This window comes from Saccostrea echinata, unplaced genomic scaffold (assembly GCF_033153115.1).
Source record: "Saccostrea echinata isolate AGI-Se365-2 ecotype Australia unplaced genomic scaffold, CSIRO_AGI_Sech_v1 ptg000016l, whole genome shotgun sequence".
Lineage (NCBI taxonomy): Eukaryota > Metazoa > Mollusca > Bivalvia > Ostreida > Ostreidae > Saccostrea > Saccostrea echinata.
This window is the reverse complement of record NW_026889765.1, coordinates 27,665,185-27,728,695: the sequence shown is the minus strand read 5'-3', so window position 1 is coordinate 27,728,695 and position 63,511 is coordinate 27,665,185. Positions and strand designations below refer to the sequence as shown.

At 32.4% G+C, this 63,511-nt stretch overlaps 3 protein-coding genes across 4 annotated transcripts in view; all 3 read left to right on the top strand.

The window, feature by feature from the left end:
• Positions 1–2,815: 2,815 nt before the first annotated feature.
• LOC133188617 (uncharacterized) lies at positions 2,816–28,460 on the top strand. 2 transcript variants are annotated; one of them, XM_061324114.1, is made up of 4 exons: positions 2,816–2,889; positions 10,653–10,785; positions 12,019–12,089; positions 28,331–28,460. In XM_061324114.1, the coding sequence occupies exons 1-4, from the start codon at positions 2,838–2,840 to the stop codon at positions 28,351–28,353; spliced, it is 279 nt and encodes a 92-aa protein (XP_061180098.1). In that variant the 5' UTR covers positions 2,816–2,837; the 3' UTR covers positions 28,354–28,460. The 2 variants fall into 2 exon arrangements, with proteins under 2 accessions (XP_061180098.1, XP_061180097.1); XM_061324113.1 differs by lacking the exon at positions 28,331–28,460 and adding an exon at positions 13,238–13,402.
• A 10,847-nt stretch (positions 28,461–39,307) lies between these two features.
• Positions 39,308–44,008, top strand: LOC133189078 (uncharacterized). Its single transcript, XM_061324512.1, has 4 exons — positions 39,308–39,402; positions 41,664–41,793; positions 42,699–42,772; positions 43,637–44,008. Exons 1-4 carry the CDS (start codon positions 39,351–39,353, stop codon positions 43,711–43,713), a joined length of 333 nt encoding a protein of 110 aa, XP_061180496.1. The 5' UTR covers positions 39,308–39,350; the 3' UTR covers positions 43,714–44,008.
• Positions 44,009–62,662: 18,654 nt separating this feature from the next.
• Positions 62,663–63,511, top strand: part of LOC133188709 (kelch-like protein 7) — a 7,841-nt gene continuing 6,992 nt past the window's right edge. Inside the window, exons 1-2 of the mRNA XM_061324208.1 lie at positions 62,663–62,767; positions 63,494–63,511. The exon at positions 63,494–63,511 is cut by the window's right edge and continues 70 nt beyond it. Of these exons, the coding sequence (XP_061180192.1) occupies positions 62,663–62,767; positions 63,494–63,511 (123 nt within the window). The remainder of the gene's footprint in view (positions 62,768–63,493) is intronic.

Below are 63,511 nucleotides of genomic sequence, written 5' to 3'. Positions count from 1 at the left end.
ATCAACGAAAACTCCTCAAAAAATTCCGGAAATCATCTGGATTTTTTGGATTTTACAATCTTGCGCGTGCGCATTACATTCACGCTAAATCACGGTGTTCAAATCTGAGAAGACAAAAGTACTAAGTAGATATATATTTGTCATTTTATAATTTCTCTAATAAGAAATCATAAATATATATGAACAGAATATATAGCAAATTTCCAATGAAAATTTACACGTATTTGTATTATCGTTTTTGAGTTTATCAATGCAAATGTGATATTGTGGCCACGTGGGTAATCATTCGCCATCTCGGAGACACATTTATAATGTTATTTACGTCTCTGGTCATCTCAACGGAGGCAAAAACCTCATGATCGTAGGAGCAATATTAATGTAACTACCCGATTTTATTTTATCCTTCCTTTCTTTTATGCTTTTTTGAGGGGAAAGGGGGGGTGTGTTACAACTCCAGCTAGAATCACATTTTAGTGAAGTAGGCATTCTTTTTCCGCCAAAAAATACAATTACATTATTTTCATTTCTTAACTTTGAAATAAATCGAAATAATCAAATAACGTCAATATAACCGATATTTTCAATTTGAAATGTGTCTAAATGATTGCAACTTGAATTTGTTCGCCATGTTTACTATTACCTTCACTGCTGAGATTTATAACGCGGTAAATATGAAACATAAACTAAGGGCACAGAAATATTTGATTCCATGCAAAAAAATTCACATATTTCTTACAAGAGTGTAGTGAAATTAATAGCATTATTGTAGGCTTATATAGCTTTGTTATGTAAATACATGACCTCTGACCCTGACGTTATATAGAAGGGACAGCCTGTTCTTCTAAATATGTAAAGGTTGTCGTGGTAACTACGCTTAATAGGTAGTCTGAAGTCAGCCCTTGCGGCCCGTACAGTTTATTCTATCAATGCTGCTGAAATATCGATCATTTGCATAGGCGTCGGAAGCAAATTGAAAGTGGGGTGGCTAAATGAAAGTGGAGGGGCTAAACCAACGAAAAAAGGTAAGCCCCAATTTTCAATACCTATACTATGTCTTTCTTTGCAAAAAAAGTGTGTGGGTGGGGGGGGGGGGGCTAAGCCCCCCTAGCACGTTCCACGGTTCCGACGCCTATGATTTGTAAAATATAATCCATGCATAGTAAATCTCAAAACTATGAGGTGGGACAACATTAAGATCATAAAGAATATTTATTCATTGATGAAATGAATTATATTTAATTGTAGCAAACAAACTAAACGTTTAATTAAATCGCCAAAAGAAAAAAATACACCAGCGTGAAAACAAGTTGTCTTCTTCAGAAGCCATGACAGTTCCCATGTGATGTAATGACTTTTGATTGAAAACGTTTAATACTGCAGTAGATTAACTTTTGTTATCACTAAACAGATATATAAATGTTTATGAGGTATGTATTTTATTTTTGCTGCATTATTTACGTATGAAGTAAGAAAAATTCCCCTATTCAGTTCAAGATCCGCTCCCAAATTCTCATTGGCTGTCCCAAAATAAAATCGTTCAAGGTCAGTAAACTTTAAAGTTTGGTAAACTCAGACTTTACTAAATATTTTGAAAAAAAATATATGCTTTGAATAATTACATCAAAAACATTTATTTTAAAATGTTTCTGATTACATTGTAATAATTTAATTTTGTTTGTATTCTAGCCTCTGATTGGTTAATATCCAAAAAGGAACACAAATTATTTCTGTATAACCTGGTTTGGTATGGGGACACACCCCCTGACAACCAGCTGAATCATCTGTATCCATACAATCCTCTCATTTCCAGTCCTCGGAATTCATGGAAAATTCCAGATTTAATAAATGTACCTTTAACTTCAAACAATAATTCGATCTTACCACATGTAAACAAACAACAAGGCTGCTAGGCCTATGTATCAGTTTTTACCTCCCCTCGCTTCTCTTCACTTCCGTTACTTCCGTTACTACGGTTGTATTATTGAGCGGCAAATTTGAACTAATAAAAAGCAACGAAATTTTACACCCATAGTTATTTAATGATTTTAAAATTAAATTATAAGGAATGACTCTAATTCTTGGCCAAATTATTCGAGTATAACCTGGTTTGGGTCAGTTTACGCTGTTTTATAATCCGCTTCGCGGATTATAAAGCGTAAACTGACCCAAACCAGGTTATACTCAAATAATTTGGCCAAGAATTAGAGTCATTCCTAAATGATTTCAATTAAAAAATGGAAATGATATAGAGTTGTAACCCCCCACCCCCACCCCCACCCCCCATGAAAAGGCTTCATTATTGCAGCAAGAAGTACTTTCAAGTTCATACTTTCCTACATAGGATACCCTTGGTAAATGTCCGATATGCACATGGATGCATTCATAACAATGTCAACCCGTGCACGCACGGGTCAAAGTCTAGTTGTAATAAATAGATCATAGTAAGGTAAAGGATCGCAAGATCTTTGATCTTATATAAGTACAATGTATTTAAAGTGCAATATGATCTTCTTCAAGATGTCAGGGTATATTTTACGATTTATACCTCTCTATTACCTGGTCACTTTAAGCATTCATAAATATATCTATACCTGTAATCTTCAGTGCTTAGATATAAGTATTTTTAATCAACTCTTTTGCCTCTCTTTTAATGCAACTTTTTCATCGCCTCACTGAAGGCGTGTCGGACAGAAAGTATTATAAAACGTAAATATAAATTAAGGATGGCCCACTGTCGGAAGTTTGTGTGCGGTATGTAAACTACCACCGACTGCAAAAAATTAAACAACCTGTAAAATGTTCAATGAAGAACGTTTAACAACATTTGAAAACTGAGAATGGTCAGGGTAAAGTTTGTGTTGCTTGTTCTTATTCTTGATTTTACTGAAGGTAAGAAGATACAAGTCTGCCAAAACTGTTTAAAAAGAAAATAAATCGTCTTGTGAAAAACTATACATGTACATATTGTCGGCGGTGACCGTATGTGCCTTCCCTCACTGCACATAGTTATTGAATGTAATTGGTATGTAAATCACACAGAGTTATTTTGCTAGATAGACATATTTTATCAAGCACGGTAGCAACTGCAATAAAATACAAGTTCCACTTCGAAGAGGGAGAATAAGTTTGATTTAAATTCTCTAAGAATAAAACTCTCTCTCTCTCTCTCTCTCTCTCTCTCTCTCTCTCTCTCGCAAAATATCCTTAACTAATATTTTTGGCAGCAAAATATGCTAATGCTTGTAGCATATACTGTAGCCGACATGTGCCAATACGTACATGTAAGGTACACTTTGTCGCTCCTACTGCAAAGAGAAAAAATACTCATCTCAGTACATATAGTGTCGCCGTTGTCAACATATACAGATGGATGACATTTTGTGCAGTTACAGTAGATGCATATTGTCACCGGCGATAAACTTATATTAATAAGATTTTACAAGCATTACAAGTTTCTGTTATCGTCCTATTTTTATACAGCCCCCCCCCCCAAACCGGAAATGCTGAATCTGCTCCTGTCATAAATAAGACACATGAACTTCGATTTGAATTTTAAAATGCCAGGTCAGAAGAATAAATAATTACTTTTTAAGTATATCTGCATTGCTTGGTGTACTTTCAGTGAAGTTAATTGTACTTAGTGTTATATCAGGCGTAAAACTAGATGCTGTCATAAGACAGTTATACCTGCGCAGAGGTGTTGCCTCTAAATGTATTCTCCTTCATATTTGAGTAACCAGGGTAAAATACTTAGATGAGTCTTTGGCCCATTGTCCTCTTATACATGTATCAGTACTTTATATAATAAATTAAATGCACAATTTAATGAAGCGAATTCTGTAAAAAAAAAAAAAAAAAAAAAAAAAAAAAAAAGGGGGGGGGAGTTTTTTCGCAAGAAGGTTTTTGTGTTTTAAAAACAATAGGGGGATTGTTGGCCCATATCTGGAACTTGTTGAATGTTTGTCATCAAAGTGGATAAAAGTGCATAGCGATATTAATCTCGTTAAAAATTTTTGCCAAAATACAACTTCGAAAATGATATCAGAATTAAATTCTGGCCATTAATGTAAAAAAAAAATATTGTGAATTTTAACCCCACTTCCCAATTGTCAGCAATGCTTCTTTCAAAGTATGAATGGGATACTGCACAAAATGTAAGAGGACCTAAGAAAATTAGTTTGTTGTTTTAAAGAAAACTAGAACTGTCATTTTTTTTACCCCATTTGCCCCCCCCCCCCCGATGAAAAAACACCTCAATGCACATCTATAGGACACCAGCAATCATTTTTCAAAAGACAATTTAGCTACTGCAAAATATATAAGAGGAGATCAGGGAACCGGCTTTTTGTAGAGAAAAAAATTTCTACCTCGAATTGCCGGTCCCAAGGTTGAAAAAAATTCTAATCCAAAACCTTTGGAACATTAGACAGGACAATATAAGGAATCACTGTCTAGTTAGTAGAGTATGCCAGGGACATCAACAATAGTTGGAAACGTGGGATAATTTATGCATAACGGACTTTGCCGGTATATATATACGTAAGCAGATCAAATGTACGTGTATGTTAGTATTACAAAAGATGTTATTTCGGAAATTTGTACATTCAATATGTCAATTATACCAGAACTTTCAAAAACAAAGTTCGGGTATACATATATTGTTATCTTGATCGATCCCTTTGTCCGTCTGTCACACTTTCTTCTTCTTCAAACTCTTCTTACATTTTAAGCAGAAACCAAACCATTTTTTGAAAGATGATTGGTAGTGTCATATCATGTAGACGTTCAACAAGATTAAAGAGTTTTCATTCTCATCCTGGGAGCCATTTGAGGTCCAAAAACAACGTTTTCTACAAAGCCTGGTTCCTAGAACTTTTCTTATATCTTACGAAATAGGCAAATCATCTTTTGGAAGATATTTTTAGTTGATGATATGTTTCAGATGTACAATAATGCACATTTTCGTTTTCCCCATGGGGAAATTGGGTGTTGAAAAACTTTTTTTTTTAAATAAACTCATTCCCACAATTCCTCTCACATCTACTCAGTAGCCAAATCGTATTTTAGAAGATGATTGGTGAAGCCTTGTAAATATGCAATGAGGGTTTTCATTTTTTGTGGGGGGGGGGGGGCAATTAAGGGTCAAAATAGGCGTTTATAACAAAATTCTGCTTCCCAGAACTCTTCTTACATTTTTTGCAGTAGCCAAATCATCTTTTGAAATATGGTTGATGGTATCCTGTTTATGTGCAAAAGGTTTCACAATTTATATTTATTTTCTGGCTCGTGGAACATGAAACACCTTGGATTTAAGACTACTTTTCAATCGCTGTAAGATGTTAAATTTGCAGATAACAGGAATTGTACTGAAAAAAAAAAGTTGGATTGTTTGATTTTTACAACAATTAAGTATAACTGAAATATTTTGACTCAAGCTATTGACGATGGGGATGACCCCATTGGAGCTTGCCCAAAATAATACTCAATGCATCTTGACATGTGCAGCAAGAAAGCATAAGGTTTATGGGTGGGGATCTCAACTATTAAGAGATATTTGATCAATTATAAAATGACGGAGTAGGGCTCACCCATTGGCACTTGTCCAACACAATACTTAATGGATCAAGGAATGACCCCTGGGTACTTGTCAAATCTACGCCTTAATGCACCTTGACATGAGCACTGCATCAAACCTCAGACATAAACATAGGCAGTGTCTGATCCTTCGTCAACACGGCACAACGGGTCTTTCGGATGAGACCTTAAAACCCGAGGTACCGTGTTCCTGTACGTTTTGGCATAATAAAGAACCATCACTGCTCAAAGGCCCTGAATTCCGAGTATGTCTGCATTTGAAGCCGTTCACCGTATATGGTGACGTCTCTATATTAAAAGAAATTCTCGAATGGGACGTAAAACAACACAAATCAATCATTCTTTAAGAATTGCCTGTTATTACTTTGCTCTCTGTCTTTTCATGAGTAAACATGAAAACTTTTGAAGAATTAAGGCATTTTCTTTGTCTGACGAAAGGCAGTTCCTCACAGGAAACAATTTCTTTAAATTAGAAATTACATTTCATCAATTTCATCAATCTGGCAAAATTTTTGTAAAAAAAGAATGTACCCCTGTTATACTTGAAGTGTAATCATTTTCATTTTTAAAATTATTAATGTAAAAAGTTTTATGCACTAGAGATTCTTCCTTAACTTTTGGATGCGTAGTTTAATTAAACTGATCTTAGAGGTTCATCACCATGGATACAAACCTTTAGATTTGGATTTTATGCTAGTGAACACTGTAGGATTTTTAAAATGCTAGATATTAGAACACTATTGCCGGTCAGTTTGAAGCCGATATCTGAGTTCCATAAAGTGAAGTGTAAAGTATCCTTAAGTTTCTTTAAATTAACCCTATTGTCTTTGTGATATATATTTTAAAAGAGATAAGATACAATATATGATTATAGAATCTGCATAGGTGGCATCAGTGACATAATTTGAAGGGTGGAGATAATTAACATAGTATAATATGTTTAACAGGTATAGCACATTCCCTTAAATTGCTAAAACTATACACATAGCTTGAATTAACTTTAAGGCTTTTACAGGGCATTCAAAATGCATCGACCAATCTACTTGAGTGCAGTTTTCACAATCATGCTTTATAATGAAATCACAAAGAGTCGTACGTACGTGCCCTCTAATATTTGTACAATATGGACTATTAAAAAAACATGGCCGTAGGAACCGGGGGGGGGGGGGGGCACGCCCCCCCCCCCCCAATAATTTTGCCGATATATAGAATATTAAAGAAAACGTAGTTACTATATGCTTGTGCCCCCTCAATAATAACGTATAATGACCTTTTTTTTCATTTTTTTTTTTGCTTGTCAAGGAATTTTGGTAGTGGATGGTGCCCCCCCCCCCCCAACTGAAAATATACGGTTGTGCCCCCTCAAAGTGAAATTGCTTCCTACGGGCCTGTAAAAATCAAGTCAGAGATTAAAAAGTGCTGTTTTTAAAAATTTCTAAAAAATATTTACATTGTTTGGGTAACAGTACACCACCTTGTGCGCTGTTGGGTATGGATAAGTATGATTACTTCACATTGTGCTGAATTATTATTAATAATTAACAATTAATCATCTAGAGTTGGCCTTCCTTCTAATTTAAATCAAGAAATATATAGTCCCAAGAACTTTGATCGCAAATGCTCAGAAGGAAACACATTTTGAAAAGCGATTTTTTTCATACAGATTTTCAAAACTAAATTGCGACTTTTAATACTTTATATTGCTCATGTAAGAAAAATTATAATTAAATAGTTAAATCAAGCTGTCTCAATAAGTTATATCAAGCTATGTAGCTAATTCACTTCCTGTTCATCACTCTTCATCATTCTTAAAAGATTTATGCAGCCATTCCTTTAAGGTATGAAGTGGTTATCGCTCACCACTTACAACACTACATTCTTCATATAATTATTAGCCCAAACCCTTTAATATGCTAGCACTCAAGTTTTATATTTTACTGATGTCTTTTGTGTCAGCTTCATTTGAAAAAGAAATCCTGATATTCCTTTGGCCGATCGCCAGTGTCTTTCGGGTTGATAATCACTTGTAAACTTACTGTTGTAATGAGTATTGATGGTCAGATTCGATGGCTCTTCCGCGTCGCTTATCGATAGTAACACACTTTTTTTAAGTTGTGCAAACGATTATAGCCCAGTATTTTAACTAAGAACAAGAGTCTTTATGTTATTCATGCATGTAAAGTGCAATATAATTTTCAAGATGTTAGGAACATATAATTACAATTTATACTGTCCCTGCACTTGCAAATGGTCTTGTTAAAAATTCAATTTAATTATATTTGTTCCATAATCATCGAAATATCGATAGCAAATATAAAAATTTCTTTATACTTTTTTCCTTCAATGCAACGTTTTCTTCTCACTGAAAAGATCTGCAACTTAAAGTATATTAAATTAAGATACAATGACGCAAATAAAAATAAAGATAGTTCTGTGTTGGAAGTCAACTTACAATGTATAAACTACCACTTACTGCGAATTAATTATACTTTCAATGAACAGCGTTTACAAAACTAGAATGGACATGTTAAGATGTTCATTGCTTGTTCTTACATGTATATCTGGTATTACACTTGGTAAGTAGGTATACTTAAAATTCGAAATGTTAAAAAAAATATTTTTCTAGGATTTTTCCCAGTTTTAAAATAATCTCTTAGAGAAAAAAAATTACAATTAACCATCGGTTAAATTCAATCAAATTTAAGTTATTATCTTCAGCGCAGTTACATATTTCCTAGCAATTTTTATAAATAAACTTGTATGGATCAATATTGATGCACATTGAACGAAATGTGCACCATACTAGAGAATCATAGTTAAACGTAGAAATCATTGGATTTTACTTGCATAAATTTAGTCAAACTTGTCTGCACAAAACAGATTGAATGATTGATTTTTTTTTTCAAATTTCGAACCTTTTAGTCAATAGATTGCATCGTTTTAAAAAATGTTCGTACGTAGAACATGCTTTTGCGTATCTAATCAGCTGGGAGGTATAAACTCCATATGCAAGGGATAACAGTACATTGCTAAATAAGTAATGGAAGTTGACGATAGAGAAAAAAATTTATCACGCTCATCAAAAAGCCTAGTTGTTAGTGTTTCTCTCTTGAAACATCCAAATATGACACACTGATGTGGGGATCAATGGAATATATTGAATCAATGTGGGAATGAAAATAAATATTTATCGGAATACTTGTTTGTAGGATAAGAATGGTTTTTACCAAAATAAGTTGCAGATGACTAATTATAAGATAACGGGATTTATTTTTTTTTTGAAGAAGAAGAAGAAGAAGAAGAAGAACAATTGCAAATGATGTCAAAAAGTCAGGTCTTTAATTTATAATGGGGAATAGTTGTAAAAAGTGTTGAAAAGTCGTACGTTTTGATACTACTGATTTGGGTAAAATTTAAGCTTTCAAATTTTTTCTAAAAGTTTTTTGGAGTTTTAAAGTATCTACATCAGATTTACAACACTTCTCAAATACGTTGTCGTGAAGTACTTCAAAATTTCTCCACTAATGTTTTCGTGAGGAGTTCGAAGTGCATTTACAAGAACCTACTGTGTATCTTTCTTTGAAAGAATTTTATGAAGTTTGGTTTTTAAGTAATTTGGAATATTTGGTAGTTTGGACTGACATTATGATTTTGAAGAATTTCCTCCTTAGAATGGGAACTATGAATATAAATTGGATTACCAATTGTGGAATTTAATGCAAGCTCCTCTAAAATACAAATTAATAATGAACCTTACAAACGAAGTCAATTGTCAGCTGCAACCAGTACATATTGATCGTGTATTCTATCTATTTCTTATTTCACATCCTAATTGTTGAATTGAAAATCCGCATTGATATAGAATATTTAATATAAGTGCTTCAGGACTATTTCCTGTCGGGATTGACAACTTTTTAAGGAAGTTTCCTCATACAGATCCATCTATCATACAATTATTCACTGTTCAAGTCGTACAGGAAATCTGTATAGCACATGGGACAAAAGAAACATTTAATCTTGTAAAGGGCACTCCTTTAATATTAGCGGTAAACAAAATCTTTCGTAAAAATAATCATGGGATATAGGTCCTTGCCCGTTTTCCCTAAGAAAAATATGTAAATAATAATACCTTATTCTATGTCACACCCTGTATCAGCCCGAGGAACCAATATCAGCCAGAGGGCCGGAAGCCTAAAAACTATAATAAATATGCAGAATCTGACACATCTGTTTCATATTAAGATATTTTACTGGAAAAGAAAGTGAATATTCGATTGGTCTCTCGCTATATCTGAGGGCCCCTATGTAAATCCGCTCACTTAGTCACTGTTCAGTGTATTCAATCGTCACTGGTGTACACGGAAGTATGCTTTACAGCACTCGGTAGAGACAAAAAAAAAATAACTGTGTACTTCGTCTAATACAGAAGAGTAAGATACCAAAGAAAGTTACAACAGTTGCACAGGTCAGTGCAGTATACAAACAAACACAAATACACGTAACTGCAATAAAATGTAGACAAAGGTAATGCAAGATAACCAGCACGAACACGGGTCGCCATTCCTACCCCGGTGCTGATATCGTAGAGTAGTATTATCGAAGATGGCGTATGCCTATTAACGATAAGTGTTCAGCTTTAAGGACTAGATAAGAGTCGAGCTCAGTCCTCCACACACACACACACACACACCCTCACACACACCCTCACACACACACACACACTTTATTTATTTTATATATATTTATGTAACATTTTATGTATGATAAAATTATAAAATGACAAAATGATTTTTCGAGACACATATACATTGATTTCAATTTGACAACAGACCTGTAACATTCATTGAAATTCAAAAAGGGGAGAAAGAATACAGAAGAACATTTGTATTGTTTTGTATACAACTGGATTTCCTGCCAGTCTCATAGAAATCGTCCTATATCTGCGCCGAATACACTTTGCATAAGCTGAGTTATGTCGATTATCTTATGCAGAGTATATAAGGTACCAATCTAAATAGCGTTTTTTTTTTAAAATTTAATTGGATTTCTTACTTCAGCATCCAACCCGGATGGGACTTGTGACAGTGACAGTGATTGTACAGACCCAAACTACAAATGTTGTACCGGAACGGTGTGGTGCTGCCCTCCTGGTTATATGTGTACCGGAGGCTCTTCTTGTCTCAGTATAGGGTAGGGATCGGCCTCTATTTGCGGAAATGAATTCTATATCAATTTTTTGAACAGAAAATTTGTATTTGACCAAAAAATTTTCTTACTTAAAATTTTATTGAAATTTGTTGTACCTAAACATTTGTTATATATATATATATATATATATATATATATATATATATATATATATATATATATATATATATATATATATATATATATATATATATATATATATATATATCTGACAAAAGGAGGGCTAAGATTAGGGAGTGTAAAGAGAAAAAAACTGTTGTGTTATTCTCGGATATGAGACTGGTCTCTCTCTCTCTCTCTCTTTTTTTTTTAATCAAATTTAACCTGAAGAGTTGAAAAAGTATTGTTTGTTCTGTTAGCAATTACAAAGAGCACTTCATTTGAATACAGATTAAAAAAAAAGATATTTTTTTCTTTTAAAATTTTCACTACAACACTGTTATTATCATAAAAGAGTGTATATATCTAATTTACATGCACTGTTCAATTATATCTATAGTATCTCGTAAAATGTATTTTAGGATATTAGACTCGATACCAGAAGAAAGGTGTTACTTTGAAGGAAAAAAAGTCTTGATATATATTTGTGAAATCTGCTTATTTTGTATAAAATGTGATGATTTGTGTGCGAAAAAAAGGTAATGTAATCTTTACAAAGTCTGGAGGATGTCATATTCCTCATGACTCATCACGTCTATGAAGAAAAATGTTAATGACATTAAAAAGCCTTGGTAGGCTTATTTGATTCCTTTTAAGATGTTGCTATTCCCAACGCTGCATCTGATATTGATGGAGAAACCCGAGATTATGTCTATCAGATGTTGACAATAATATGAAAAATGACTTTTTTACGAGCTATGGTTGTTAGCTCTTTCCTCAATCCCCTGGACCGGAGAGTCAGTGATTTTCCCGTCTTTGTGACCATCCTGTAGGTACGGTTTCCAGCTATTTTAAGGCGCCGAATACTTGCCCCTTGCAATTGCTACTAAAGCATTTCCAGGAGATGTGCCTTTGACTAATTTTGAGACGGTTGGCAATAACTCAAGGTTTAAAATGATACTATCTAGTGGCATAAGTATCTCTCCTTAAGAACCAAACCAGAATTTTATCCCACAAAAAATCTGTTGTTTTTTTTTTTTTTTTAATTTTGTACAAATACAACGAAAAATATTTTCAAATTGATAAAATTATCATTTTCTTTCGTTTTTATTTCAGCTTGATCATCGGTCCTATCGTCGTTGTAATTGCCATTATTGCGTGTGTCGTCGTCGCTATCTTTTGTTACAGTAAGTATTTGTTGACTTGGTAATTTCAGTATCATGATTCATGTAATATCATTTGATAAGCATTTAAAATCAATCAATTAGAACTGAGATGGTTTCACTTTAGGACAACGAAGTTTTATTCGTTGAATATTTGTGCACCTGAACGAAAGATTGAAGCCAATTTCTAAAAAGTGTCTGATCTTTCTTTTCCCTGATGTCTTCAGAAAGGATGATTGCATTTAACGCCAGGATTGGGGCTTTTTCGAACGCCATTGTTGTTTTTATATCTTAACCTTATTTTACTTCTGTTTATTCCTGAAAGAATCTTGCCGATTTGAAACCAAATTTGAACATTAAAATGAGTTTAGACTGTGGTAAAAATAATTTGAAGTTCTTTTTCTCCTTACTGCTTTCTAAGTAGGGATAATTTACACTTACCTCCTTTGTTTATATGCAGCAATACTAATGATGTAGACATTTCTTTTTTTTTTATTTTTGACAAATGACCTTGAATTAAACATAATCTTTTAAAGAATCAAAAGGTCAAGACAACGATCGGTGCTAACAACAAAGTTGCCGCCATTTTAAAATTCCTTTTGTCTATTTGTTTTGGTAAAGGTTACATACGATGCTCGAAGGTTGACAGAGAAAGAACCCCACTGTATTTAGATTGTAATGAATGGTCTGATTTCAAAAAAAAAAATTATATTCAAAATTGTAATGTTTTTCATTCATTTTATATTGTCATATATTGTCAAAAAGCAGTGGTAGAGCTTACTACAGTATTAGTCCAATATTTAAGATTCAAATAGTAAAAATTCCGTAATCTTTATCTCTGGATTTTGATAAGGGTTTCATTACAGTCATATTTATTTGTCAGAAAGAGCAATGAATATTCATGTAGATAAAATGAATATTATTTTCCATGAGCCTATAAATTTCATAACTAGGTCTGGCGGTTTGGTTTTACTTCATATTTTATTGTATATATGAACGTGTGATGCTGATCAAGGTAATTAATTAATACCTACCGGCACTGCACAAGATATCACTTGAATTCCTCTAGATCTGAAAAAATAGGTTCTGAGAGCGCAAACTGAAATCATGATGCACGTCTCATAGTCATCTCTTTTTCAAATTAATGATGTTCTTAATTATAATTCTCTTAGGAAAGAGACAGCACACAGCAGGTGTTGTGTACAATCCTCATGGAGTAACACCTAAATTTTAACTTGCTCAACATGGTCAGGAACAATTCTCCAGGATACAAGGTTACAGAAAACCACAGAATGAAGATCAACTAAACCCAAGAGCATGCGAATAGAGATAGAGAGAGAGAGAGAGTAATCGTTTAAGCTTGTACATTTATCTTTTGTTACTGCAATTTTTGCATTTAATTTTTGTATCATCACTATCACTCCCTGTAAGTATTTAGAGCTTGTTTTTAAAGGGGCCTGGACACAATTGCATAGTTTACAATTTAAATGTCTATTTTTATTAAAAAAAAAAAAGTAACTTCAGTTTAATGATTTGAACGTACATGAATATATTCTAAGAATCCAATGACAGAGACATTCTTCATAACATCACGTTAACACCTGTGATTGTAAACAGGGCACAAGCTCTTTTATTGATAGTGTTAACGTTTTACCGGATGTGTTCAATTTGTTAAGTCTGCACAAATTACTGAGCACAGACTGATACACATGAGTTGGTTTTGCTTTCTTGCATTTCTACTCTGAACTTTCTGGATTATAGTTTCCATATTTTTCATTAATACACAACAAAATTTCTATTTTTCTTAAGTATTAAGGATGAAGTTTACTTTGTGAAAGTGCAAGGATATGCATCAATAAAACGCGTCCCGAAAATTGTAGTTTTAATAATTTTAAGAAAAAATAAATTTCTTAACACGCTTTTAATATATATCGGTGTGAAATGCTCTAGCAACGTATTAGTAATGATATTATAAAGAAAATTTTAGAAAATATGAGCTTCAAATCTGAGTCCCAGCTCTTTTAAAAGCTTACACTACATGGATACTTTTAAACATTACATGTTCATATTTAATACCTGTACTGCATGACTGTTTATCCACTGTAAAAAGAAGATCTATAATAACAATAATTATTGTACTATAACCAAGCGGAGTAAGAATGCAGGTTTTATTAATTTATTAGGTAAATGAAAAAAGCAATGGCAGATCTGAAATATATTCAAATACAAACAAATATTACAATATCATATTTCTTATAAACTTTGAAAATAATATAGATATATTCTTTCTGAAGCAAATATATTTTAATTCACATCAAAAATAAGAAAAAATTAACTTTACTCAGTACAAAAGTAGAATATTAATAGTTTAAAAACGTTCTTATCAGAAATATCAAGAAAAATTATAATTAAGCTTATTTTTAGATTTCAAATAAATTACAAAAACTAATAGACAAAAAAAATAACCTTTCAAGTTGTGACAACGGGCATCTGGTAAATTGTGAGGAGTTAAGTTTCCAACATGGATAGGAATGGGCCCATGCCACAGTATTTATAGAAGGAAAACCGGTTAAACAAGATTTACATTGGGGCACAGACATGCTGGCCAATGAACTTTTCATGAGTAGAATTCATGAATCAAAGCCAAAACCATGAATGGACTACTAGCAAATATGGCATATAGTAAATAATGATTCAGCTGCTTCTTAAGAAAAAAAGTAGAGAAAAAATATTTTTAATAAATATCAATCTGCCACACACTCCCCAACTTAAAATTTAGCGTATTGATAAATAGAGAATATATTTAACCATTTCATAAGATTCAAAAATAGCCATATACTCTCCAGAAAAAATACATATATACAATAATAATAACAAAAAGTTTTACACAAGTAATATTGTCATCTAGAAAACACATTTGGTGACATCACGGCGGGTTAAGGTTTTCTGGCAGCCATTGTCCGATACAACACTTGGGAGATTTCCTGAAATGTTCACAACACGATATACAGTTGAGCCCCATGAATCCTGGATTTTTTCTGTCGCGGATTTGACGGTTTCGAACATACACTTTGTCATCAATATTTAAATCCGGTTTAAATGCTGTACTGTGACAGTCGTTGTTGGACTTTCTGCTATCGTGGAAGTATGGTCACTGGCTTTATCGAACGCAAACTTTAGTCGGTCTGATCCATTCATCATTAGACATCTGATCGTCTTAATGACTGTCTAAAGACCCAGGTAAGAAATCAATGGGTATTATCGAATGACGTCCAAACATAAAATAAAATGGGCTGTATCCGGTTATTGTATTCTGTGTTGCGTTGTACAAAAAAAAGTAATTTTGGAAATTGTTTCTTTCCAAAATTGACACTATGGTGTCGCTTAAGTTCTGGTGTAAGAGTCTTAAATAAGTTGTGCAGAGTTCTATTATATCTTTCACATTGAGCGTTTCCCTCTGGGTGATAAGGAGTGGTTCGAGATCGCGTAATTCCATACATCTTATAGGCCTTTCAACTGCCGCTAGGGTTCGATGAAAAGAACGATAACCCATTACCGGAACTTGTTTACAGCGGGTTCGAGGAAGCTAATTGTTTTTAAGGATGTCAAGTTTTAGCATTTCCCAAGTATTCCTTCACTGTCAGGGAAATTCAGTGGTTTTAAAATTTAGCTCAAATGTTCAACTTAATTATCATGTAGTTATAGACCCCGTACAATAAAATATAAGTGAAATTTTTAATAAAAATATAAAGTGAAATCCATCCCCCTTCTTAATTTTGACCTGATTAAATTTTTATACTTGATCTTTCTTCTTCGTGCTTAGTGAAAAGAATAAGATAATTTATTGTTGCATTTAATTGTAGAAATATTTATCTTTATAGATGAAGCACAACAATGTACAAACAAAAAACATGGCATTATATTTTCTTCTTCATAACAACTGTTAGGGAGAGTTAAAAATCTTGAATATAGTCCATTTCCAATTCATTGATCCCGTTATTCCAGGTATAGAGTGAAGACTTTCTCCTTGTTTTGGTCAACCCTTTTGTGTACCAAAGAATATAAGGAACCCTTTTGTGTACATAACAATACCAATTGAAGCAGCCTATATGTCATTCCTATAAACGGTAATTCAAAAATCGGCACCTTCTTGGTCGTTTTTCGCACTTGAGTTACCTGTCCTCAAAACACCACATCGTACAAATCAAATATTGATAATTATTTTTTTATGATTTAATTAAAGGTATGTATAGGTTATAATCTTTTTTGAGAATTTCACGTACCTACAAATATATCTATCAATTGTTTATTACCATATGTATAACTTGAAAAATTAGTTGAAAGGCCTACATCTTACACAGTTGAGCAATGGCGTTTGCTTCAATATTTCGGCCTTGATCGTAAAGGAGACGATCTGGTACACCATACTTGTAGAACTATTCATTTAGAAGAACGTTCGCAACAGTATCCGCTTTCTGGTCCTTCGTCGCAACGGCTTGAGTAAAATGCTCTGGTTCCAAAACGGTAAAGTCGATCGCGAGACTTTACATGGTCTACATGCGATGAGATAATTCATTGTAGTGCGTACAACTGGTTGAGACATCTAAGAAATTACACAACGTTCACAACGCTTACAATAATCCTTCACAGAATTGAATATTCCAGGCAAATAAGATCTTGAACGGACAACAGAAAATGTTCCTTGATGACCCAAGTTGTCATGACAACTGAAAAACACTTTTTTATGCAAAGATCTGGGTAGAATAAGTTGCTTTAACGAGGTTCGCTCCTGAGCTTTTGATCAGATTTATATCTTAACCTATATTTTAAAAATTCTGCATAAAGTTTTAATTCTTACAATAAATTTGGATTCTACAATGCCAATTAAACTATATTTAGTTAAAACTCCATGATTAAATTCCATACCAAAAGCAATAAGTCAGGAACTATATTTTGTGGCGGAAGGTTTTTTAGAAGAAAATGATCATTTTTTCTCTTTCGAAGTGTTTAAAGTATGTTAAGTTTGGGTTCCTATTTTTCCATGCAGCCTGCACACAAAGTTATTTTGTACAGTGAACTGTTTTATACTGGTCCTAAATTGTATATCAAATAAACTGTCATAGATTCTATCATCATATTTCATAAATATAGCAAATATATTGTGAAAATCAAGAAAAAAATATCCCTATTTTAAGCTTAAAATTAGCACTATTTTAGTAATATCTAAAAATTTACATCACAGACCCCCACTTTTTATTTTATTTTCTGAATATATAAGATACTTTTAACCATTCTTCTTAAATTCAGTAAAATGTCATTACTTTCAAATTATTTTTTTGCTTGTTAAATGTTTAATGCCAGAAAAATGAAATTTTTTGGGTGCAAAAAGGTCAAATAATTGAACATGCGGAGTAATTTGAAATTTTTTTTGTTGTGACAAATTTTAATGTGTCTATTCGAGAAGAAATAAGGCTGTGTTTGTTCCCATAATTTATTTGAATAAAAAATATTGGAGGAAAAACTTTAAAAATTGATTATGTGTAAGACGTATTTACAGTGCAAAAAGGTCAAACTAAATGCTCTGTACCGCCAAAAGAAGCGCATTGACCCCCAGGTTTTGTTTTGATTTTTAATTAAGCTATGTGTATAAATTCTTAAAATATACTTGATAAAAAATTCTCATTACTTTTGGTGGCAGGATCCAACCTCCTTAAGTCCCATGATATAGGAACTGCGATCACTCTCTTAAAAATTTCTTTAATAATCACAATTTTATTCCACTCTCTAACTAATGTAATCACATCTCTTTGTAACTTTCTGATTTCAAATTTTGTTGGTTTATATCCTTCATAGAAAATCTTCAGAAATTTTGCTGTTTGAATCAGCTGATTGAAGAGACTGTATTTCGTCGAGCCTAAGAGACAGATAAGTGTCGTAAACTTCATTTACAATTACACTCGATGCACTTTGTTTCTGTAGATCCGAAGGCAGTTTTGTAGAATCGGAGAACTTCTCTAGTAGAATCTCTAAATCACTATGCCGCATTTTATCATCAGGATCACTGAGACATGAAAGATCATCCGCATTTTCGCCATGGCGGCCCGGTCGGAACTTCACGTCAAAGTTAAACATCACTAATTAATTGCACTGAGTTTTGATATTTTAAGATGACACAACGGGTTGGTATCATTGAACACTGTGAATTTCGATCCTATTTGGAAGTTCTTGGACTTCTCTGTTATGGCCTAGTTTACATGTAACGGTAGTATTTTCGAGAACTATAGTTTTGCATGTTCCTTTCACTTGGCTTTAAAAATCTGCTAGCGTAGGCGATGACATTTTGTTTTCCTTCTTCGACTTGTGATAGAACGATAAAACGACTCAGAGATTTTTGCACTTTGACATTTTTAATTTTAATCCATTTTTCCGGATGGTTCTAAACACAGTCTCTGGTGGCTTCAAATTGTGATTCTTGCTTCATTTGATGACAATTCAACTTCAGCGGAAGTATATCAATTAATGTATTGTTCCGAATAGCAAAGATAAAAATAAAAGAAATGAGAAATGATATCTTGATTAAAAGTCGGGGCTGATATATGAGGCTGATTAATGTCAACTCGGAACAACTCACATGTTAGCCTCTTTATCCGGTAAATATTATTTTCTCTCTATGAACCTACTGTGTTGAATACCTTTTCTATTCTTTGCAAACAAATGTAGAGGCTAACTTTGTCAGCTACTGACTTTTCAATGACTTATCATAATTGAGTGGTATCGTCTAAATGATAATTCAGTGGTCTCTCTGTCATAAGTCAAGTGCATCTGTTGTATAGTCCGATGCCTATTGATATTGTGACCGATCTTAGCTGCTGATCTGTAGTTCACTGATGGGAAAAATGGATTGGACAATCAGAAATCTACTGAGAAAGATAATACATCCAAACAAGTCCAAAACCTTTGCTTGCAGTTCCATGTCAAATAGTCTTTATTCAAGAAGATGTTATAAGTATTTGACATGCGTTTGCTAACTTTTATTTGTCTAAATTCAAAGAAGAATTTCTCTTTCTTTCGCCCGAAGGTCTTCCTTGTTATGTCCCCCAAACGAAGTTTGGGAACATATTGTTTTTACTCTGTTTCTTATTAAGTCTTCCGTTCACAACGGAAGACTTATAGTGATTGTATTGTTTCTTTTTAAGTCTTCCGTTCACAACGGAAGACTTATAGTGATTGTATTGTTTCTTTTTATTATTATTATTATTATTCCTCCCAAATTTTGTGAGCGCGATTACTCAGAGATGGTTGGATAGATTTTCACAATTTTTCACATGATAGTAGGCTGATATATGAAGTTTATATAAAATTCCGTTTTTTGAAAAATTCACTTCCGGTCCGAAGTTACGGCCGAATTTCCAATTTTTAAATGGACTTTTGTCCGGAATTTTTCTTGGAAACGGTTTGAGGTAAAGATGTGAAATTTACAGGAGTATTAGATCATGACATTCTCTTTGTTTCGAAGTTGTTTTCGTGTGTTTCCGGTACTTCCTGTCCGAACTGGAAGTGAACTTGTGTTTGGTCAATTTTCAACTTTTTTGTTTTTTAATATTTTTTCAAGATATTATTATGTATAACAGAGGTTATTCTACAAATACTAAATATATAATTTGTTTTGAAATCAGATTCCACATTTTGCAGATTTTCGGTACCCTCATTTTCCCTATTTACCTAGTGTGTAGACAATGGGCAAAGAAAGATAACTCTGACTTGTAAGTGAGAATAGAACTTTCGAGATAAAGGCGGAAATAGTATCGATGACGTTAGAGACATATACACTCTCCATATCAAAATATTAAGACGTTCTATATTCACTCTTCAAAATTTAAGAGGACGTTGGTTACCGCTTCCAGTGCATGTAAAGTTTGAAGTTGCCAGTGTAGTGTAAGTCTGTATTGACAGTTAGTTAATTTACACATGAATATATCTAAAAAAAATTAATATATATATATATGCTAGGTAGCTAATTCAAGTAAATATATTATAAGCACTGAATATACATTTATAGTGATGGACAGGCATGCAGTTTTATCTATTTCGTATATTAAGTTCAGAATACGATAGTTATAAGCCTTCTATAATGCAGACGATTTATTATTCTCTATGATCTGAATGCGAAATTATCCCGATTTCCGAGTTTTACTTTCGATATTAAAAAATATTACATACACTCAAAAAAGGAATTAAGCGATAGAAAATTGTAATTCAGTACTGTTTTAAAGCCTTTATAAATAAATTGATATCTGCCTCTGAAAAGAAAGAAAATCAATCTATAGATTAGATTTGGTTATTACATATATATTTGATAAAAGGTTAAATTATTTATGACACATGATCTATACTCTATATACCCAAGGAATTATAAAAGATGTGAAAAGGCGATTCTTGGATTCTTGTGAAATACTCAAAGAGTTAAAGAGTGTGTGAAATAATGGTACGCTATATGTTTCTTTTGAAAAAAAAAAAACATGATAAAAAAATTGTACAAGTCTGTTGATATGTGGGATTAGTATATCTGAATGAACACAATTTTATGCAATGATATATAATCATGTACATGCAACTGACGTCCGTACTTTTCCTTGTAATTCATAAAATTATCTAATTCCTTTGAAGCCCCCCCCCCCCCCCCGTCTTGAATTTGAATTATATATTCGTTTTAGATTTAAATCTGGAACATGTGAATAACATTACCATTTACATGTATACAGAATTTCATATTTTATAATTATGAAATGTTCAATTTACATGTCTGAGAGAGAGAGAGAGAGAGAGGAGAGATTCCCTCTTAATCCCGATCCAGACCAAAAATTAGTTCTTTATCGGTCACACCCATTCTTTATTAGATGTTTTCTGATTTCATAGTCAGTCATGGTCACATTCTGTATATTTTTCAGCTGAAAAAGTATCACACGAAGTGCACGTGTGTTGACCTGTCAATCAAAATCACTTGACGCTGTATGCACTGCAATTAAGTAGCCTGAGTTCGAAATGATCTTGAAGTATGATCTTTAAGTAAATCTGCTGCAATAAACTTGTGAAAAAAATAGAATAAAATAAAAAATAAAATATCTCGGTATTATGAACTTCGACTGTGGGACGTGGAGACCGGTCCTTTGGATGATATCGTATAAATCGAGGTCCCTTGTCGCAGAAGATGCTGGCATAAAAAAGATTCCCCACTGCTCAATTGCGATAAATGCCAAAGTATAGGTCAAAAATTTACAGTCTCCACCGGCGAGTGGTGGCGTCTCCATGTGAGTGAAAAATTCTGGAGAGGGACGTTAAACAACATACGTATAATCAATCAATCAATCAATCAATCAATCAATCAATCGATTGCTGAAGAATTACTGTAATTGAATAATTTGTCTTATAGGTATGTTGTCAAATCTTGATATTATAACTTTACAAAACTCAGTGACTTTACGTTTAATGTGATACTAAATTAATTCATTATATTTTTTTATAACACCATCACAATTATGCCAAAACATACACACAGTGAAGTTTATGATAGTACGGTGTTCGTTCGTCTGTTTGTTTGTCTTAGAAATGATTGCAAACATTTTTTTTTTAAATTGCTAATGATATACGTATATCTCTTATAGGTGCCAAATGTATTATACAAGATTGATAATGAAAATCAAAGTACCTTAAGTACTGAAAGGACTTTTTTCCAGTTATTTTTTTCTTTCACAGTAAATATGATATGTATGTTTTTTACACAGAAAAAAGCAAATTCTTACAGATTTAGAAGAACGGAAGACTTTTTTGTTGCCATGGCAACAAGAGTCTAGTTATTATTATTATTATTATTCCTCCCAAATTTTGTGAGCTCGATTACTCAGAGATGGTTGGATAGATTTCCACAATTTTTCACATGATAGTAGGCTGATATATGAAGTTTATATAAAATTCCGTTTTTTGAAAAATTCACTTCCGGTCCGAAGTTACGGCCGAATTTCCAATTTTTAAATGGACTTTTGTCCGGAATTTTTCTCGGAAACGGTTTGAGGTAAAGATGTGAAATTTACAGGAGTATTAGATCATGACATTCTCTTTGTTTCGAAGTTGTTTTCGTGTGTTTCCGGTACTTCCTGTCCGAACCGGAAGTGAACTTGTGTTTGGTCAATTTTCAACTTTTTTGTTTTTTAATATTTTATCAAGATATTATTATGTATAACAGAGGTTATTCTACAAATACTAAATATATAATTTGTTTTAAAATCGGATTGCGCATTTTCTAGATTTTAGGTACCGTCATTTTCCCCATTTACCTAGTGTGTATACAATGGGCAAAGAAAGATAACTCTGATCTGTAAGTGAGAATAGAACTTTCGAGATAAAGGCGGAAATAGTATCGATGACGTCAGAGACATATACAATATTTAGACGTTCCATATGCACTCTTCTAAATGTAAGAGTACGTTGGTTACTGCTTCCAGTACATGTATAGTTTAAAGTTGCCAGTGTAGTGTAAGTCTGTATTGACAGTTAATTGATTTACACATGAATATATCTAAAAAAAATTAATATATATATGCTAGGTACCTAACTCAAGTCAATATATTATAAGCACTGAATATACATTTACAGTGATGGACAGGCATGCAATTTTATCCATCTCGTATAGTAAGTTCAGAATACGATAGTTATAAGCCTTCTATAATGTAGACGATTTATTATTCTCTATGATTTGAATGCGAAATTATCCCGATTTCCGAGTTTTATTTTCGATATTAAAAAATATTACATACACTCAAAAAGGAATTGAGCGATAGAAAATTGTGATACAGTACTGTTTTAAAGCCTTTATAAATAAATTGATATCTGCCACTTAAGGGGATGAAGGACACATGGTCACATGACTCTGTTTAACTACGTCATAGTCTCCGTTTATGTAAGTGCAAAACGTGTAAACCATCAGTTCTTGTATTAATATTTGACAATTTGTTTACTTTGATTACCATCTTTAATCTTATGTATAAAAAATAAAAAGTTTTAACATTCTTGTAAACATTAACAAATTATGAAATTGTTTGATCCACTCCTCTGTTTCCCTAAACTGCGCGTCCAACAAGTCGGTGACGTCATACACGATCTGTTAGTACAGCAAGATCATACTCGGTGAATACAGGGGCGGTATTTATTATGTAAAAACAGGTCATAATCAGTATGTGATGAAATATTTTGAGAAATGGGGAACACAAAAATCATTTTTGCATTGCTGATGACGGAAATCTTATGTAGGTATATCTTATTTCGCTTATTTAGCTTACGCGTGACGTCATAGTTGGTTTTTCCCGTACTCGAGAAATGTAAACATGACACGGTTTTGTCATGCTTATGCCTTCTTTCACGATGTCCTGTGCAATATTGAGGTCAGCTTCACCATTCGAAATTTTTACAGTTAATCAATAATACGAAGGACTTGCATTTCAACGTAAATTTAAAAATATTGAATGATAGAATTTTTTGTAAATTACGTTTTATGTTGTTTAAGTTGTCTTAAAAAGTACGTAATTTTCCCTATCCAGATGCAGAGTGATAGAAGAAATTTGCTTTTTTGAATTTTAAACCCTATTCATACTCTGAAATATTTTAAAAGATACATGTCCACTTCATATTTTTTTATAAATGCTTAAAAAATCCCATTGTTGACAGAGTAATGAGCCCAGAAACATGGAGAATTAAAACTCCACTTAGATACTGTAGGACATAGTATTTGTCAATCAATATCTCGAAAATAAGGTCAGAAACCTAATGATATTTCTGCTTTAAGATATGTGGGACATACTTAATTAGAAATATACAAAATATAAAAAAAATTGAATGACAAGTATTTTTTCAGCTCAAGGTCCTTCTTCCCCTTAAAAGAAAGAAAATCAATCTATAGATTAGATTTGGTTATTATATGTATATTTGATAAAAAGTTTAATTATTAATGACACATGATCTATATTCTATATACCCAAGGAATTATAAAAGATTTGAAAAGACGATTCTTGGATTCTTGTGAAATACTCAAAGAGTTAAAAAAAAAAATATGTGAAAACGCGATTCTGTGTGAAATAATGGTACCCTATATGTTTCTTTTGGAGAGAGAGAGAAAAAAAAACATGATAAAAAAATTGCACATGTCTCTTGATATGTGGGATAAGTATACCTGAATGAACACAATTTTATATAATTATGTACATGCAACTGACGTCCGTACTTTTCCTTATAATTCTCCCCCCCCCCCCTCCCTCGTCTTGATTATTTGGAGACGTTCGTACAGCTAGGCATTTGAATTATATATTCGTTTTAGATTTAAATCTGGAACATGTGAATATAATTACCATTTACATGTATACAGAATTTCATATTCTATAATGGTAGATTTGTCATTATGAAATGCTCAATTTACGTCTGAGAGAGAGAGAAGGAGAGAGATTCCCTCTTAATCCCGATCCTCCTATCCATTAACATAGACCAAAAATTAGTTCTATATCGGTCACACCCATTCTTTATTAAATGTTTTCTGATTTCATAGTCAGTCATGGTCACATCCTGTATATTTTTCAGCTTAAAAAGTATCACACGAAGTGCACGTGTGTTGACCTGTCAATCAAAATCCCTTGACGCTGTATGCACTGCAATTAAGTAGCCTGAGTTCGAAATGATCTTGAAGTATGATCTTTAAGTAAATCTGATGCAACAAACTTGTGAAAAAATAGAATAAAATAAAAAATAAAATATCTCGGTATTATGAACTTCGATTGTGGGACGTGGAGACCGGTCCTTTGGATGAGATCGTATAAATCGAGGTCCCTTGCCGCAGAAGGTGCTGGCATAAAAAAGATTCCCCACTGCTCAATTGAGATAAGTGCCAAAGTATAGAACAAAAATTTGCAGTCTCCACCGGCGAGTGGTGGCGTCTCCATGTGATTGAAAAATTCTGGAGAGGGACGTTAAACAACATACGTATAATCAATCAATCAATCAATCGATTGCTGAAGAATTGCTTAAATTGAATAATCTGTCTTATAGGTATGCTGTCAAATCTTGATATTATAACTTTACAAAACTCAGTGACTTTACGTTTAGTGTGATACTTTTTTATAACACCATCACAATTATGCCAAAATATACATACAATGAAGTTTATGATAGTACGGTGTTCGTTCGTCTGTTTGTTTGTCTTAGAAATGATTGCAAACAATTTTTTTTTTAAATTGCTATTGATATACGTTTATCTCTTATAGGTGCCAAATATATTATACAAGATTGATAATGAAAATCAAAGTACCTTAAGTACTGAAAGGACTTTTTTCCAGTTATTTTTTTCTTCACAGTAAATATGATAAGTACGGAAGCCGGTTGGTGCCAGGTAGAAAAAATATTTTATCTGGCGGCCGCCAGATAACTTTCTGGCGGCCGCCAAATAACTATCTGGCGGCCGCCAGATAAATAACTGGCGGCCGCCAGAAACTTATCTGGCGGCCGCCAGATAAAATATTTTTCTACCTGGCATCTACCGGCTTCCGTAGATATGTATGTTTTTTACACAGAAAAAAAGCAAATTTTTACAGATTTAGAAGAACGGAAGACTTTTTTGTTGCCATGGCAACAAGAGTCTAGTTATTATTATTATTATTATTATTATTTTTCTTCCTGGGTACTTTTTTGTCCGTGAGTGATCTCCGAAACTACACATCCGATTGAGGTGAAACCTTTTTAGGGTTAATAGGAATGTTATGTAGATTTGCGGAACGAAGGTCATTTTGCGCGCACGCGCATGCACGTGCGTGCGCGTGCAATGCGTAAAATGACCAATATACTTGTTATAGCTGTAACTTTTATATTTTTTTATGAAATCCTTTGATACTCAGAATATAAGGATGTATTAATAGTGTAGACAAGATGACATGGTCAGAATGCGCATGCATGCACGTGCGCGCATGCGCATTGATTGAAATAAGCAATACAATCGATATAGACTTAACTTGTACATTTTTTGATGAATTGCATTGAAACTCAGAATATAAATATATATTAGAAGTGTACACAAGAAGACTTGATCAGCGCACACATGCATGCACGTGCGTGCACGTGCGCGCGCGTGCAATGAGTAAAATGACAGATATACTTGATATAGCTATAACTTTCATATCCTTTGATGAAATGCTTTGATACTCAGGATATCAGGATATATTGAAAGTGTAGACAAGATGACATGGCCAGAATGCACATGCATGCACGTGTGCGCATGCGCAATGATTGAAATAACCAATACAAATGATATAGACTTAACTTGTACCTTCTTTGATGAATTGCATTGAAACTCAGAATATAAATATATATTAGAAATGTACACAAGAAGACTTGATCAGCGCACACATGCATGCACGTGTGTGCACGTGCGCGCGTGTGCAATGAGTATAATGACAGATATATTTGATATAGCTATAACTTTCATATCCTTTGATGAAATGCTTTGATACTCAGGATATCAGGATATATTAAAAGTGTAGACAAGATGACATGGTCAGAATGCACATGCATGCACGTGTGCGCATGCGCAATGATTGAAATAACCAATGCAAATGATATAGACTTAACTTGTACATTTTTTGATGAATTGCTTTGAAACTCAGAATATCAATAAATATTAGAAGTGTACACAAGATGACATGATCAGCGCACACATGCATGCACTTGCAAGCACGTGCGTGCGCGTGCAATGAGTAGAATGACCAATATACTTGATATAGCCAAAACTTTCATATCATTTGATGAAATACATTAATACTCAGAATATAAGGATATATTAATAGTGTAGACAAGATGACATGGTCAGCATGCACATGCATGCACGTGCGTACGCGTGCAATGAGTAAAATTACCAATATACTTGATATAACCATAACTTTTACATTTTTTGATGTAATGCTTTGATACTCAGAATATATAGACCCTTTATAAATGTAGACAAGACGACATTGTCAACATGCACATGCGCGCGCATGCAATGCTAAAATGACCAATTTACTTGATATAGCTGTAACTTTTACACTTTTTGATGAAATGCTTTGATACTCAAAATATGTAAATATATTAATAGTGTTGTCAAGATGACATGGTCATTATGGACATGCATACACGTGCGCGCGCTTGCAATGCGTAAAATGACAGATATACTTAATATAGCCGAATTTTTTTTATCTTTTGATGAAATTTGAATATAAAGATGTATTAAAAGTGTAGACAAGTTGACATGGTCATTTTTTACATGCATGCCCGTGCGCCCGCGTGTAATGCGTAAAAAACCCAATATACTTGACTGCCTTTTTTAATGAAGCTTACAGGGAATTAGACACCAAAAGGAAGTTGGGGAGCGTTTGGGGAACATCTGTAACGGTCCCCGTTACAATTAATACTAGTTGGTAATTGTATTTTAACTCACCTCTGTACTATCGTGTTTCGACTGAATGATTTTAGTTATACTCTTTGAAATAAACATTGTGCTTATTTTTTATTCGTATTTTCATATTTCATTTTTAAATACAAAATAGAACATTCTAAATTAAAAACAAAAATAAATAAGGAAAATAAACGTTAATAATGATTATTGTAGTGATAAACAATCTTGTGCCTACTGTAATTTTCTTTCTTTTTTGTCATAGTTTTATCGTCGGTCCTATCGTCGTGGTGATCATTATCGCTATTGTCGTCGGAATCATATGTTACAGTTAGATTTTGTTGTGTTCATGGTGAGGTAGTATAGCCTAATGATTAATACTAGTATATCAATTTATAAGTATCCTTTAGGTTAAGCACTATGACTTATAATCTAATCAAATAATAAAGATTAATGCTTGTTTATAAATCGATAAGTATTTTAAAAATATAGAGAAATAAAGGAATATGGCATTTTACTGTAATGTATTTTGATATTACATATACATGTATTCATGTACCTAACTTGTAAATATAACATATATGTATATATATGTAATACATATGTAATTTATATTAAATCAGCATATCTCGTATGTCCATGTGTGATGCTGGTCGGGATATTAATTAAAATTTAATTAAGTGATGCCTATGGGACACTGATATCTGTACTTCTCTTAAGAATTGGTCCTGATAGCAAGCGACTGCAAAAATAGTGAGCATCTTTACTTTTAGTAAATTAATTATGTTCCAATTTATATTTCTTACAGGAGAAGGACGTGTACAATACTAAATAACCCAACTAGGCAACGGAAAACTTCTATGAAATGAACAACACAAAAGTTTGGACAACTACAAAGTTATTGACAACCTCAAAATTACCGACAGCATCAGGAAATATCAGGCTACAGAAAAGCATGGAGAGAGAGAGAGAGAGAATAATCACTTTCTCTTGAACATTTATCTTTTGTTAATGCTTTATCTAATTTGGGCTATATAATGAACTTCCTATCAGTATGAAATATTTTGCATTATACTCTATAAGTTCACATTATCATCTCTACTGACTGTTGAAGTTCATCCATAATAAATATATTAATTTCTATTTTAGTATTCAAGAGTACAAATGAAATATCATACCCATTTTCTGACTGCACAAAATACATGTACTTAGCTTGTATTAAAATTTTGTCACTAGAACTGAGTTATACCAAACCTTGGGGGGGGGGGGGGGGGGTGAACGCTTTAACAAACATCCTCTCGGATTTATAACGTGTGCGTTTTGTTTCTCTTTGGTTTCATTTCTTGGTGACAAATTAGATATAAAACCAATCATGAAATGAATACATTTCTATTTAAGGATCTGGATATTTAGTCAGAGCTCAAAAGAATAAAAATATGTAAATGATTGACCATTCTACGTGTATAAAATGGAAAAGGGGATTCTATTTCAAAATAGATGTGGAATCTCGCTGTGCACACAGGTGTAAGAAAAAAATTACTGATGGGTTCCATTGTAGTGAGTATAGTTTTTTTTAATATGATTAGATGTTTTAAGGTACGTTAGGCTTTTTATAAAGCATCACATAGAAATGTAAAGAAAAACTATTTTTTAAAGTTAAAATTAGAGTAATAAATATTATTATGATTATGTGTTAGCTTGTTTCTGTTTAAAGTGTAAAAAGTATGTCAAATCACTGGGGCACTTTCGAAATGATAAGTGCATTTAAAAACGCTATCTTCTGAGCAGGTATTTGTCCAAAGCCTTTTATTTGTTAGCTTTGCAGTTTTAACTCGTCAGAAAGTCTTAATTCCAGATAATGTACTTTTTAAAAAAAAATTTGTGCCATCTTCATTTGTAGTCGAATTCCTGACTTTCCTTTTTCCGGATGATTTTCTGAAATTATGATCATTTTTAAACTCACATCTGTACTGAGAATAGAATGGACTAAATGTTTCCGTTACGCTTTATCTTCCCACTGAAGAAGGTCTAACGAAAAATATAATACATAAAATTAAAGTAAGGATGGTTCTGTATCGGAAGTCATTTTACAGTATGTAAACTGACTGCAAAATACTTCCCTGAAAACTTTCACTGAGCAACATTTGAAAACTGAGAATGGGCATGTTGAAGATTGTGTTGCTTGTATTCATTTTTGGTTTGACTATCGGTAAGTAGATAAATAGGTAAGTTGTTAAATATGTTTAAAAAAGGGAATCCTCTGTCTTAGGTATGTTTTTTTTTATTTCCAGTAAGTAATCTCTCCAAAAAAAATTTATACGTACATAAAATTTGGTCAAAACCTTTTAAGGTAGTTTGGTATATTATAATGACCTAACAAATAGGGGGTTTGTACTTGCACAAATTAGTTAAACTTATTTGCATAAAATGGACAATGTTTAAATAAAAGATTTTTTTTTTGTAGTATCTATATTACGGAAACACAGATTTCACTCTTATGCTAATACATGCATATCCATATAAGGAGTGAGGAGAATTACTTATCGTACGTGGCGTCTTGCAATAAGTGGTTAATCAGTGGTTTGAAAAAAGAGAAAAATTCCCATACTAAAAAATCAACAATAGAAATACGAAAAAGAAAGACTAACGCAGATTGAAGCAATTTTTAAAAAAAAAAAGATATATAACGAATATCATATTTAGCATGTGGATTAAAATTGAGACCTATATTATCCGGGCATAACATTTTCATTGTGACACTTTATCATATAAAACATTTGGTCTCTTTTTACACAATAAGTTAAAATAGGGTATGGATGTCGACCTTAATGAAACGCAATCTAAACAATGGAAAGGAAGAAAAAATATAGACATATCACATTGGAAATAGACACTTGAAGATGTCCGTGGAAAAGAAAAACGAAGAGAGATTGCATTTGTGCTTACGAAGCAAAATTTGAAATGACAATCAAATTATTCAATACAATGTATTGAAAAAATTCAATTATAAGCTGATCTATACAGACGGTTTTTATCCTTTCGGGATTGATTTTCCTCAAATCCAGCAAGGATACAATAAACTTACTGTTTAAGTCATACATGTACAGGATAGGTGTATAATCGGTCAAAATAACGTTCAAGTATGGGTAAGGGAATTCTTTGTTTGTTCTAGTGATATTAGCAACTTCCTGCTTTTAAAATAATCATGACATAAAAATCGCAGGCATTTGCACCCTACTCGTGTGTTCGGAACCTTTCATTTTTTTTTTCGGTGTTCTGCAAATCATAATACTCGAGGAGTTCGCAGTATCTGGCGAGACTACAGCGAGATAAGGTAAATTATTCACGGAAATGTGGCTAGGAAGTGACCGGCCCGTGGAGATATGGTAAACAGAAAAGTTATGTTGCTTTTCAGTTTTTGACCACCGTATAATATCAGTAGAAATGTTATTCAATCTCTCTTAAATTCATTCAAACTTCAATACGTATTCTTTATGACATTATTTTCTGCAGTTATGCATTAAAATTTCTTTTTGGACAAACATACTTGCATGGGAACTGGGACTATAATTTTGACCTCGAATTAGGAATGGAGGTACTAACATGACAATTGACAAATCAGCTGAATGAGCTGAATTACATTATGGGTTGCTACGGATACTACAGGAATTTTACGCTTGTGAAAAAACCAAATCTACAGGTGATCGGAAAAGCACAATGGACATTTTTTTCCATGCATTTCGTAGATAATAAGCAATATGTCCATTTTTATTCTATTATTTCCATGCTCACAATTACAAACAATTCATTCGTTAATTAAACGTGGAATTCTAGGTTTCTCAAAGTCATATGTACACATACATGTAAGGCGAATTGCGTCTGTATTCCTTTCGCAGCTATGTTAAGGCTTCCCGAAGCTTTAAAATGCGCTCAAAACATACTATGTCATTGCAAGGTCGGTTTTGGTTTTAATTTATAAGTATTGAACTTTAGTACTTCCAGTTTATATAGAGGATTTCCTCGGCTATATATTAACATATTTGTTATGATATCACATGACGTTGTTGATCACGTGACGGTCATTTATAATTTTTTGAAGTGTTTCATATAAATCGCTTCGGCGCAGCTGATTAACACAATAATTATTGATATTTTGTTATATAAATAAACTCATCGTATCCTTGTGTATCCGAAATGTGCTTGGGAAAAGTCATAGTATTACTTGGGTACAAAATATTTCCTGAGAAATTCAACTTACCTACAAATTTGAGGGTATTTTCCACACAATATCGTAATCTGTATTAAAAGAAAGCCAACACACATTTTTCCCAAGCAAGATTCAGTTAGAGAACAACCTCTTCTTTCAGATTTCCACAAAAATTCTCAGATTAATCCTCATTAATCACCTGCGCCAGACTCTTTTATACACACAAAATAAATTCTACCTCCAACCACGGGCATAAAACAGAGTACATTTCAAAAGTACATTTTTCATAAACATTTTGAACATGCTGAATTTCAGTCAAGGGTAGGTAAGCGGTGTGATTTTAAATTATACGGACATATACGACTTAAAAAACCTCTGACGACCCGTGAATTTTGCAATAGCTATCTAGCATTTTACATGCAGTTTGAAATAAAGTGTAAAGTTCATGACACTCTCCCCGTCATAACACCTCAAGTTTGCAGTGACTTGACGTCATTTTCCATTATGACGTCAAATTTTGGTAGTTCAGAGATGTGAAGGCACAGAGTGCACTGTGATATTCTACGGGAAGCCTTAACCTACCTGCGTTATTGTACTATCGCTGAACATTACTGTCAGGTGGATTCCCTGGCAGAAGACACGTAATCACGGGTATTGTAATGTAAAAAAAAAAACCTTTGTTGTCCATTTAAATGCCTAGGAGATTCTGCTAGTTCTCCTTATTCTTGAAGCGCTGGTGTTCTGAACGTCGCACAGACTACATTTTATTATGTACATTTTCTAGTTAACAACGTAACAAAAAATTAAAACGCCCGTGACATCTTTCTTAGTTTCTCATCTTTGTATTTTTTTCATAAAAACAATTTTTTTTTTCGTTTTTTTTTTCTTTTGTTTTGTTTTGTTTTTTGTTTGTTTGTTGTTGGGTTTTTTTTTTGCAATCCATTTAATATCGGATCGTAGATTGACCTGAACCACGTTTTCGAAGTAAAATGTAAATATATAGTTGTCCAGTAACTTTTACTATACATTCAACGATTGGTCTATTGTTCTTGGTAAGATCCTCTGTGCGCATTAATAACTATAACCATATAAGGTAAACAAAGGTTTCATTGTAGAAGATATTACAGATTTTTTTGTACCAGCGTATTTGGCGATTTTGGAAAAATTGTCGCTACTGATCTCCCATTTTTGCCGTAAAATATCGCAAAAGCGAAGATGAAGTAGATTGTGATTTTTAGCTCCCCCTCCCCTTTCCTTTTTAAAATCATGAAAATCTTTCAGTAAGGTCTGGAAACACATGTTTCATATGACAGGTTTTTAAAAGAAACAGACTGTAGGAATTTCCTGTTTACCGCCAATTTTATGTATAAAACCGTTTCTACCTTATTACCTTTAAATGGGCCAAACTACACTACGTGTATTGAATTAAAATCACAATAACATTAGAAGGGGTGACTTGTTTCGTATACAGGGCACACCCTACTTATTCTTACCACAAGGTACATATAACTCAATTTCAATCACACTAATTTCAAAACATATTTTATTAATTTATCAATCATTATCCTACTTTAACAAGACAAAGTTCGCTTCGAGATACTTTTTTTTTTACTTTTCTAATAAATTGTTCTATACTTCCTTCGTCGAGCCTCTTTGTTTTTAACCACTCATTTATTCCTCAAAAAAGTCTAAACACATATTAAGACTTTACCCGGGATACATCAATTTCCGGTTGGGTTTAAATGTACGTTAAAACCAGAGACTTCAGAAGGAAAAGCTCGGAAGACTCTGGCTTTATCCAACATTTTAAGTCTTAATGAAAGTTGATGTATCCCGTGTAAAATCTCAAAATGTATTAATTAACAATTTAAATAGGGGTGCCCTGTATACACACTGGTAAACAAGTTCCCTTGATATAAATCCTTGTCTTGTGAGCTGTGAGACACAATGATATAGATTTTCTGGAAGATATTGAAAAGGACCACACAACTTTTCAATCATTCCTAGTCAAAATTATTTTATATTTCATATCTAAAGTATAGAGTAAAAGAACGCCCAATCAAATTAAATAACGGGTAATAACTTTCCTAAAATATATAGTTAAAGGAATATGTAACAATTAAAAAATCAATATCTTAAGTGGCATTTACATTGTTCAGTAAAGTGTTATAAATTCGTTCCAATAAGAATTTCGAACTCAAATAGAAACATCGCCAGCTAAATTGCAAGTCGAATTTTTTTCTATACCCTTACAACAGATCTCAGCGATTGCATTGGGGTTACTGTTCATGTATCAAGTCAGTGCCTGATACGGCAGAAGACCGAAGATCCTTAATATATCCAGCACAGCTAGCGGCGCTTTGCGACGCTCGTCTCTGCGAGCTCATAAAGCAATGCCTTGGCAAAGAGAAATTTCGGATTTTCCACATTGATCCAAAAAGAATTTTTTTCGCAGTTACTTCTAGACCCACAATCCTTTGAGAAATGCATCTTGCCGCAAACTATGTTAAATTCTCGTGGTAACAACAACAGTTCAAAAAAACATGTAGTATCGGTATAATAAAACGCTTATAACGCTTATTCATAGGTTGTAAGTGGGATAGCTCTTTTTTTCAAACCGTTGATAGGAAGTTATCCCTACGGGCAAGTCTTCAGTGAAAAGTAAAGTTTCCAAAAATTCTACAAGTACTGTAAATTTCTGTTATCATTTATCTTTTTACAAAGTTTACCATCCCACACCCACAACACCGCCCCAACTGGAAATACTGAGTCCGCCCAGTTACAAATGCAGATCTGATATTGGTACATTGATTTGAATTTGAAAATGTATTGTTAACATTCATGCAGTGTATTTCAAAAGGGGAAAAGACGAGAGGAAAAAAAAAGAAAATTCATTCATACATTTGTTTTGCTTGGTAAACTCGATTCATACATTTGTTTTGATTGGTACACTCGTTTGTCGGTAGAATTTGAACTCAACTAAGTTATATTTCATTTATTAATGTTTATTTCTTTTTTCCAGCTTTAAACCCTGATGGGACGTGTGACAGAGACAGTGACTGTGTCATTTCGGGCTACAAGTGTTGTACTGGAACTACATGGTGCTGTTCTCCTGGTTATATCTGTACTGGAACCTCTACTTGCTTAAGTGTTGGGTATGGATAAATCCTGTCCAAGATCATTAACTGAGAACAGGCTTAAGTCAAAATTTTGATTTTTTATATCTTGAGTTTAGAAAAAAATAATTTTCATTCATAACTTTTATATATACTATCAATAACAAATTGTTCTATTAAACAGTAAAAATATAATGTTCTTTTCCCGATGTTTACTTTCTAACCCAACCACAAAATGTGTATCAAGTATTAAAAGATTTATCATAAATATGAGTTTAGTGAAGTTTTGACAAGCTCAGCTGCATATTGTTGTCCATGAAAGTAGATCTTACGTGTAATTCTATTAAGCCTAATACTTTCAAGAATTAAAATGAGCCATGTAAAAATTCCTATTTTTTTCTAATAATTTTCCTGTTTTTGTGTCAGTGTTTCCCTTTAATAATTGGCTGTTTCCAAACAAACTATGCAAAAGTAAACCGAGACTTGATGAAAATAATGAAGGTCCCTTATAACCTAGCTTTACCACATTATGTACCTTGATTTTTTTAAAAAATCTATACCGAAAAACTATGGTTTCTTATTTAATACAATTACAGATAAACAAAAAGTGTATCAAATTGATCGACCTAACTGTTATTTTTCTTTTCTTTTTTTATCATAGGGTGATCGTCGGTCCTATCGTTGTGGTGATCATCATCGCTATTGTCGTTGGAATCATTTGTTACAGTAAGTTTTTGATGCCTTGATGATGAGGTGAACATAAGTTGAGTATAATGATTAATATTAACATATCAATTTATAAGTATCCTATAGGTTTAGAGCAAAAGTTTAGCATTATGATTAATACAATAATTACATTGTATATAATAAAGATTAATACTTATTTATAATTGATAAATATTTCAAAGATGTAGAGAAAGATGGAATATGGCAATTTTACTGTAGTGTAGTGTTAAATTACATCTACATGTACATGTATGTCTAACATGTAAATTTAACATATGTAATGTTTAATACATGTGTGATATTAAATCAGCATATCTTGAGAGTACACTGTATGTACACGTCTGATGCTGGTCAAGATATCAATTAAGTGATGCCTACAAGATGATGATATCAGTACTTCTCTGTGAAATAGGTCCTAATAGCCAGCGACCGAAAAGGTAGTGAACATCGTTTGCTTTTATTGAAATGATGTTCCAAATTATATTTCTCACAGGAAGAAGACGTCTACAATCCTAAATAAGTCATCTAGGCAATGGACAACTTCTAAGAAATAGACAACACAAAATTACCCACAACCACAAAAATACCGACAACCACAAAATTACCGACAGCTACAGAAAATATCAACTAATCAGAAAAGCAGAGAGAGAGAGAGAGAGAAATAAAAATTATTTACATTTGAACAATTATCTTTACTTTTCTAAGTTAAGTTCCTAAGTTAATACCTTTTCTATTTAAAGTTTATTTGTATAATAAACTTCCTATCAGTATGAAATATTTCGCTCTTGGTTTAGTTTGCGTTATACTCTGAAAGTTCATATTATCGTCTCTACTGACTGTTGAAGTTCATCCATAATAAAAACATTTCTAATATAGCATTCTTACAATTTCTTTTTGTCTATTTTTTACCAATCAAATGTGTCGTTGTGGACCGATTTAAGCATTCAAAAAATATCACAATGTACACACCATGTCTAAGAGTTGTGATAAAATTTATTTTTAAATAAACATTTTAGAAAATAAGTCAATTTATTAAAAAAAAATTATCATTTAAATATTAACAAAAATGATATATAAAACTTCATGGTTACAAATTAATAAGTAGATTTAAGCTGATATTTTCCTGGACACAATAATATGACATCAATCTGAAAAGGCATATAAATAAAGTAATTTGAACATATTGAAAGGAAAGACATTGGCTCCCGAAATATAGTTCTAAGGAGCTGCAGACATGTAATATCATATCCATTTTCTGACTCTACAAAATACTTAGCTGGAATCTCACTAGAATTACATGTAAGTTATAACAAAAATTGGAAAGGGGGGGGGGGGTGAACGCTTAAACAAAAATCCTTTCGGTTTTATAAAGTGTGCGACTCGTTTCTCTTCGGTTTCATTTCTCGGTGACAAATTAAATATACAACCAATCAAATAGTGAAAACATTTTTACGGTAGGATCTGGATACCGTATTAGCAGAAATTTTAGCGAGGATTCAATTTTGGCATTTTAGCGAGGTTGTTGAGACCGCTAAAATTTGAGATCGCTAACGATTCCTTCCACATTGGAGGTTACCTTTTTATTTCGAGGCATCACACGTCGCTAAAATTACTTTTTGCTAAAAAATTACGTCGATTTTTAAAAACAAATAGTTAGAGCTCAAAAGAATTTAAAAAAAAAGTAAATAATTGACCATTCTACGTGTATAAAATGGAAGAGCTGATTCTCTTTTAAAATAAATTTTGAATCCCGCTGTGCACACAGATGCTATTTTTTTAAAGTCATATTTAGAGTAATAAATATTGTTATGATGATATATTAACTTCTTTCGGTTTAAAGTGTAAAAAAGTATGTCGAATCACTGAAGCACTTTCGGAATGATGAGCGCATTTAAAAACGCTATCATCTAAGCAGGTCCAAAGCCTTTTATTTGTTAGCTTTCCAGTTATAACTCGCCAAAAAGTCTTAAATTAATTCCAGATGATGTACTTCTTTGTCATCTTTTTTGTCACCTTTATTTGTAGTCGAATTCCTGTATAATCTTTGTGATTTAATTTTTCCAATATAATTTAATTTAATCTGATTTGAATTCGTTTTTCTGACTTTCCTTTCTCCGGGTGATTTGAAATTATAACCATTTTTTAACTGACATATGTACTGAGATTAGACTTGAGTAAATGATTTTCGTTTGGCGAACAAACAAATCATTTCAATCTCTTTCTCGTCAATTCTAGGCTGCCGCTCATTTTTTTTTTAAATTATAAAACGATCGATTATATCATTAATTGGAAAAAAAAAAAGAATTAGGAAATTTGTACATGTAAAAGTAGGAAAAAAGGACAAAATACAGAATGATTTAGCAAACGATAATAGAGAAAAAAATATAGGTGGTCGGAATCGATATTTTTCTGATTATCGGTATAATACTGTCTAAATCTAATAGGCTTTTTTTTTAAGTACATGTTATAAATAGAATATAGTACGGTAAAAGATAGCAATATCCTTGATTTTATAATTATAACATGCATAACATTATGCGTAATATGATTTTCAATATGTCGGAGATATATTTTACAATTTACACTTTTACCCGGTCACTTTAACCATTTATATAAGTTGTACCTATAATCATCGAAACATTTACGGCAGATATAAGGATTTTTCTCCTCTCTTTTTATTATCTTTCAATGCAACTTTTTATCTCCTCACTATAGAAGAGTCAGCCGAAAACTATAAAGACCATGGAACATTAACTGGCAAGATTGGAAATATGCAGCTTACGTCATTTCCATTTGTTACCATCAAAACATGTAATGATAGACATGAAATGGGCGGGTACTTTTCGACACGGACGTCTGAGAGAACATTGGATTGAAATTCTAGTTTAAAATTCATTTTCAATCCACCTAAGATATTAATTATCATATGAAAAGTGTTAATGTATGATCCAAAAGACAAATAACTTCAATCCCAAATACATGTAGTTTGAAATAATGTATATCAGAGATTTTTAGCCAATATTTTTTAAGGACACTCACAAGTTATAGAAGGTAATATTCTTTCAGGGGACAGTCATTTGATTCTAGAAAAGGGGGGTGGAAATTTTGTTTAGACCAATTGTTTATGTTCATGCCATCACATAACAGAATATTTTTATCTCTGCTAATCAATTTATTTGTCTATGACAAGCGATGTTATTAAATTTCCTCTTCACTAAAAATGTTTGACAAGCAAAATCGGCGAGAGAGGGTGTCCAAACTAAAAGAAAATTTTCCTTTTTTATTTCCAAGCCCCCCCCCCCCCCCCCCCCCTACACACACAGAGGAATCAAATGTTCACAACCTTTTTATTTCATGAAAAACACTAGACAAAAAATTCTGATTTACAAATCATTTAAATTTCGGAATAGTTTGAAATTAAAATATACCATAAATTTCAAACAATTTTAGTAACACTGTTCTTAGAACGTACATGTAGCTGGGGTGGATTGAAAATGAATTTCAAACTGGAATTTCAATCCAATGTTTTCTCAGAAGCCCGCGCCGAATTTTACCCGCCTATTTCCTTGTCCATCATCAAATATTTTGACTCTAACATATGAAATGAAGTAAGCTGTATATTTCCTATCTTGTCAGTTAATGTTCCGCGGTCTTATAAAACGTAAATTAAAGTAAGGATGGTTCTCTGTCGGAAGTCAAAGTACAGTATGTAAACTTACTGCAAAATAATTAAACTTCCCTGAAAACTTTCACTGAACAACATTGAAAGAAAATTTAGAATGGGCATGTTGAAGATTATGTTGCTTGTTCTAATTTTTGGTTTCACTATCGGTAAGTAGATAAATAGGTAAGTTGGTAAATATGTTAATAAAAACGGAATTGTCTGTCTAAGGAATATCTTTTTTATTCACAGTAATTAATCTCTCCAAGAAAAATTTTATACGTATATTAAATTCGGTCAAAACTTAATGGCATAACAAAGAATGCATAAATAAGAGGTGTACTTGCAATTTTAATAAAACTTATCTGCATTAAACGGATTGAATGCTTCATTTTTTCAACTCAAATTACGATATTTAATATGTCTTTAAAAAGTCCTCCATTAATTAGAATCAATTAGGATCAATTATTGCATCCTCATTACTGAAATATAGATTTTATTTTAATTTATGCTTTTATATATATGGTGGCATTTTTATCACAAGTACGTATAAGGAATGAAGAGAATTATATTTCGCAGGTGGTCATTTGATGTCACTGCCTTGAAAAAAGGAGAAAGTTGTCATACCGGTATTAATGAATCAACGCCTAAATGAAATATATGAAAGAGAGAGACAAATGCAGATGGAAACAATTTTTAAAAAATTACTAACAACCACTATCATGTATGTGGATTGAAATATATCATGCAGGACAAATATTAAGCATTTACATGACACATTATCTGATAAAACATTTAGTCTCCTTTTTTACAATAAGTCAATATATTGTATGGATGTCGACCACAATGAAATGCAATCTGAACACAGGGAAAAAAATTAAAGACAATTGTATTAGAAATAGAAAAGCGGTTTGTGTAAAAAAAAAAAAAAAAAACCAAGGTATTGCATTTGTGGTTACAAAGCAAAATTTGAAATAACAATTCAATACATGCATTGAAGAAATTAAAAGTTATGCTACGATCGAGTTTTTATCCTGTCGGGATTGGGTTTCCTCAAATCCAGCTGGTATACAATTAACTGACTGTTTAAGTCGTACATAAACCGGATAGGCCGCTGTATATCGGTCAAAATTGGCAAGGAAACTCCTTGTTTATTCTAGTGATAAGCAACTTCCTGTTTTAAAAATAAACATGGCATAAAAATCACAGGCACTTGTTTCGTATACAGAGCATCCCTTACTTATTCTTACCACAAGATACCTAATTCAGTTTCAAACTTCCACTTCAAACTCGTATTTCATTAATTCATCAACAATTTAACTATTTTAACAAGACAAATCGCTTCGAGATACTTTTTTTCTTTTTTAATGAATCGTTCCTGACGTCCTTCGTCGAACCTCTTTATTATTCCTCGAAATTGTTCAACACATTTTAAGACTTTACCCGGGATACATCATCTTAGGGTTAAAATGTACTATAAAACCAGAGACTTCAGAGTGAAAAGCTCCGAAGTCTCTGGTTTTATCCTCCATTATAAGCCTAACTGAAAGTTGACCTATCCTGTGTAAAATCTTACAATTTGTTGCGATAATTTAAGTAGGGGTGTCCTGTATACACACTGGTATACGAAACAAGTGCCTATGATATAAATTCTTCCCTTGTGAGCTGTGAGACACAATGATATGTAATTTCTGGAAGGCATATTGAAAAGGAGCACACAACCATTCGATCATTCCTAGTCCAAAATTATCTATTTATCATTTATTATTTTATACCTAAAGTATAGAGTAAAAGAACGGCCAATTAACATTAATTAAACGGGAAATCACGTTTCTAAAAATATATATTTAAAGGTGCATGTAACAATATATATATATATATATATATATATATATATATATATATATATATATATATATATATATATATATATATATATATATATATATATATATATATATATATATATCTTTTAGTTGCATTTACATTGTTCAGTAATATGTTATACATGTAAGTAGGTTCATGTAAGAATCAAATCGAGTTAGAGAAGCCGAATTTTTTAGACCCTTACTATGGATTTCAACGATTGTAGTGGGGTTTCTGTTCATGTATCAAGTCAGAGCCTGATACAGAAGACTGCTGTTTTAAGATATTCGAAAGATACTTTTTAAATGGAAAGAAACAGTGCTTATCAACGTTTTGTCTTATTACGTCTCCGACCGGAGCCGAACTCGCATCCTTCAACATGTCTTCTAATACAAGTACAATTGATCGTCAGCTCTCTATGAAATTCAAAAAAGGGAAAAATGAAAAATGTAAAATTTAGATGATTGTATTGCTTCGAATACTAGCTTTCCCAAGAACTTGAACTCCACTTGGAAGTAATTAAAGCATGCAAATAATTATGTAATATTCGGTTTCCTTTCTTCAGCACTGAACTCGGTTGAGGCTTGCTACAGTGACAGTGAATGTCCTTCGAACTATAAGTGCTGTACCGGAACTACATGGTGTTGTCAGTATGGGTACATCTGTACTGGAACGTCTACATGTCTCAGTGTTGGGTAAGGACAAGTCTGAATTTATGGAAACAAAGTTTTACATACATACATGCATGTACAGATGTATATAGTGTTATCATGTTGTAAATTTTGAATTTACCAGGGGGAGGTAAATGCAAAATTTACAACATGTTGTAAATTTTGCATTTACCTCCCCCTAGTAAATTCAAAATTTACAACATGATAATGTAATAAATGTATTCCATCACGATTAAAAAAAAACTTTTGGGGGGTTTGCTTAGGTGGGGGGCTAAAATGTGTGTACACGCTTGCTAGGAGAATTTTAAAACATTAGGCAACCCAAATGATTAACTTTGAGTATCAAATTTTCTTAGAGACTGACGTTAAACACCACTAGACCACACAACTCATAACATTGTTTCTGTTATGATCTTTGATTAACTGGACTTCAAAGACTTCTCGGAAAAATAAATATTGTGTCATAAAAGTTAAAAGTGTATTTTTTAAGGTATAATAGCGCCTTGCTCCATGTTTTGTTAACTGAAAAATGTATACAGTGTATTTTTTACGCTTATGCTTTAGGATAAAAAGTGGATGGAAGACAAATAGGAAACAATGTGTTGTAGTATGAAGACATTATATCTTTTTGCCTTCTTTTGTGTGTTCATGCTATTTCATAGACAAATAATTTAAGCACCTGTGACAGCAACTAGCAAATTGTGGAGATTTTGCATAAAATATATTTTAATGTTATCTGAAATATGAAAGAAAATTTTGTCACGATTAAGATTTAATTTTTCAATTTCTTATTTAACAGACAACTCTTGGCTTATTCGCCATCTTCATTGAATTTTGTTATTTCATACAAATACGCAGAGAAAAAGAAGTTTTCAAATTTGTAAAACGGATATTGATAAGACTGGGTTTTTTTTTCTATTTTGTCACAGTGTGATCGTCGGTCCAGTTATTGTGATTGTGGTGGCCATTATCGCATGTATCGCCGGCGCCATCTTTTGTTTAAGTAAGTTTTTGTTGCCTTGTAGAGATAAATGAGATTTATCAATTTATAATTGGTATCCAATCGATCTATAGAAATTGAAATAAAAGATCGTATTTTATTTATTGGCAAGAAAGTTTTATTTGTTAAATTTTTATTCAATTCATGTCAACATTTCTTATAAAAAGTGTTCGGTGTTTCTTTTTCCCGTCTCTTCAGAAATGTTTAAGGATGCCTTTTCCACAGCCAGAAACAATAACTCTTAAAATTGTCATTATTTTTAATATCTCAAAATGAATCTTGAAATTTAAATTCTTTTCGTGCAATATTTTTCATTTCATGAAACTTATGATGATCCAAGTTTTTGACACTCTCGTGTATAAAGTTGATATTTACACCTTATAAAAGGACAAAATATATTTAAAAAAAAAAAACATTTCCTCTAAACTCGCCTTAATGCCAATGCTTTTTAGATTTAATTAATTAAAATTGGAAGTGATCTGTGATAATTTGAATGATACACAAAGTATTATACATTAAGAACTGAAGTTAATTTATAAAAGAAGTTTAATACCGCTTAAGTATCAAAAACATGTCATGCATTTTCAGATGCCCGGGTACAAAATGTAATTCTTATCCAAATTTATATTTGTATCTATTTAAATTAGAAAGCGCATAATTGATGGTTTTATTTACGGTTCCTGAAAATATACTAGAAGTATCAATTTAATGATGAGCGAATAATTGATGCGTACCGGACTCTGCCCGAAATATCAGTTGAATTCTTCTACATCTGAAAAATGGGTCCTGAGAGGGCAAACAGAAAAAATAGTACACATCTCATCTCTTTATTAAATAAACCATGTTTCTAAATTTTTTTTATGTTAGGAAGAAAACAGCAGACTGCAGGCGTAGTTTACATACATCAAGGAGTTACCCCTCAAGGAGGTACACCTAAATTTTAACTTGATCAGTCTTGTTACGGACAACTTCCAGGATAAGGACAACGCAAGATTACAAACAACAACAAAAAATAAAAGATTACAGATAACCACAGATTGAAAATCAGTCATACCTATAAGCATTCACACACACACACACACACACAGAGAGAGAGAGAGAGAGAGAGAGAGAGAGAGTTGATACTGAGGCTTGAACATTTATCTTATGATATTGCTTTTTATATTTAGATTTGGTTTTTACTGATCATGATCCACCTGTAAACTAGAAATATCTATTAAGTAAATGATTTCTTTTAAACATGTGTTCTGCTTACTACTTGTATTGTTTGACTGTTTATTTGTTGTAAAAACAAATAATTCTACAATTGAAAATTGTAAAATGTGCGATACATATTTTTTTTTAAATATTTTCTTTAATTTGCAGTTGTTTTCTCAAATTTCAGCACTTTTATCATGTAAATGAATACAGTCTGTACTTGTCTAGACTATAGCTCAATCAGCGCTTTCAATTGCAAATTTTTCCCCGTTGCGGGGTCCATCAAAATGTCATTAGGGAAAAAACAGTGCTTCTCTACATTACCAATCATTTGGTCACGGTGCGATAAATTCACCGTCACAGTGGATTTTTTTTTATTCATCAAAGATGCAATAAAAATACAAGATCCAACGATTATTTTTAAGTCAAATGACAAGGTTACAAACCTTAAAATTAACAGACCTGTGTGAAAATTTTCTAGTTTTAATTTTCCCCAAAGATGGCGGCCAAGGGTTTTTTTTTGTTTTTGTTTTTGTTTTGTTTTGTTTAGTTTTTTTTGTTTTTTTTTTTTTTTTTTTTTTTTTTTTTTTTTTTTGAAAAGAGCGGATTCAACTATAAAAAACTTGTATGATTGTACAATTCAGGAAATCATCATGGAACAATTTTGTTTGTAAAATATTCTTTAAAAATCAATTTAATTAAAATTAGATCTTTGATCCGCTCCAACTAGATCGCTACACAAACACTGTGTTTTAATTTATTTAAACACTAATTGTAATAAGATTGCTTAAAAATTAACAAAATAAAAGCTTATTTTAAATTTTACAATTTGTCAAATAATACACGTAAGTGTTTCTTTATACGACAGTGCTAGCAAAATTGACATGAAATAGGTCATCTGATGAGACTTTCTTTCCTAAGGAGACTAGCCGCACCAGACATTTGGAAGATCACATGACATCGTAAATGTATGAGTTAATTGCATCAATTTGTTAGTTGCATTCTCATAACGGAATCTATAAAGTGCAATTTTATATAAAAATAAGAAAAATATGTACAGTCCCTGAAACGTTCTACTTTCCCATTTTTCCGTTCGTTCACAGTTCGTTCAGCGTTCACCATGCGCTCGCGTTCACCGTTCACAAAGCGTTCACCGTTTGCTCTCCGTTCGTTCACTTTGCGTTCACCTTGCGTTCAGCATTCACTTATCGTTCAGTCTTCACTGTCATTCGGAACTCCGAAGTGAAAGGACTTCTCTTTTTGTAAGTTAGGATTGAAATTTAATAATTAACATTTCGTGTTTAAAGGATCATTATTTCATGGGAATTTTTTTTTTACAATATGTTCTATTATTATTCTTACTTAGCTGCTAGATTATTTATTAAAAATAAATATTGTTATAAGTATGAACCTATGTAGAACGATGCTGAAAAATTAAATTTGAATACGGGCAATACACGGAAACTTCAAGCACTGCAACATTTTTGTAATGTTAAAGACGACAATTCGTTAATGGAGAGATAATAATTTACCAACCGCAGCAAAATTACGAAAATATTTCTAAATAAATACGTTTTTTTTAATTACTATAAAAACACATATCAGAACTAGTTCTGAGAATTTTAAATGGTACTGCGAATATTCAATTACTTAAATATCTTTGGAGCGAATTAAATTGATTGTGTGGTTAAAAAATTGTTATTTAAATGTAATACATAACAATTTTTTCCTACCCTACATATATAAATAGAAGAAAACATTGATGTAACCATCAATTGTCGCCCGGGAAATAAATAAACAATGGAAATGAGTCTTGATCATCAAACCTCTTCGATATGTGTGAAAAAGGCATGCGTCTAAATGATGGAGACGATTAAATATTTAAAAAAATCAAATTTGTTGTAAATCGTAAAACTTTTTCGCTCATGTACACAACCTTTCTTAGACCCTAATTAGAATATGCTTCCTTGGTGTGGGGCAGATGTAATGTAGGCGATAGCGAAAAATTATCTCTTAACTCTATTAGCTTCTAAAGATATCGATGCACTATGGTTTAAAATTTGCTATTAATAAATGCATGATATGAATGTCTTAATAAATTGTGTAAAGAGAGGTTGAACAGACATTTACGTTTTTTAAATTAAATATTATTTATGAATATAAAACACATAATTTGTAAATATTTTTTGTACCTATTGATAAAATCTTCATTAAACTAGTCACAACTAGGGAGAATATGTTAGTCAATCATATTTTAAAAAGAAATTGAAATGAAATTGCTAAATTTAAGGGAAAATAATTATTTTAATATTTGGATCAATCCCGATCAAAATGAAACTGATCCCGATCAAAATTAACACAAAATAAATTAATAATAATTATCGTCCTCTTTATGTATTTACCTCTAAGAAATCTATTTGAAATCTATTTGATTGTCAAGTTCAATTACCTTTCAATCCGTATTACACCTAAACAAACTAATATTCTTGTGAAAATGTTATCTATTTCCAATTATTACAAAATTCTGGTTGGGATCAGTTTGAATTTCGATCGGGATTGGCCAAAATTTAAAAAAATATATTTTTTCTAAAATTTGGCATTTTCATTTTAATTTTTTTTTTTAAATATGATTGTCTAGCATATTCATTGTAGTTGTGACTTGTTTTTTGAATATATTATCCATAGGTTTCGGAAATATTCACAAATACTGTGTTTTAATTTCATAAATAATTTTTTAGTAAAAAAAATTAAAATGTCCAGCTTGCTTTTGTTTACATATTTCATTAGATATTCATTTTCTGCATTTATTAATAGCAAATTTTTTTAAATCTAAAACATCTTATTTGCAAATAAAATCTTTTTTTCATTTTCTATGAAAAAATGGGGAAAAAAGCTAATATCGGCCTTTTAATGCTGAAACAATAGTTTCAAGGGGATGTCTTAAAGATCTATGAAAAAAAATTGGTGTTGCATTCCTTCTTAAATTCTTCCTTCAGAGTTAGAATTAAATGCTTCAAGTGTTTTACAATTTAAAAACTTTATCTCTATAATGTTATGTACAGTACATGTAGATTGAGGAGGGTTCCTATGCGCGACAGAGGCAACTTGGGAACAATTTTTAAGCCCACAATTTGCTTGACTTTCTTTTTTTTTTTTTTTTTTTTTTTTTTTTTTTTTTTTTGGATTGAATGGCTCTATTGCTTAAGTGAATGATTTTAATTTTCCCAGAAGCTTTACTAGGACCTGTAATAAGGTGAACATTTACTCAAATTACGTTGATAGCCTATAGCTAACGGTTAATCATTTAACACTGTCCATTCAAAACCGTTTAGTAGAAATCTATGGTTAGCAGAGTAGAACCATGCAACAAGTAAAGATTATACATAGTTTTATTAAGAGTACGTATTTGAACAAACACCAAACGAACGTTTATATGCAATAAGAAAATATGAAATGCCGGGTAATGCGTAGAACGAGTGAGTCATGATGCAAGTGCGTTTTGGTTAACATTGAAAGCAACGACACGATGTCTGAACAAGATAAAAATTATGAAAATATACTAATATAGTAAACTGAAAGCTTACAAGGGAAAAGGATAGTGAATGTCAAACCCTTATTACATACTAGATCAAATAAAGGATATTTATAGACCTCCTCTCTGCATGTGGATAATTTAGGGCATTAGCCGCACATCTATTTTTCATAACGGTGCAACAAATAATATCCAACTTAGATTTCAAGCTGACATTGTTCCTTGCATGTTAGTAAGCATATAAATATTGTTTTCAAAGTATATAAAATTAAATGCGCAAACATATAAAGCAATAAACAAATTGTGAACCGGGAAGCAGTGTTTTCTGTTGTTTGAAGTTATCGCCCTTGTAATTTTAAATTACATTCATTTTTTTGCAAAAATAAACAAATTTGCCAAATCCAGTTTAAAGTAAAAAGATCAAAAATTAACATTTTATAATTTCTTTTATAATAACTGTAAAAATTATGTCTTTATTCTGGAATAAGTATTTTTTCCATTAATCTTATTGTAAATAATTTTGAAACATCTATGTTTTATGCATATATATCAGTTTTTTTTCACAAGGCCTATTTATAGAGTCAGACGGTCAAAAAAAAATAAAGAGAGAGGGAGAAAGTGGGGAGAGAGAGGGGAGAAAGAGTGAGGGGGGAGAGAGTGAGGGGGGAGAGAGAGAGAGGGGGAGAGAGACAGTGTGGGGAAAGAGGGAGTGTGTGGAAAGAGAGAGTGAGAGGGGGAGGGAGAGAGAGGGGGAGGAGGAAGAGTGGAGAGGGAGTGTGGACTGAGAGTGGGGAGATAGTGAGGGGAGAGAGAGTGTGTGGAAAGAGAGAGAGTGGAGAAGGGGAAGGGGAGAGAGTGTGGACTGAGAGTGGGAAACAGTAGGGGAGAGAGAGTGGGGAGATAGAACTCAGAGAGAGAGGGGGGAAAGGGAGAGAAGATGATATTGTGTATATATGTGTATAGATCTGTATTAAACACCTCTTTCTTTTTTTGGTGTAAAAAGCCTTATTGTGAAGGCTTTGTTGACATTAGCAAACAACAAAAGACACCTGTAAAGATTTTGAGCTAATCACGTTTTGTGCCCCTGATATCGAAGGTCAGAGGCATATTGATTCAGTCCTGTGTGATATTTTTAGCATTTATATATTTCACATATTTAATCTTCCCTTTATATTTTTATGAGAAGAAGTTTGAGACTTCATTCATAGAAATTGAAAGATAATTATGGGATCAAATTTTCTTAACAATCGGCCTTTTTAAAAACAAATTTATTTGGGAAGAGTTTTAAAACGTTAATCTTTCTTATAACGTATGAAGAAGAAAGAAGACTTTATTTTGATTTTTTACACATTTCGATAATTAAAACTGGAAACTGAAAATTTTTAAGGTATTATTATTAAGGTATTCCATCCCTAATAGAAAAAGATTCAATGAAATTGAATACATATCAGATGTGTAGGTGTTGAATACTCAGTATATTTAAACATAATTCCCATTTATTACTATAAGCATGGAAGGGTGGGATGTGTCCTAATTTATGATCTTGAATTTTGGTAAGAGTTATCTGTTTTTAATTAATAAAAAAAATAATCTTAAAAACTTATCTGGTAAAAAAAAAACCGTTTAATTGTCATTCTATTTCTAATGTTTAATGCATCTTTCTACCACAATATTTATTGATATTATTATTTGAATTTTTAAAAAAAATTCTTGTCCCCATAGACTTCAAAGCAATTTTTGTTAATTAATTACTGCTTAGTAAATTACATTTTTTAAACTTTCTCTTGGTAAATCCTTTTGTATATAAAATGCTTTAAATTAATATCAAAGTATTATGTTCATGATGAACATTTAAGGATAGAGAATTTGGTCCTTTTAGAAATGGAAAACCTTAAAACAACATCATTATAGCCTTGCTATGTTTTCTTTTAATTGGGATAAACCGCCTTGTAATATTTATGCAAAGCATGATGATTCCTTTTAATTTTCTTATTTAAACTTTAAAGCTTTTAGAAATGAACACTTCATATCAGAGATGATTCTGAATATGAATCATTGACAGGACAAGCACGTGGACTTCGTGTGAACTTGAAGCAGGAAAATAAAAACCGATTATGACTGTCAAACAAAGGGATTTGTTGATTAAAAATGGTTATTTTTCACTGCATTATTAAGAATTTTTGTTTGATACAGGTACATGTACATGCATTTGGGGAAGGGGGGCTAAAACGGAATCTCTCGCTCTCTCTCTCTCACGCTCTCTCTCTCTCTCTCTCTCACGCTCTTTTTCTCTCTCTCTCGCTCTCTCTCTCTTGTTTGTCCGTTTATTCAAAATTATGGCAGCATATTGCCTAAATATCAAGTTCTGAAATTTTAATCTATAACAAATAATATGAATGCTTCTTTGTATCATCTTGTCCGAGTATAATCACGGAGAATTGTCTACACTCAGATACATGTAGAAGTCTGCTGAATAAATCATCATTAAAAAAAATGAAGATACATAAATATAGTATTGCATTTAGTTTTTAAAATACGAGTCTATTTATTCAATACGTCCACAGACCTTTGTAAAAAAAAAATTTTCATTATTTTACACGGAATCGCCTTGGCATGGAAATACATGACTGTATGGTTGTTACAGCCGTTGTAGTTAATTCTATAAGCTAGTAATTTCCTTTTTCGAAATTATTAATTGTAATGGTTTTATATATCAAATAAGAATAAACATATTTATTTTACAACTAGAATAATTTTATCTTTTAAACTCCAGCGTTCGGCAACAATTACAATGTTTTACAGCGATAAAAATCGTGTGATAAAACAGCTGAATTTAAACATCAAACATATGTGCAGAAAATATTGTGAGAAACTTAATTAATAGTTTTAATTAATGTGATTGTTTCTTCTTTCTTAGGAAAATTTTGGAATAATTATTTATTTATTTATTCTTATTTATTTACTTTTTTTGCACCAGACACGAGAATACAATAGAATAGATACAATGCAAGAAAAAGATCAGAGGCATTCCGAATAAATCGTTCACCTTGCGTTCACCGTTCGTTCACCGATCACTTTGCGCTCGCGTTCTGCGTTCGCTCACCGTTCACCGTTCAACTACCGTTCACCAAGTTGCGTTCAGTGTTCACACATCGTTCATTCACCGTTCGCTCTGCGTTCGTTCAGCGTTCGTTTACCGTTCAAGTGGGAAAGTAGAACGTTTAGAGACTGTGTCAGTTCTTAAAGTTTCACTGGGTAATGACATTAAGTTTGAACTTGATCAAATCTATTAAAACGCCCTAAGGGCGTTATATAGAATTTGACCACATAGTCAACTTTATGTTAAAATCCCAATGAAACTCTAAAGAAATGATACATGTACATACATCTTTAACTCTAAAAATGATATATGCATCTTAATTCTTAATTAAGCTGATATCCTCTTCAAGGAACAATGTACGTATTTTTTTTCCTAGTTTCACTGAAAAGGGGGGGGGGGGTAATTTGGGTCTGTCCGTCAAAAAGCAAGGTCAGAAAGAACAAGGTACGGTTTCAATTCAAATCTTGCCCTGTACTTTTCTTAAATATATAGAGGATATTCAATGTTTTGTAGATGAATATGGAATTTATTTCACGAGTGGGACAGAATTTTTTGATATTTTCACGAGTGCGAAGCACGAGTGAAAATATCAAAAAATCCTGTGTCACGAGTGAAATAAATTCTATATTCATCTACAAAACATTGAATTTTCTGTTTATTACATTTTCTTTGATTTTCCTTTTCCCTCTGTCTTTTGTTAACCCAGTGTCATGGATAGGCTTGAAGTCATAGTTGAGCGGTTGAGACGTCATAGCTTAGCAGTTGTGAGATTGAAAACATTACATAGCATGGATTTTAGCAACATATTTGGGAAGAAAATTGCAGTTTTAGCTCTATCAAGATGTTTAGTTACTATCTCTATCTTATGACAGGTCAGAAATTATTTTTTACTTACTTTGATATCCTTTCACACTGTGAGAGAATATCATTTTGGTATCCTTTCACACTGTGAGAGAATATCACTTTTATTCAATAAATAAATCACAGTATTTCACTGTTGAAAATGTAATAAAAAGTGCTGTTAGAAATCAAAACTCATGCTTTCTGAATTGTTGAAATTGCATACTGTTAGCTCATACAATTTTTTTCTCACGACCTTCTAAATGTTAATTGTGATGTCCTAAACTTGTGCATTTACCCGTAATTTCTTAAAAAGTTGCAGAAGTCATCAATTTTCGGAACTTTTGGAATCTTCTTTCAGAAAACATAGACCACATACATCGCCCACAAAGATTCTGAGAAATATGATTTTTTTCACAGAATTTCACACAATATATCTGAACATTAAAGTGGGCGACGGCTGTGGACACTATTTTTTTTTAACGAGGTTGGATCCTGTTATTTAAAGTCTTAAACTTTTTTGTCAAGTATATTTTTAGTTTCTACACACACAGCTTAATTAAAAATCAAAAAAAAAAATGGGGTCAATATGCTTCTTTTGGCGCTAAAGTACATTTAATATGACCTTTCTGCACTGAAATTTGTGTCTTAATCAAAAATCACATCTTCGACGTTTTCCCTCCAATATTTTTATTCAAATAAATCATGGGACAAAATAAACTATTAGTCTACTTTAAAAAAGACACCTTAAAATTGTGACTAAAAAAAGTTTCAAATTGCTTCGCATAATCAATTATTTGACCTTCCTGCACTCAAAAAATGTGATTTTTCTGGCATTAAAATTTAACAAACAAGAAAATTATTTTAAAGTCTTAAACTTTGGCTGAATTTAGGCAGATTGATCAAAGTTATCTTATATATTCAGAAAAGAAAAACAAAAGTGTGGGTTTATGATGTAAATTTTTAGATATTGCTAAAAAAGCGTCAATTTTATGTTATATATTTACTATATTTGTCACAATAGAATAAGAGAATTCATAAGAAATAATTTAATAGATATCTCAGATCCAGCATAAAACATTTCACTGCAAAAAACAGTTCTGAGTGCAGCCAGCATGGAAAAATAGGAATCTAAACTTGACAGTACTGTATATATTTCAAAAGAGAAAAATTTATCATTTTCTCCTAAAAAGCCTTCCGCCACAAAATATGGTTCCTGGCTTAATCCTATTTGAATGGAATTTAATTGCAGTTTTTTCATTGGATATAGTTTAATTTGCATTGTAGAATCCAGATTTAATGTTTGAACTTAAAAATGATGCAGAATTTTATAAATAAAGGTTCAGACCAAAATCTGCTCAAAAGCTCAGGATCGAACCTCCTTAAGGAAAATAACCCTTGAAATGAATCATTTTGAAGCTTTTTGTGTTTAAAACAAAGAAACATATTAAATTAATGACGCCATATTTCCAGAATGGTCCTCCTTCATGCCATATTCTTTCGTGATATATCACATTCATATACTCGACTCAGTTTCAAAACTTTTTGAAAGCATTTATTTTTAGGGCATAATAAAGCCAAAACTGTACCTACTTCTTTGTATATTACCTTCATCGTTTTCCGGTGACAACTTTAGTTCCCTGTAAGCTTTTGCAGTGAAACTTAAGGTCATGAATTTTTCAACTTAAAGAGGACCATTATAACAATTGGTCCAATGCTAACTACTTGTGTATTTCACATGTTTTTACACGATATACAATGAATGACTTCTTTCTTAACTTAGGGTTAACCCTAATTCAAGTTTTCATTTCCGTCACTTTCCTCGGAACATTTTTAACAATGAGTAGTTCATTTCTAGCGCTAGCAACTACGTTAGTCTATATTTCTGGAATACGCATGCTCGACATCTAGCTTTCCTCACAGTTATACCACCTTTCTGGATAATTTAGGCAAGCTCGGAAAAAAATCTTTTCAGAGTATGTCGGAAAGACATGTCAGTTTAGTTTTTATCATCTGAAAATACATTTGATCTGAAGTTTCGTGTTTTGTTGTCTATCCTGCACGTAAATGAACAAAAAGTAACAGTTACTCGGGTCTTATAAAACGAAGACTGTTATTTCTAAAATTGCAATGAATAATCTACCTTCATTGATTTTTCCGGCAAGTTCGGAAAACCGCCGCAACCTCGGATATGTTTACAGAGCTTGCCGGAAAGATCCGCGAATATGCGATTGCTAAAAAACAGTACCACACTGGAATATTTTAAACTAGGTGCTCATTGGTTCTACTGACCTTTTTTTCACCTCCAAATTGAAATTACAGTAGAATACAGAATGCTTAAAGCACAGTTAGGAGTTATGCCATTGCCGACGTGAAGCCCACTCTTAGATTCACCATTCTGAATTATGACCCCCCCCCCCCACGATTCAACCCCCCAGTGCTCCAATGTGCCTTCTTATTAATAATTAATCGATTCAGCAAATTTAACAAATGGTTCAGATATCTTCTGTATTTTATTATATGCTACAGCGCTAGCTCACCAATCTTTTTTAAAGATAAGCTTGTTATGAACTACTCCACTTTTAATGACCCAATGCTAACATACACTTTTCTGTACTTAAAAAATATTAATGTATTATTATTACATATTTCCAGATCATTATTTGACGTATACATAATGATCTTTAACACCAACATGTCTCCAGCAAACTTCTAAATTATTATTTTCTAGCTAAATTAAAAAGCAACACATTTATTTTTAATATTGTGGTTCTATCATTATTCGTGGAACACAAACTTTAGTGGATTTTGTTGTTGAGTCAATCCACGAAATCACATGTTCATCGAAGTGCGGCGCCTCCATTTTGATGTACAGAGCCTGAAACGTGCTACTACCCCAAACTAGAGTGTTCTAAGGAGACATGTGTCGCTGCTTTACAAGTAGCTTCATTAAAGATGTAAACAAATATAAGTGTAGTTAGCCATTTATTTACTACTAGCATGATAGTTCGTGAATGCACAAAAAAGATCCAGACCTTCCTTGGGATACCAACAACTTTGACCCTTTGACCTTGACCTTGGAGATTGACCTACTTTTGAAACACTTTAACCTTGGCCTTAACTTGTGAACCATTGGCGCTAAGGATTTCATACTTCACATATGTAATCCTTGTGACAAGACCTTCCTTTGGATACCAACAACTTTGACCCTTTGACCTTGGAGTTTGACCTACTTTTGGAAAACTTTAGCCTAGGCCGTAACTTTTGAACCTTTGGTGCTAGGGTTTCATACTTCACATAATATGTATTCCTTGTGACAAGACCTTCCTTTGGATACCAACAATTGTAATCCATTGACTTGACCTTGGAGTTTGACCTACTTTTGAAAAACTTAAACCTTGGTCATAACTTTTGAACGATTGGTGCTTCATCTTTCATATTTCATCAGTATATTTCTTGTGAGAAGGCCTTTCCTTAGGCACCGTTAATTTTGACCATTTGACCTTGACTTTAACCTTTTCCATATCTATTCAATGGTTGCTGCTAGGGCTCTCATATTTCACAGGTATATTCCTCGAGACAAGACCTTACTTTGGGTACCAACATATTTGGTTTGCATTTGAGAAAGTTTAACCTTTGCTATAAGTTGCCATACCGGGGCATCAGTTTTTCACAAACACATCTAATAAGAACAGTCCATTTGTCAAAAATGGCCAAATCTCAGCAATAGGATTGGTGGATAAGGATATCCTTCCCCAGAATGAGCAAGGTGGCCATCACAACCCGAGTTCTCTGTCTTGGGAGCGTCTTTTTTTTCAATGTGGATAAAGCATGGGCGTCTTCTTTTTATTATATCAGGCCCCGGGGCCATAAAACTTAGACGAGCTCACTTTTGATCTCGGTCTCACTTTTCCACTATGAATTCAATTCTTTTGGTAAAGGTGAGACTGAAATCAAAAGTTTTATGGCCCCGGAGCCTGATGTGTTTAAAGTCTAAAGTAAACGATATTTAAGGGATTTAATAATTATCATGTATCATTGTTAGATACTTAACCATTTTTCTAACTGTAACTTGGCGATCTTTCATAACAAATTGCTCAACGAAGGACACATCTCTTTCCCAGCTTGCTTTTACTGGGCAGCAGAACAAACGCAATTTTCAACCATCTCCCTTTCTTCGCTTAAATAATCAATCCAATTAGTGATTAAACTTCTGGCAAGTCTTTTGTCTTCATAAACCTTGTACAAATTATCATATGCTACTACAAAGGAATTTCCAAGATATACGTTAACTTTACAGCCATTCGTTACTCGAGTATGACTGAGTCAACCATTTTTGTCACAGGTCACAGGTCCGACCCCCCCCCCCCCCCAAAACTGCGCATGCTCTTCTTTTTTCCTAAGCGGGGGACACAAATTCTCTTAATTAGCTTGTTTCATTTGTTTTATGTCATTCATAATTAGTTTGCAGCACTATATATATATAAGTGATTCTTTTTCAAAAGCCTCAATCAAAATTTATCGGTCACAGGTCTATACCATATAAATTTAAAAAATGATGCGCTAATATGTTTTGACTAGTATACATTCCAAACATTCTCTAGTTAAGTTTGACGATATGTGTTAAATTTCACTCTGATCTGGCGACCGTTTCACTAACAAATTTTAGATCGTAAACGTACGATTACGTTTACGATTATTTTACGTACATATCGTAGCCGTAGCACTTACGATAAGCGAGTTACGACTTACGACCAACTTATTAGAACTCTTCTGACTGAGGAGGTGTATTTGTTGAAGAGAAAGAACGAAAGAACGAAAGAAAGGAAAAGATCACAACTAAGTAAAAAAAAATCACCATGTATTTTTTTCAGTCTTTAAAAAGAAATAAAAGGACAATTAATTAATGGAAAATCGTTTACTAAAAAAAAGTATATCTATATTTATAATATAAATTAAATCAAATAAAAGTTCCTTTTTAACAGGGATCAAATTATATGTATCAATTATCTAAATTTATTCTTGCACTTTATGTCTTATAATTAACAAGTATAGTCCACGATGGAGTATAAACGTTCCATTTTAGTTCAAGCTTAAATTGCAAATTTATGACATACTCGTATATCTAAACATTTGAAAACAAAGTTTATTTCCTAATGTTTAGGCGGTCCTCGGCCTTGCTTCATGTTTTTGTTCAAAAACTAATAATGATAAAACTCGGTATGTTTCTTTTTTATTTTATTTTACTTTCATTATTTAATTTTTAAAAAAATATTTTTATCTATTTATTTTTTTTATATATTTCCGATACTCCAATATGCAGGTTTGTCAAAGTATTTTTAAAAATGAATTACTTCTATCATGGACGTATATACTTAGTATATAGATCCCTGCCTATATTAATGTGTATTATTTCGATATTTATTCTGCTTCAGCCACTAACTGCCTTACTCACTGTTTTCTTTGGACTGTATATTCCATACACAAATCTCTATGGTAAAGGTGTTATCAAACTCACTAACTATCGCTCAATATCGCGCGACTCCAGTGCAAATCTTCACACTCGGAATACATGTTATATCCTATGGCAAAATAAATTATTGTCACAAGTTCCAAGTTATGAACAAAATTATTAAATTCAATCTGTAAATTGACTCAACAGTCTATAGCAGGCCCTTATCAAACAACCGTTTGTACATGTATATACGAGGGTTGTGCGGTAAAAATCGTGGACAATTTTTTATCGAAAAATAATGGACGCACTAAGCTGAAATTTTCGGCAAATGTTTTATTTTTCATATTTAAGTGCTTCGTAATTTTTTAAAAATAAAATAAAGACAAAAAAATAAAGATGTTATTATGATTGAATGTGCACAGGTCCTGTGGCGCACGATCAAAAAATCGGGGTTATTAGACAATACACGAGTATTATTTTGAAATAAAAGTAGTAAATAGATAAGCTTAAAAAAATATATATATTAAACTTGCATTTTTTTTAAAGTTGCAAGTATGTTTTAGCGTGTATTTTAAGATCGGACTCGGTCTACACAATATTTACTTGCAATGAACGGGTTCGAATCCCACTGTGGGACGTGGAGACCGGTCCTTCGGATGAGACCGTATAAACCATAGGTCCCGTGTCGCAGTAGGTGCTGGCACGAAAAAGATCCCTCACTGCTCAATGGCCGTAAGTGCCGAATATAGGACAAAATTTGCAGCTCTCCACCGGCAAGTGGTGGCGTCTCCATATGAGTGAAAAATTCTCGAGAGGGACGTTAAACAACATACAAACAAACAAACAAACTTGCAATGAAAGCAGACAGTAGAAAAGTAAAAGTGACAATCATTTGGAATCTTGCTTATATTTCTGTTTTGTGTTTCTTTTTTCATGAAATTACTTGCACGTAAGTATCATAAGAGTGCTCCTGACTGCTCGTAGACTTACGATCAACTTTAATCGTCACTCGGAAATCGTAACTTTTAGTGAAACGCACTTATGTGCTACGTTCAAGTTTACGTCTACGTTTACGAGCTACGACCTATTAGTGAAACGGTCGCCTGAATCGGGTTTTGTTAATATAGAGATAGTTCGATCACCCCTCGTAAGTTGAAATTATTATAAATAATTATTTATCATTTTACATGTGTTAATACATGTTTCAATGTCTTAACGGCAATTGTCACTCTACACGATCCGTTGTAGGACACCGATCCCGATGTATTTTCATAATATTTGAATATCAGTTTGTGTGGTAACATGAGCTCATAAACATGTATTAATATTAATGTATTAATACTAATTATTAACATCTTGCCTCTCAAAATTCAAGTCTTCTGTTAAATTAAACTGCCCGAGCTATTTTTTGCAAAGTAGGTCAAAGGTCAAGTAAATTATAACGCTGGTATTTTTCATAATGTTTTATGACAATCAGTGCACATGCTAAATAACATAGACTTACCCCTTAAATGTCAAAGATATGCTGTATATTGGCACTTGTAAAGTACGTCACGAGGTCATTAACCATGGCAATACAGAAATGCCATAGTGCCAATCAATTTATGTGCAAAATATCAAGTCCATATCTCTTACAGTTCTTGAGATACAAGGTGTGACAGACGGAAAGACAGACAGACAGCTAGACAGACAGCTATACGTCTGTATTTCTGTCTGTTTGTAACACTTTCGTTTCCGCGCAATATCTCGATAACCCTTTGAGCTTTCGCAATGATATTTTACATAGCAACTCCCTATGGCCTAAAGAAGAATCCTATTGATTTAGAGGTCAAAAGGTCGAGGTCATAAATTCTGTCTATTTTAGCACTTTCGTTTCCGTGCGATATCTCGAGAACCCTTTGAGCTTTTGCAATGAAATATTAGATAGCAACTCCCTATCGCCTAAAGAAGAACCCTATTGATTTTGAGGTCAAAAGGTCAAAGTTCAAGGTCGTAAATTCATACATTTTGTCTGTGTGTAACACTTACGTTTCCGCTCGATATCTCAGGAAGCTTTTGATCTTTTGCAATGGAATTTTATACCATAACTCCCTATGGCCACTCTCGCCCCTCTTAAAGTATCCTGCCCCGTTGTATTAAAAGTCGCTTGGCACTATTTTTAGCACATGAGCAAGTGGAGTTTTTACATATAATACAGGTTGTCGATGGTTATTACATCTATTAGAACTGTTTAGTAAAGGCTAAATTAGACACCATGTATTGTGTAAAATTTTGCCAATATCGAACGTGAATATAAACATTATATGTGACCTAATGTTTGCATTTAATTTAAAGTTTAATCAAGTGCTTATTAGGTCTAGGGGTATGATTCTTGCTTAGCAAGTGAGAGGTCCCGGGTTCAAATCTAGGACGACCCCCTTTTTTTATTTATTCATTTTTTTTTTATTTTTATTTTTTTATTATTTTTTTTTTTGATTTACTAAATGATAATATTCAAAATATGAGATGAAAAAGTTATGACGTCTGGCGTCATAAAATCATTATTACAGTGTGATAAATATTCTATATAAAAAGAATCTTCTGTACACATATTAAAGAATAAGCAATCAATTTTTTATATCGATCCATATTGGCATTTTTTATTTGCTTCAATATATATGTATATATTTAATAATTCTGCAAACCCGGGGGGGGGGGAGGGGGGGTCCGACCCCCCCCCCCAAACTGCGCATGCTCTTCTTTTTCCCTAAGCGGGGGACACAAATTCTCTTAATTAGCTTGTTTCATTTGTTTTATGTCATTCATAATTAGTTTGCAGCACTATATATATATATAAGTGATTCTTTTCAAAAGCCTCAATCAAAATTTATCGGTCACAGGTCTATACCATATAAATTTAAAAAATGATGCGCTAATATGTTTTGACTAGTATACATTCCAAACATTCTCTAGTTAAGAATACTGACATTTTCCTTTCAACAGAGTGTCGAGTTCAAATATATAACACCCATGTCATTTAATTTATTTACCAATATATTTCTTTCAAAAGTGTATGATGGGCATTTGATGAAATAATGTTTGAAACTCAGTATCTTCATTATAAAATCCATACTTTTCATATGATTTAACATCTGATAAAAGTATTTCTTTGAATGTGTTTTAAGATTGCTAGCATTGTTTCGCAACTGACAACGTAGAATATTTTCTATTAAAAATGTATACTCTTCTATTACATGTACCAATGATAAAGTATCTACATGTTTATGAATACCCCCCTCCATCTCCTAAACTTTGCTTTGAAGCTTGATAATGGTGGATTTAAAAGTTAGGCGTTTTTAACATGGCCCAAGGATCATGAAGGAGTGTTAGACTTTAGACAGAATTTATACATTGTACTAAAGTTGTATGATAGATCGAAAGCATAAAATTTTTTTTTTTGAATTTGTTACCCTTCCATCTTGTTCATTCTAATTTTTAAGCAGTAGTTTGCAATAAATTTTCATTTTTAAAAATGAGTGAAATTCTGACATAAGTCAGACTGCTTAATAATTCCCAGGCAAAGCAAATATCATTGTCTTAGACTATTCTGTGATTACTGGGCCAGGCACATAGCATTGTTTTTTTGAAAGTGTTATATGTATGTTTGCAGGGGGGGGGGGGGGGGAAGAAAATAACTGACCAGTCAAAAAATAAAAGTTGCCTAAAAAACCTTTACAGTAAATATTTTCGCTGGGATAGGATGGGGAGGGGGTTTCCCCTTTTCAAAAGAAAAAAAAATGGATATACAGTAAGGCTTCATATTTCGACATTACCGCACGTTCATATTATATGAACAGCAAAAAAAATGTTTGGGGGCAACCTCCTCCCCCCCCATACCACGTTCCTGATGACATTGAAACTAATTTAATTTACTAATTGGTGTTTGCTTTGAGTCAAACTACATGTTTAACCAGACACTGATCGATCCGTAATTTTTTCCAGAAAAAAGCGAAGGGGTAAGGCGGGCGGGGGGGGGGGGGGGGTTTGAGGTGTTCATGAAAAAAGAACCAGTTCAACATTTTCTACAAACAACAAAGGTACCGATATTTTAAAAATCTTCGTAAGTACTGTTCATACATATCTGCAGTAAAGGATTATGGCGACATTGCTCACGGGTCGGGCAGGGTGTCAGGTGTATTAATGAATCACATCAGATCAATTCCCATATAGTTTGAAATTGATGTAGATAAAAAAATTTCAATCCAATATTTTTAAAGACAAGCAAACGTTACTGATATAGAAGATATAGATATATTCTTTTAGGATACGGCCAATTGATTTTAAAGAGAGAGAGAGATATATATTTATTTTTCATTCATGCCCTCACAAAACAGAATAGATCGTATATTTGTTCCTAGGATGACAAGAGATATAATCTTTTTCTTCATCACTGAAAAATGTGACAAACAAAAACGGAAAAGGGGGGAGTGTCCAAACTCAAAAACTTTCCTGCTTATCTCAAAGTTCTAACCCCCCCCCCCCCCCCAGGGGAATCAAATAGTTGTCCTCTTATTGTTTCTTTAAAAAATCATTGGTCAGAAAACTCTTATTTATATAAATGCCAAACTATTCCGAAATTTACATTATTGTCTTCTTGATCAATCATTAACACTGTGCGTATGAGAGTAGCTGAGGTGAACTGAAAATGAACTTCGAACTTAAATTTCAATCCCATCAGTGTTTTCTCAGACGCCCGCGCCGAATAGTACCCGCCCATTTCATTGTCTATATAATCAGATGTTTTGACTAAATACTAACTTTGTTTCAATTTTCATTTTTTGTTTCAAATTTCTTTATTCATTCCCATCTGACTTTTTTACGATTAGAAATAAAAATAATAATAATTAAAAAAAAAAAAAAAGACGTGGCACTTGAAAAAGGAAATCAATGTATTAGAATAATTTTTTTTTCTCTTTGGTTTCTTCAGTAGCTTTAATAAGGAAGGGAAAAAATCAATTCAAATAAGAGAATCGTTTTTTACGATACCTCACGTTTGACACAATAAATAAATACAAAAATAAATAAATAAAATAAATAAATAAATGATAAAAATTAAAAATAATGTGGGTAGTCTTAAACTAGTCTGAGAGGCTGAGAGGTCACTGATGAAAATTTCAAACAGATTTGGACTAAAAAGTTGAGTTGGATTTCTTCTCCTTTTTTTTTTCAAATTCTGACGAATCCTTCATCCATTCTTCCTTTATTATTATTATTATTTGTAGCTTCTCAGTAAATATTTATTAATATAAAAGAAGTGGCCAAAAAAAATTTAAAAGAGTAAAACTAAAACAATAATACAACTGCCAACATTGCTAGGCCTACATTATGCATAAAAACGGCTGAATTTCAGGGTTACGTCACTTAGTATTAAAAAGATATGTAGGATTCTATTTTACTGCCACACAGAAATTTGTGATTCATAAATATGTAAGATATAACAGCAATTTTAGAGTCAATAAAAATGCATAGCAATAAGAATAAAGAACAAATAATAACGTCAAGTGCCTGGGATTTCATCAGCTTTAACTTCCGGAAACGAAGTATCTTGCGCGGAATTTTTTTTTTTTTTAGATTTTACAGTGTTGTTCCTTGGTAATAACAGCAATCGCCAAAAGTAATACGTCACGGAGTGTTGTGTTTTTGCGTCGCTTTATTATGACGTCACAATCAACTGCCTCAAACATCAATGCATTAGCCAATCAAAATTCATTTTAAAACAATTGCATTAGAATGGCGAATCTAGAGCCAGGTATATTTGACAGGGGTGCCCTGTCATTTATGTGTTATGAGGACGCTTTCCCACAGGAGGCGTGGGAGAGGAAGCGAAAGATGAGGGTAAGTTTTCTTAGATTTTAATTATCATGTAATACTTAATTAATTGCATTCGTTCACTTGTGTCTCTCGTTTAAATTATCTGTTGTTGAGTAAATTTTTCAGCATAATCACTACCAACATTTTTTACTTAACAAGTGACACAAATTTTAATTGACTGTTGGAATTTTAAGTTTATTCAAATTGATGGTCAAACCCATTTAGAAAAATATATACTTGTATATCTAGAAGATATGTATACAAAGTAAAAAATTAACAACTTTCAAGTGGTGGAAAAATGGAATTGGAATGATCATATTTTAACATTCACTCTATCAAAGCAATAAAATCCATTTGTAGCTTTGAATTTTCTTTGTTTCTTTTGTTTGTAAGAGGATTGGAAAAATGAATTTAATCAGTTCATTTACAAAAATTTAAAGAATGTTTTAGATGGTTGGAGCTCATATATTCAGCACCCTTCCACTAAAGTTGATTTGGGTAGACTTAGATCAGATATATACATATCAACCCCCCCCCTCCTCTAATATTATAATAATCTATTAACTCTTGCTATTGATGGCTGCAAAGCTTTTGTATATTTGCCAAGCTACAGTGAAACTTATCTTTTGTTTATTTCAATATTTTATGGTGGCTTTGATTGGAATGATTATTATTATTATTATTATTTTTTTTTTTTTTTTTTTTTTTTTTTTTTGGCTAAATTAATACTTTATATTTTTAAAACTCCAGAATGCAAAAGAGCTTCCT

Excerpts from the sequence above, each read along its gene's own strand:
- LOC133188617 (XM_061324113.1), top strand. The coding sequence starts at position 2,838 with ATGGTCAGGGTAAAGTTTGTGTTGCTTGTTCTTATTCTTGATTTTACT. Across the intron at positions 2,890-10,652 it reads TATTCTTGATTTTACTGAAG|CATCCAACCCGGATGGGACT; the intron begins GTAAGAAGATAC and ends TTCTTACTTCAG. Across the intron at positions 10,786-12,018 it reads TCTTCTTGTCTCAGTATAGG|CTTGATCATCGGTCCTATCG; the intron begins GTAGGGATCGGC and ends TTTTTATTTCAG.
- LOC133189078 (XM_061324512.1), top strand. The coding sequence starts at position 39,351 with ATGGGCATGTTGAAGATTATGTTGCTTGTTCTAATTTTTGGTTTCACT. Across the intron at positions 39,403-41,663 it reads AATTTTTGGTTTCACTATCG|CACTGAACTCGGTTGAGGCT; the intron begins GTAAGTAGATAA and ends TCCTTTCTTCAG. Across the intron at positions 42,773-43,636 it reads CGGCGCCATCTTTTGTTTAA|GAAGAAAACAGCAGACTGCA; the intron begins GTAAGTTTTTGT and ends TTTTTATGTTAG.